General features: G+C 37.1%; 1 non-coding gene and 1 pseudogene across 1 annotated transcript; both read left to right on the plus strand.

Moving 5' to 3' along the window:
• The first annotated feature begins 7,661 nt into the window (after positions 1-7,661).
• On the plus strand, positions 7,662-7,735 carry LOC129490883 (small nucleolar RNA SNORD56). Its single transcript, XR_008660357.1, has one exon. It is a non-coding gene; the product is annotated as a small nucleolar RNA SNORD56 (small nucleolar RNA).
• A 21,238-nt stretch (positions 7,736-28,973) lies between these two features.
• LOC129490654 (tubulin alpha-1B chain-like) lies at positions 28,974-30,312 on the plus strand (annotated as a pseudogene).
• The last annotated feature ends 41,777 nt before the right edge of the window (positions 30,313-72,089 follow it).

Below are 72,089 nucleotides of genomic sequence, written 5' to 3' on the forward strand. Positions count from 1 at the left end.
CATCCTTCCCTACTAGACTCCTCTAATAGTGTCTATTGTTGCCAGCTTTATGGTCATGATTATCCATTGTTTAGCTCCTACTTAAAAGTGAGAACATGCGGTATTTTTAATTATGTTTCTGCATTAACTTGCCTAGGATAATGGTCGCCAGCTGCATTCATGTTGCTGCAAAAGATGCGATTTCATTCTTACTTATGGATGCATAGTATTCCATGGTGTATATGTACTACATTTTCTTCATCCAATCCACTGTTGATGGGCACCTACTTTGGTTCTACTTCTTTGTTATCGTGAATAGTCCTGTGATGAACATAGGAATACATGTGTCTTTTCGGTAGAATAATTTATTTTATTTTGGCTATACACCCAGTAATAGGATTGCTAGGTTGAATAGTAGTCCTGTTGTAAGTTCTTTGGGAAATCTCCAAATTGCTTTCCACAGTGGCTGAACTAATTTACATTACCTCCAACAGTGTAAAACTATTCTCTTTTCTCTGTAGCCTTGCCAGCATCTGCTGTTGTTTGACTTTTTAATAATAGCAATTCTGACTGGTGTGAGACGGTAACTCACTGTGGTTTTGATTTGCATTGCTCTGAAGATTAGTGATGTTGAGCATTTTTTAATGTTTGTTGGCTGCTCATATGTCTTCTTTTGATAAATGTCTGTTTAAATATTTTGCCAATTTTTAATGGGGTTATATATCTTTTATTGTTCAATTGTTTAAGTTCCTTATGGATTCCAGATATTTGGCCTCTATGGAATGCACAGTTTGCAAATATTTTCTCCCATTCTGTGGGCTGTCTGTTTAGTCTGTTGATAGTTTCTTTCGGTGTGCAGAAGCTCTTTAGGTTAATTAGATTCCTCTTGTCAATTTTTGTTTTTCTAGCAACTGCTTTGGAGGACTTACTCATAAATTCCTTCCCAAGGCCAACATCCAGAATTGTGTTTCCTAGGTCTTTTTTCTGGGATTCTTACAGTTTGATGTCTTACATTTAAATCTTTAATCCATCTTGAGTTAATTTTTGAATATGGTGAAAGGTAGTGGTCTAGTTTCATTCTTCTGCATATGGCTAGCCAGCTATTCCAGCACCATTTATTGAATAGGGTGTCATTTTTCCACTTATTAATTTTGATGGCTGTAGATCAGATGGCTGTAGCTGTGCAACTTTGTATTGGGGTTCTCTATTCTGTGCCATTTATCTATACGACTATTTTTGTGCCAGTACCATGCTATTTTGGTTATTATAGCCTTATAGTATCGTTTGAGGTCAGGTATGTAATGCCTCCAGCTTTGTTCTTTTTGCTTAGGATTGCTTTGCTTATTCTGGGTCTTTTTTGGTTTCATATAAATTTTAGAATAATTTTTCTCTGGTTCTATGAAAAACAATGTTGGTTGCTTAATAGGAACAGCTTGAATCTGTAGATTTCTTGGGGCAGTATGAACATCTTAACAGTATTGATTATTGCAATCCATGGGCATGGAATGTTTTTCCATTTGTTTGTGTCATCTATGATTTCTAAGACTATCACTCTATTTTGATTTAAATGATAATACTAGATGGAAGGAACCTACTTTTGTATTGAAATGCTGTATAATAATAATTTATTTCACTGCTGTAAACTATTTTATTTCACTTAACACTAAATTCATATGATACTCATATTCTTTTTTTTTTTTTTTTGAGATGGAGTCTCACTCTGTTGCCTAGGCTGGAGTGCAGTGGCACAATCTCAGCTCACTGCAACCACCACCTCACGGATTCAAGCGATTCTCCCACCTCAGCCTCCCAAGTAGCTGAGACTACAGGCACCCTCCACCAGGACCGGCTAATTTTTGTATTTTTAGTAGAGACGGGATATTCTTTTATTTTTACATTAAGAAAAGATAACTTTTGCCGGGCGCGGTGGCTCACGCTTGTAATCCCAGCACTTTGGGAGGCCGAGGCGGGCGGATCACGAGGTCGACAGATCGAGACCACGGTGAAACCCCGTCTCTACTAAAAATACAAAAAATTAGCTGGGCGTGGTGGCGGGCGCCTGTAGTCCCAGCTACTCGGAGAGGCTGAGGCAGGAGAATAGCGTGAACCCAGGAGGCGGAGCTTGCAGTGAGCCGAGATTGCATTACTGCACTCCAGCCTGGGGGACAGAGCGAGATTCTGTCTCAAAAAAAAAAAAAAAAAAAAGAAAAAAAAGAAAAGATACTTTTAATCCTGCAATTTGTGATTTGGTCAGAAAATCACATATAAATTTCAGGAAAATGAGCATATTCTTATGCCATATGTTTTGTTGTTTGGGCCACAGCATCAGTTGGAAGGAAGCTCTCTAAGCAGACAAAAAGAGCATCAAGTGCTGAAAGTGTAAACACTAAGTTATAAAATTCTCATGAAAACTTGTTAACCAAAACCAAACCAATGTCAGTTACAGAAGCTGTACAAGCGATGCTGGCTGTTTAGGAGGTTGTCCTTCAGATGCTTGCCAATGCAACATTTGATTTTAACCTATATGAAAAAGAATCCACATTTTTTAGTCAAGAAGCCAGGGCTTCCAAAACCAGCCTTGAAGGTAAATGAATCCTCCACTCAGTCCCAGGAATCCCCCATCTAGCTGCTTCATGAGCCTGCCAATCAAAAGTCAGTCACCTGTGTCTGCACCTACCTGCTGCCTGGGGCTGAACTCTAATTGCAGTGAGAAGAGAAAGCAGCAGTCATTCTGACACTGCCTGGGGACACTATTTCCCATTTCTTTCACAGTAAATTTATAGTATCGAAAATGAAATTTCCTCCCAAGTTCAGTTTTAGTTCAGAACAAAAACATACAGTACACTTGAATTACTGTAAAACACTAGTTTTGGTGGAGCACTTCGGAGCGCATTATCTGGATGTGATATTTAACTCTCACTTTCTCTTTCTATACTGCATACACTTGGGCAAATTTCTCCTGCTAAAATGGAGCAGAAAGAATTTAGTGCAATTTAGTAGTCTCCAGCAGCCTCATGCACTTGGGGGAGAGCAGTATTATTTGATAATGATAATGGTGATGAAGGCACTCATACTTTGGGAATTTCATACCAAGTTTGAGAAGAGAAAAATTCTGTACATTTACAAATTATAATAGACTTAAGCTAAGGTTTTTGTGACAATAAATGATGTTATATATGGGTTGGAAGAGGTTACTAAAAACAGGCTAAAGCTAATTCCAGTATTGGGTGAGAAAATAATCTTATTTACTAGATTAAAATGTATAAAGGAACACACAATTTACTAATGAATGCTGATAACTTTAGGTCAAAATATATTTTTGGAGGTTATAAATTAGATTATTTTTATAGTTTCAATTAAATTATTGGTATATTAATACTTATTTAATTATAATACTTTTTGATGGAGGCTGAAAATATACAGCAATTGGGAAGAAAGCACATCATGCCTCCCTGGGGTGTTTGATAACTATCAAAGTATGACAATGAATTGTGTACAGAACATGCTTTATTTGTATTTACGGTTGAACTTCATAGAAAATCTTCTCTGTGAGACATTAGATAGGTCCTAACTAAAATATTGTATCATGTTTACTTTCATCCCTCTTTTGAAACATGCTATGGAAAACTGAAGGTCCTATGAAAAGAAATGAAAATAAAGAACATACGTGCACAAGTTTCCAAGTGAAAGCCCATCAAAGTTTCTTTTGGTCAATTGCAACTGGCTACTATTACATAAGAGAGACATTTTAATGGCCTGATAAGTGTGCTACCATATTACAAGGTCAGCTTCACTCCATTATAAAATGCTTTGGAAGACCGAACTGATATGTGTTCATCGGAATATAATAGACATCGGTAATCAAATTCTATCCCGAGAACTTTCTGGGCACAATTTAAAGTGTGGACCAAAAAAAAAAAAATCAAACCTAGGGGTATAGGACTCAATGATCTGTGGGAATCAGAACTCATCATCCAATACATCATCTAAAGAACAATTAAAGATTTTACTGAAGCAATCAGTGGCAAAAGCAGCATCTGAGTTCATGATTTCTCTGAGTCTCCTAATGTTAAATTTGATCATGGATCATTTCGCTTCAATCTTTTTTTTATTCAAACTGAAAAATATTTATAACAAAAACTAAGTGGTTGAGTAAAATAGGGGAGGAAAAAGAAACATGAGTGAAAATAAAAAGTGAACGCAGCAACGTATAATATGCTGGAAGAAACTTAATTTGCAGTTTTGCCGTTTAAATGCATTATGAGTTATGGGAATAAAAGAGGAAGACTTTAGTAGAAACTGATGGTAGAATAGGCTTCACATTACTAATCTGACAAGTCAGATTGGTTACATGAACTCTCCAACAATTATTACCTGAAAGATTCATTCTAAACCCTGAATGATGAAGCCTTGTTAAGTAAAATGCCTCTGTAGCGGTCAACTCTATCCAAGAAAGCTGAAGCCATACTCTGGGTTTTTCAACCAGAAAGATTTACTATAGAAAACTGTTTTCCAGATTATATGGTTTGAATATGTCCCCTCCAAAATTCTGGCATTGAAACTTGGTCAACGTGATGTTATTAAGAGGTATGGCCTTTAAGAGGTGATTAGGTCATAAGGGCTTCTCCCTTCATGAATGGAATTATGACCCCTATATAAAAGCGGATGCAAATAACATTTATCCCACTTACCCTTCCACCTTCTGTCATGTGAAGACACAGTGCTTCTCCCCTCTGGAGGATATAGCAACAAGGCACCTTTTGAAAGCATAGAGTAGCCCTTACAAGACAACTGAATCTGCTGCCACCTTGATCTTGGACTTCCAGCCTCCAGAACTGTGAGAAAATAAATTTCTCTTCTTTATAAATTACCCAGTCTTAGGTATTTTTGTTATAGCAACACAAAACAGACTAAGACAATAGATAATGCAATTGTTGAGAAACAAGTAGAGGTGAGTAGTGCAAATACAGATTGGCAACAGCAAGAAGCCATTACCATCTCTAGGGCAGGAGAGACAATGGGAGTGCTTTCCACTGTGTGGGAGCCAGAGCCATGGTGGAAACATCTTGGTCAGAAGTGGGATCAGAGGGTGCATGGCTTCTTTGAGGGACTGGAGTTATGAAAGAGAAGCACTTGCAGAGACAACACGGGATGCAGAAGGAAATGGTGAGAAGTAAGCAGACCTCCCCCTCCTCCTGTCCTCAAACTGTTGGTCCCCGCCTTCTGGTATTCGGTTTGGGCTTCCATAACAGAATACCATAGACTGGGTAACTTAAAAAGCACAGAAATATTTTCTTACAGTTCTAGGGGCTAGAAGTCCAAGATCAAGTTTCTGGCCAATTCAGTTTTTGGTGAGGGCCCTCTTCCTGGCTTGTAGACAGCCACCTTCTCCATATGTCTTCACATGGCCTTTCCTTGGTACATGCACAGGAGAGAGACAGACAGAGAGACAGAAAGACACACAAAGAGATAAAGAGAGACAGGGAGAGAAACAGGGAGAGAGAGATAGAGACAGAAAGAAAGTGCACACACACGCTCTCTGGTGTCTCTTATAAGGATATTAGTCCTATTGGATCAGGGCCCCACTCTTATGACCTCATTTAACCTTAATTACTTCCTAGGAGGTCCCATCTCCAAATACAGTTACATTTAGGGTTAAGGCTTCAACATACGAGTTTAAGGGGACACAGACATTCAGTCCATAGCACTGCCTTTGACTGAACCTACTGTGATGCCTTTGGCTGAGTCCCTGAGATAGCAAGAGGTCCTGAAAAGTGTCCTGAGATGCAGAAAAGGGGGAGAGGTAGAATAGGTTAACTTGCACATTCCCTCATGGTATTCTTTTAATCTGATATTTAATGGAACCGGGAGAAAAAAAAAAAACAAAAAAACAGAAGAATTGAGTGAACTTAATACGACTTAGTGAAATATGTGTTTCTTAATTACCATCATGGCAACTCAATATACGCTGGCAGATTTGATAGTTGTGATCAAATGCTAGGCTACAGAAAATGTCTAATTTATCACCAGAAATATCTCCCTCTATATCAGAAGATTTATCATAACTGGAGCATTATATAAATTTTGTTCCTAGACAACAAAGATTTGTCTGCTTGAGGAAAAAAATAAACTGTTAGAGGAATAGAAAGAAAATACAATTCTATTCTAATAAACTAGGAAACACATAAAAATAGGTTGGTTCAAGGTTTCCTTATTAATCCTCCATTCCACCCACTCATTGTGGGCAGTGTTGATAAATATAGAAAAGCAACATGATTCACTACATGCAACCAAAAAATAAAGACAGTATATTATTATTGTTTGAACAAAGGATAACTATTTTATCCATATCAGTACCCTAAATCTGAGACATCATATGCAATCCAAACACAGATGCACAAACCTCATTTACAGTTAAAATTCTGGCTTTGCAAACATTCGTAAGGGAAATGGTAATTGCTCTGTAGGTCAATTGAGACTTTTTAGATTTAACTCAATGGATACTTTCAGGTAACAAAAGAGGAAACGCATGCGGGTAGTTAAAATCTCCAAAAATCAATCCATATGAAAAATACAATGGCCCTTTAAGTGGGGTGTCCTAGAACACAGTGCCTTGCCATTTAAAATTTGATCACAATGAATGATCCAAGACCTCATAATATATATCAAGAGCCTGTAAAAGTCCATTTTTTAAAATCAATTTATTTCATTTTTGAGAATCCAAGGAAATAAAAAAATCAGGAAAAGCTTTACATAAGGCTGTTAGGTCATAATTTATAATATTACAAATTAGAAACAATCTAACTTTTTGAGAGTAAGAGAATGCTTGAATAAGCTGTGAAACAGAGCTAGAATTAGCTATTATATAACCAATAAAACTATAATTATGAAGAGAATTTATTATATGGTAAGGCACACGCATAGGGTACTACCAGAGTAATACTACGGGAAAGACAGGAGAAAGATGTAGCAAATGTTAATAGGCTGTAAATGTTATAAATAATCGTGGTTATCTTTCAGTTTTAGGGTTATAAGTGTATTTTTCCCCTTTATTTCTTTGTAGTGCATATTTTCCACATTGATCATCAGAAAAAAAAACAAGCCATATGACATAATCAGTGCTCCCATCTGACATCTTGCATCTTGTTGTTTGGTGTCTCTCAGTCCTGCCTTGGTCTAGCAGTTTTGGAGGCCAGAGCTATGAGAGCTTAGCTATGGATTTGGCCAGCTGCCCACTGCTCCCCAGTGCTATCCTGGCCTCTTCACCTACATTTACAATTATTATAATATTTGTTGAGAACCTGTTATGTGCCAAGCATCAGTTTAGGTGCGATAATAAACTTAGAGATGTATGCCATTTTACCTTTATGCTTGCAATTAGGTTTATATTTATTACGGCGACAAGACTTATTTATTGAAATAAGACAAGATATATTTATTGAAATAAAAATCAGGAAACAAAAGAGCGCTTAATCTGAAGCAAGATATTCTATAGGCCAGTGGCTTTTAAACCTTTCGATGTAAAGAATATATTTTAAACCTTTCAATGTAAAGAATATGTGTGTCTCTGTATATCTGGAAATAATGTCTCACAGAATATCTGTCATCACTATGTTTAATAAACTCTGATATTTTCCATTTATCTCTGTATTCCTATTCTGCATTATTACATTTAAAATACACTATCAGGATGACAATATTTTTTGTCAGCAGCAGCTTACCTAATGAGTGTTGATGCTTTCTTTGGGTCTGATAAAAGAAGAAAAAATAAAAGATAAAAGAAGAAAAAATACGCTAATCACAATCCACTAGATTGTTTCCATGACCTATTACTGGGTTCGAATCGAGAGTTTGAAAAATACACCTATAGGCAAAAAATTCTGAAAAATGCTTTAAAAAATCAGTGTAGTTCCTGTAAATTACTGGGAAAATCTGAGTTTGAAAGTAGTATTCAAAATAGTGATGGTATCCACGTGGGAAAGATAAACCAACAGAATTAATCTGATAGATTCACCTGAAGTTCAGAGCTGCTGCTTGAGAAACATCCAAATAAGTAGAAGTATACTTCAGTAGTTAAGAGTGTAGTCTTTAGAGTTAGACTGACATGGGTTCAAGCCCAAGCCTTCCTAGATTACTTAATTTCTCTCTATATTTCCCCAGTGTAAAATAAAGATGGCTAGTTCTACCTTTTAAGAAAATTTATAGAATTAACTCAGCCAAAATAAGTTGTGCCTGATATGTAGGAAGTACTTACTATACACTTCCTTAGTTCAAAGCTTGGTGGACTATCTTGACTCCTGAATCTTAATGATTTATTTCACCTGGTTCCAAATTCCACAATGGTATTGACCAAAACTAACGTCCGCCTCTCATCCTAAAATCTCCAACCTGGCTTATTTCTACTTTGCCTAACTCCTACCCCTAAATCTACAATCTTCTGCTCTCAATAGTCCCAAGTAACAGAATGTAGCAAGTTTGAGAAGTGAGTCAGACTCTAATTCTTTTTTAATATAGACCATGCTATGTAATATAAACTTTATATATAGAGATGTCTGTTTGTAGTGATAGTGTTTTTATTTTTTTAAAGTAATAAATATAAATAACATATAAAGGAATAAAGCAAAAAAGAAAAAACTTAGAAACAAAAATCATCATCTTTCTACCACCTAATCTTTTCAATCCCACTCCTTAACAGTAATTTCAAAACAATGTTAAAAGATAGTGATGAGAATGGGCATCCTGACATTTTTCCTGACTTTAATGTATATGCTCATTATTCACTATCAAATATAATGCTGATTTGGGGGTAAGAAATATATAAGGAGAAATACCCCTGAATCTCCATGATTGATATATATGAGAAAATAGAGATTATTTTTAAATGAATTTGTATATTAAAAAATCATTATAGGACAGGCATGGTGGCTCACACCTGTAGTCCCAGCACTTTGGGATGCCATGGCAGGCAGATTGTTTGAGCCCAGGAGTTTGAGACCAGGCTGAGCAACACAGCAAAACCTTGTCTCTACTAAAAACACAAAAAACTATCCAGGCATTGTGGCATGCACCTCTAGTCCCAGCTACCCTGGAGGCTGAGGCAGGAGGATCACCTGAGCCCAGAAGGTCAAGGCTGCATTGAACCATGATCATACCACTGCACTCCAGCCTGGGTGACAGAGTGAGACTATGTGTAAAAAAAAAAAAATCATTATATTTTCCTATTTTGTTATTTTTAAAATAAATAATAAAGAATAAACTTTATCATATGTCTTTTCTGCATCTCATGGGGCAACTTATGGTTCTTCTTGTTAGACTTCTCATATGGGGAAGCGTAATTATGGATATTCTAATATTCTAATTGTTTATATCTGAAAAAGTTATTTTAATGGACAAATTTTTTAACAGACATGTTTTCATATAAGTATTTGAAAAGATATTCAGCTTCATTAGACATTTGGAATATCTAAATTATAACCACAATGAGAAATCAGTACTTATGTATTACCATGGCTAAAAGTTCAATGATTGACACTGTTGATTGCTATGGAAAATGTTGAGTAATAGGAACTCATTTCTGGTGGAAATGTAAAAGTGCAATAATTTTGGAAAATGATTTGGTAGTTTTTAATAACATTAAATATACACAATCTAAATTCTTGGTATTTATTCAAGTATTATAAATTGTAAATCTATATTGACACAAGACTTGTATGTGAAACACCACAAGCTGGGAACAACTAACATGTCCTTCACCAGTTGAATGACTCAACAGAACTTACATACCTACAATGGAATGACACTTAGCAATTAATAGAAAAAAACACTGATACATAGCAGCATGAATAAATCTTAAATGCATTTTGTTAAAGGAGGCAGAAAACAAATGCTACATATTGAATGATTTCATTTATATGACATGCCAAAAAGGGCGAAATTATCTAATATTCTACTTTAAAGATTTATATTTTCTTATCTATCAATGTACATCATTGGAAATGGAGTGTATTTTTCTCTGATTTGAAAATTATCAGTCACTGTGCATATAAAATAGTATTATTCCTATACTCTTTACACTCTATTCATACCATCAAATGGAAAGCAAAGATAAATGCTTTTCTGCTAGCGCACTTTGTAAATCTTTGAATAACACATTCCTCAATCATGATAGTCAAAACGCAATTGAACAGATCGAGATTTTTATCAGATTATATTCATTTATTCATTCATTCCTCACTCAAAAAATATTTCTTGAGTATGTACTATATGTTTTGTTCTGTGACTAACATAGCACAAGAACTCCATGGTGTTTATGATCTAAGAGGGAGATAAATGTTAACAATCACCCTAGGTAGATGTGTAAGCAGGTAGGTAGGTAGGTAGGTTAGTGGGTGGGTGAGTGGATGGATGGATAAATGATAGATGATAGATAGGTAGATAGATGAATAAGTGGATAGATGATAGATATGTAGATGGATGGATGAATGGACAGATGGACAAACATTGAGGTAGGTAAATGATTGATAGATAAAATTACTAACTGCAGTTAAGCACTGTCAAGATAAATTATACAATTATAGGGGGGATTATTACAGAGCAAAAGAAATCTAACATAATCTTGGGAGAATGGGAAGGCCTTTATGAGAAACTGACTTTTTTTTTTTTTGAAACGGAGTTTCTTGTCACCCAGGCTGGAGTGCAAAGGCATGATCTCGGCTCACTGCAACCTCTGCCACCTGGGCTCAAGCAATTCTCCTGTCTCAGGCTCCTGAGTAGCTGGAATTACAGGAGCCCACCACCACGCCTGGCTAATTTTCATATTTTTAGTAGAGACGGGGTTTCACCATGTTGGCTAGCCTGGTCTGGAACTCCTGACCTAAGGCAATCCGTCTGCCTTGGCCTCCCAAAGTGCTGGGATTACAGGTGTAAGCCACCGCACCTGGCCTGAAAAATTGACTTTCAAGCAGAGATCCTAAGGATAGAAGGTAAATAATAGAAAACTCAGTGAAGAGTGCTCTGCACATAAAAAATAGTACTCAAGTCTTAAAGATGAATGGATAGTGACATATTTATGGAATTAGAGAAAGTCCAAGATGGTTGGAGAGCAAAGCATAGAGAAAAGTGAGGGAAAATGGGAAAAGGGTGGGTGATTTCTGCATTTCCAACTGAGGTACCTGGTTCATCTAATTAGGACTGGCTAGACACTGGGTGCAGCCCACAGAGGGCAAGCCAAAGCAGGGTGGAGTGTCAACACACCCAGGAAGCACAAGGGATGTGGGAACTTCCCCGCTTAGCCAAGGGAAGCTGTGAGGGGCTGTGCCTTGAGAAATGGTGCAATCCGGCCCAGATACTCCACTTTTCCCAAGGTGTTTGCAACCTGCAAACCAGGAGATCCCCTTGGGTGCCTATGCTACCAGGGCCCTGGGTTTCAAGCACAAAACTGGGCAGCCATTTGGACAGATACTGAGCGAGCTGCAGGAGTTTTTTTTTCAAACACCAGTGGTGCCTGGAACTCCAGCGAGACAGAACCGTCCGTTCCCTTGGAAAGGGAGCTGAAGCCAGGGAGCCAAGAGGTCTAGCTCAGTGGATCCCACCCCCAAAGAGCCCAGCAAGCTAAGATCCACTGGCTTGAAATTCTTGCTGTAAGCACAGCAGTCTGAAGTCGACCAGGGATGCTCGAGCTTGGTAGGGGGAGTGCTGTCCACCATTACTGAGGTTTGAGTAGGCGGTTTTCCCCTCACAGTGTAAACAAAGCCACTCTGGAAGTTCGAACTGGGTGGAGCCCTCTGCAGCTCAGCAAAGCCGCTGTGGCCAGACTGCCCCTCTAGATTCCTCCTCTCTGGGTAGGGCATCTCTGAAAGAAAGACAGTAGCCCCAGTCATGGGCTTGTAGATAAAACTCCCATCCCCCTGGGACAGAGCACCTGGGGGAAGGGGCAGCTGTAGGCACAGCTTCAGCAGACTTGAATGTTTGAAATTGAGGCAGTAATTTACCAACCAAGAAAAGCCCAGGACCAGATGGATTCACAGCCGAATTCTACCAGAGTTACAAAGAGAAGCTGGTACCATTCCTTCTGAAACTATTCCAAACAATAGAAAAAGAGGGACTCCTCCCTAACTCATTTTATGAGGCCAGCATCATCCTGATGCTAAAACCTGGCAGAGACACAACAAAAAACGAAAATTTCAGGCAAATATCCCCGATGTACATCGATGTAAAAATCCTCAATAAAACAATGGCAAACCAAATCCAGCAGCACATCAAAAAGCTTATCCACCATGATCAAGTCGGCTTCATCCTTGGGATGCAAGGCTGGCTCAATATACACAAATCAATAAACATAATCCATTACATAAACAGAACCAATGACAAAAACCACATGATTATCTCAATCGATGCAGGAAAGGCCTTCAATAAAATTCAACTCCCCATCATGCTAAAAACTCTCAGTAAACTAAGTATTGATGGAACGTATCTCAAAATAATAAGAGCTATTTATGACAAACCCACAGCCAATATCATACCGATTGGGCAAAAGCTGGAAGCATTCCCTTTGAAAACCGGCACAAGACAAGATGCCTTCTCTCACCACTCCTATTCAACATAGTATTAGAAGTTCTGGCCAGGGCAATCAGGCAAGAGAAAGAAATAAAGGTATTCAAATGGGAAGAGAGGAAGTCAAATTGTCTCTGTTTGCAGATGACATGAATATATATTTAGGAAACCCCATTTTCTCAGCTCCAAATCTACTTAAGCTGATAAGCAACTTCAGCAAAGTCTCAGGATACAAAATCAATGTGCAAAAATCACAAGCATTCCTATATACCAATAATAGACAAGCAGAGAGTCAAGTCATGAGTGAAATCCCATTCACAATTGCTACAAAGAGAATAAAATACCTAGGAATACAACTTACAAGGGATGTGAAGGACCTCTTCAAGGAGAACTACAAACCACTGCTCAAGGAAATAAGAGAGGACACAAACAAATGGAAAAACATTCCATGCTCAGGAATAGGAAGAATCATTATGGTGAAAATGGCCATGCTGCCCAAAGTAATTTATGGATTCAATGTTATCCCCATCAAGCTACAATTGACTTTCCTCACAGAATTAGAAAACATTACTTTAAATTTCATATGGAGCCAAATAAGAGTGCATATAGCCAAGACAATCATAAGTAAAAAGAACAAAGCTGGAGGCATCATGCTACCTGACTTCAAACTATACTACAAGGATATAGTAACCAACACAGCATGGTACTGGTACCAAAACAGATATATAGACCAATGGAACAGAATAGAGGTCTCAGTAATAATGCCACACATATACAACTATCTGTTTTTTGACAAACCTGACACAAACAAGCAATGGGGAGAAATTCCCTATTTAGTAAATGGCATTGGGAAAACTGGCTAGCCATATGCAGAAATGTGAAACTGGACCTTTCCTTACACCTCATACAAAAATTAACTCAAGATAGATTAAAGACTTCAACATAAGACCTAAAACCATAAAAACCCTAGAAGAGAACCTAGGCAATACCATTCCAGACATAGCCATGGACAAAGACTTCATGACTAAAACACCAAAAGCAATGGCAACAAAAGCCAATATTGACAAATGGGATCTAATTAAACTAAAGAGCTTCTGGACAGCAAAAGAAACTATCATCAGAGTGAACAGCTAACCTACAGAATCGGAAAATTTTTTGCATTCTATCCATCTGACAAAGGGCTAGTATCCAGAATCTACAAAAAACTTAAATTCACAAGAAAAAAACAAACAATCCCATCAAAAAGTGGGCAAAGGATATGAACAGACACTTCTCAAAAGAAGACATTTATGTGGCCAACAGACATATGAAAAAAGCACATCATCACTGGTCATTAGATAATTGCAAATCAAAACCACAATGAGATACCATCTCATGCCATTTAGAATGGTGATCATTAAAAAGTCAGGAAACAACAGATGCAGGAGAGGATGTGGAGAAACAGGAACACTTCTACACTGTTGGTGGGAGTGTGAATTAGTTCAACCATTGTGGAAAACAGTGTGATGATTCCTCAAGGATCTAGAACCAGAAATACCATTTGACCCAGCAATCCCATTACTGGGTATATACCCAAAGGATTATAAATCATTCTACTATAAAGACACATGCACACGTATGTTTATTGCAACACTGTTCACAATAGCAAAGACTTGAAACCAACCCAAATGCCCACCAATGATAGACTGGATAAAGAAAATGTGGCACATATACATGATGTAATACTATGCAGCCATGAAAAAGGATGCGTTCATGTCCTTTGCAGGGACATGGATGAAGCTGGAAATCATCATTCTCAGCAAACTAACACAGGAAAGAAAACAAAACACTGAGTGTTCCCACTGATAAGTGGGAGTTGAACAATGAGAACACATGGACACAGGGAGGGGAACATTACCCACTGTGGCCTGTTGCGGGTGGGGGGCTAGGGGAGGGATAGCATTCGGAGAAATACTTATGTAGATGATGGGTTGATGGGTGCAGCAAACCACCATGGCATGTGTATACTATGTAACAAACCTGCACATTCTGCACAGAATTTAAAGTAATTTTTAAGAAGTATAAGTAACTATCTGATAAGGCCATTATTTCTAATTTTTTCAAATATATGTTCAGATTTAACCATGTTAAAACTCTTCTCTTTTGAGGGCAAAAAGTTGTTGAAGTACATGGAAAGTTGGTTCAATTTTTTAATTTAAAAAATGAGGAAAATTCCTGCTCTGCTAAACTCTAACTTCTCTAGTATTTGCTAAGGATTTTTTTTTTTTGCAAAGAATATGCTGACTCTGTAATAAAAAATGTATTATTAAAAACTGAAACTTTACTTAGAAGTTATGTGGAATAGTTAATATTTATTTGAAAAAACAAGCATTAATAGAGAAAGAGAAAAGAAAACAAAGTTAACGTTTACATTATTCTACAAGAATAATGACACCAGGATAAGAGAAGGATTGCCAAAGCCTAATTTGGAGTGGAAAATTAATTATCAAAGGTATTGCATATAATTGTCCACTAAATTATACTTGACATTAAATCAAGGGGAAATAAAAACACTTTAAATCATCCCATTGCCACTTCATGTGAACTATGAAAGAATGTGGTAGATCAGAACCTTCTAAGACCACAATTTCTTATTTTTTCAATGAGGGTAGCAAGATTGAATCCTGTTTCAAGTTCTCCTTTGAAATTAATGATGAGACCTTATATTTTTGCAATTTCCTCTCTTCTTAGAATAGTGAGTCTCTTCATTTACTCTAACACAAAATTTCTCTAATTATTTCGATATTCTTTTACAGTAAAGCTTGACCTCCAAGCTTGTATTACTAGATAATACAGAGGAGAGTCTCCAAATGCTTGGAGTGTCTATGTATATGCCTGTGTGTGTGTGCACGCGCATGAGTGCATGTTATGTGTGTTTAGCCCCCAAGAAGAAAAAATAAAAGACACTGCAAAAATTAGGTAGATCATTAAATCAAGTGGAATTTTTTGAAACTATTTTATAAATCATTCTGTTTGATGGACATTTATTATCTTTAAGAGGGTAAGTTTAATCTAGGTAAAGTTATTTTCTGTCTTATTTTTAAATCATAATGTTATGATTCAATCTTGAATAAAACTAAAATGGAACGTTGCACTGATTGCAATCCCCCCCAAGCCCCCCGCCCCCCAAAAAAAACTCTGCAAAGGGTTTCTGTCAGAAAAATGGCCCAGAGAAAAAGGTGACAACTAGATCAGGTGGATGATAAGCAGCACTGGGGGTGGGGGATGGGGCAGAAGCTTCTGCCAAGCAATAGGTGAAACTTGAAACCCAAGTGTGTATTAATCTGAATCACTTGTCAACTTGTAGGGTCACCGACCTTGAAGAAATGAATCTATTTCCTGGTCAAATACTTTCTGAATAGGTGCTCACATTTTAATCAATTTTCAGGCCCTCACTAAAGTCCAGATTAATTTGTGCAGCTCAAAAGTTAATTAAACCCCTTCTTCCAACAAAACAGATCCATTCCAAACCATTTGATTCCTGCTTATGACCATTTCTTAAAAATGCTTTTGAAAAAAATCCACTGGTGGTAATAGCAACTGAGGATCCCAGGGAGCCCTGGAGTTGTTCACAGTCTTTGGAATACTATCCTCTGGCTTTTAGATAGGAGTGCTAACAATTTTCGATAACATGCAAGTGTACTATTGACCTCTGTAAGAATCCACTCTAGAAAGCAAGGTTGTTGGTTTCATGGAAATTGAAAAATCACAAATTCCTTCTCTTTTTTTTCCATTTCCAGTTATCTTAATATTTCCCAAACCAGAACACTAAAAAAGAAACAAAAAAAAATTTAATTATTTAAAGATGTTATACAAGAAGAAAAAGTAGTTTGAAGTCTGAGTGTTCCTGGAAGTTTAAAATGTTCTTGCATATTTTTTAAAGCTTCCTAGGAGCTATTACAGCTGCAGTGCTTGAGGGAGAAATAAATGAAGTATGAATATGTGGTTCAGTATAATGTGATTGTCTCCTGGCTGTAAATCCAATTGTCTTCGCTGATTGTTGAGAAAGCAATAGTGTTATACATGTAACTGTTTACTTTTTATAGCCATTCTGTGTAAAATATATTAGATGTTTAAAAGAAATGAGTGATCCCTTTCACAAAGATCTGAAAAAGGCAAACCCTCTCTATCATTTGGCAGATGCAGAAAGCTGGAGAATGGCCTCCAATCCCATGCTAATTGTCTGTCCAGTAGAGCTCTCCTGTAAGGCAAAATGAGGGGCTAGAAGCCTAGAAAGGGAGGAGGAGGATGACCAGCACTTGCTCTGACTTTTGTAATCAGATGAACATGGTCTGAAGAACCAAGGGGCAAAACTACTGCTAACTTCTTTGCTGTTTTTGTGCAATTATAATTTAAATCAAGCCAAGTGTATACCTAGGTAAGGTTCTGTCCCTGCTCTCATCTGAAAAGCCACTATTGACAAACTCAGTTTGAGGATGGTCATTTATTAGCTGAAAGACATCTACACATGGCATGCCTCACGATCACCTCTATCACATTGAGCTTCAAGGCCAAAATAATGGTGAGCTCAGCAGAAAAAATCTGGAAAGATGCTCAAGGCCTAAGACAAAAAAGAAAGGGCAAAAAAACAAATAGTTTATTAGCTTAAACTAGGCAACCATAACATCAGTAAAAATTGTCCTAGTAAAATAGAGTATACCTGATTATGTCGTTTTTTTTTTCTTTTTTTTTGACAGTCTCTCTCTGTTGCCCACGCTGGAGTGCAGTGGCACAATCTCGGCTCACTGCAACCTCTGCCTCCCAGGTTCAAGTGATTCTCCTGCCTCAGCCTCTAGAGTAGCTGGGATTACAGGCATGTGCCACCATGCCCAGCTAATTTTTGTATTATTAGTAGAGACGGGGTTTCACCATGTTGGCCAGGCTGGTCTCAAACTCCTGACCTTGTGATCCACCTGCCTCACCCTCCCAAAGTGCTGGGATTACAGGCATGAGCCAGCACACCTGGCTATGTCAACTTTTAAATATCATTCCTCCTTATAATCCTAAATAGTTTAAACCCTATATAGAAATATAAGAGCTGGTGAGGATTTCAATTTAAGTAGTTTATTTCATTTATAAAATTTTAAATGAGTATCTCAAGCTGGGGTCTTATATCAAAATAACATAACTATCCTCAGGTGAGTTCTCTATACCCAGGATCTAAGCAGTTTATTGACATATTCAAATATATGAAGCAACCGTCATGGGAGAGCATCCAAGATCAATGGATACTTAGACTCAAGAGATCTGCGATCCCCCTGAAATTATCAGCTAGACTTAGTTTCTCTCTCTCTCTCTCTCTCTCTCCCTACCTACCTACCTATCTATTAATACTTATCATTTGCATTTTAGGGGACAGGAAGCCATTAGTATTAATGAGAATCTCAAAAGAATACACCACACGTAACTTTATAAATCACATATGTAAAGGGCTACTTGTTACAAAATTAAATGCTATTTTTAAAATATCTAATTATCCTACAACCGCAGATGGTATCATAAAAACTCACAACCTATAACATTTTAGCAAACTTTCACTAAGTTTTGTTTCCCCCACAGAAAAAAAACAAATTAAAATTGGCTATTTATTTTGAAAATTATTCCTCCAGTTGTTTCTTAGAAGTCATGTGCTCTAGGGTTCAAAGTATGTACAAATCTTCTCAAACCTCAATAGTCCATGTTGCTATCTCTGTATATAATTACACATTTAATAAGTCCAATCTAAAACTCTCATCACTTATGGTTGAGGCAAGGCATCTCATACTGTGAAACATAATGATTCACACAGTTGCCATGATTGTAGTTCCCATTTGCAGTCTAAATGCATACAAAGCAATCCCTGTAAAATTTATTATAAATACAACATATTCTTATGTCTATTAGTGACTCACTTTCCTGATGAGTATACAGTTTACATTTTTGATGGATTAAAAAATGATATAAATATTAGGTGCTTGCTGCCCTTTTTATATTTAAAATCTTGGTCAAACAGTTTGTCAAAAATAGGTGATGGTGAGGGCAAAATTGAGGAGTATATGTAAAAACATTTGGATGAAGATGGAAAATGTATAATACTTTATAAATGCTGGATGCCATTATTTTAATAATATACAGTAAATAAATTTTATACTTCAGAATACCAGCAGAGGGTAAATTTTGAAAATTAATTATTTTTATTTGAAGTCTGACATTAATTTTGCTCTGGAATTTTTAATTAATGCTGCTGCTTTTTCTCTGGAAGATGTTTGAGATTGTAGAATAACACTGCCAAGATGATATAACTATCTCTACTAAGTTAGGGTAAAATTAACCATGCTCTATTAAAAGTTACTTTTCTGATTATTTAGCACAATGTTTCACACATGCCAGTCATTTTTTTGTCAAATGAACTCCCAACTCACAAAACATAAAAATTCTTTAAAGTTAATTACACATATGTTTAATAATAGACAAAAATCATATTAAAAGATATTCAATTCACTAAGTTCACAGTAAATCACAGAAACTGTTTGTATGACATACCAACAAATGAGGTGGGAGATTCAGGACATTTAAAGGAAGTAGATATGCTCTGATTTCCTAAAATGAACATTATGCCAACAAATATTGTGACTGAGTCTTCTTCAATATGTTTCCACAAGGAAAACTGTGTAGTAATGATTTAAACCTTTTGTCAGATTGAAATCCTTATAATATAAAAAAGCAAACTTTCCTTTTACCCTTTTAATAGATGATAACATGGATGCCAGGGGGTGTTGCATGAAAGAGAGAGAAAGAAAGAGAAAGAGATACTATATATGGACACTTAATGGAGTAAGAAAGGGGTTACTAGAATTTAAAAAGAAATGCACATAAACCAGGGTAGGAAGAAGAGGGTATTTGGTGACTGGACAAGAATGTTGCCTACTTTGATAGGGCCAGGCAGTGTTCTTTCAGAGTAAAGGAGATGCATACTATTTCTCTGGTTATGAAGAAGATTGAACCCACAAACTCCATTTGATCACCATCCCCTCTATATTAAACTTCGTATTTCCTCTTTACAAACATAATTTTCCGCTTCCCCAGACGCGCTGAAGTTTTTTTCCTTACTAGGATCAATTGTCAACTGATGGCTACTATCTTCATTAGCCTCATGGCTATGCTGGAAAACCTCACCTGGGCCCTGCCTGTTTCTTACATGAATCAATTCCTTTCTCTAGTAATTATCTCCAATTCAATTTTTTGTCCACCATTGGAATTTTATAAGGAGCACTTTATAATATAGTATTTTTAAAAGAGCATATGTTATAGTTTGGATGTTTGTTCCCTCCAAATCTCATGTTAAAATGTGATCCCCAGTGTTGAAGGTGGGGCCTGATGGGAAGAAAGCATTTGTGGCATGGTAGCAGAACCCTCATGAATGGCTTGGTGCCATCCCTGCAGTAATGAGTGGAATGAGTTCCCAAGACATCTGGTTGTTTAAAAGCATGTGGTGCTCCCCCGTCCAACTCCTTTCTTGCTCTCTCTTGCCATGTGACACACTTGCTCCCCCTTTGCCTTCTGTGATGAGTAAAAACTTCCTAGGCCTCCCCAGGAAGCCAAGCAGATGCTGGTGCCATGCTAGTACAGCCTGCAGAACTGTGAGCCAAATAAACCTCAGCTATTCCTTTATAGAAAGAAATGCAAATGGACTAACATAGCATTCATCCTAGAAATACAGTGATCTTGCCCACTGCACATTCATGCTACCTGGTTTCAGTTGGGCCCTGTTTGGAAGCAACACTGCTTTTGATCATCCTTGACTGTGTATTGAATGCATGTCTTACTTTTTGATAATTCCAAAAATCATCTTTAATTAGAAAGCAAGGAAAAATAATGAAGAGCAAAAACAAAAAGTATAAACAAACTTATTTATTCACTTAACAATATTAAGTTCTAGTTCTAGTTGCAATGGTTTTTCAGTAACAATAACATCAGAAAAAATCCTGTCTTCCTAAAATAATTTTCTAGCTGGGAAAGGAAATAAAAAACTATATAATATGTGAGGCTATGACAAAAACCTCACACATTAGAGAAAAGGAAAGCAAGATATGAAAGCTAGAAGTATGAAGTGCTGATTGAGTATGTTAAACCATATGAATGTGCTGGTGTGTAAATTAAAAAATAGTCTAACACCTTTAACTTCATATGATGCAAACAATATGTCAAATAGAGTCTTTTTAAAAAATATTTAAGTTCCAAACATTTCAAACTTTAACTTGTCTTTTCCTTTCTATATTTCTCTGTGAATACATGCCCATCTTTTTTCCCAAGGCTAATGTCTAACTCAACCTCCTAATTTCTTTTCTCCCCTATCTTTGTTTGACCTTGTCTTCTTAGCTAAGTCTTTATTAATTTTTCCCCTTCCTTCTATTCTCAGTTTCCCTAGCCTATTTAATGCGCTTTTCTAAAAGTTTCATCTTAAAATTTTTCTTACATCCTAAACTTCTACAGCTCAAACTCCAATAGATTTTCTCACCACTCCAACCCATTGTGTGGCCTCTTATCTTCCGGCATTAATATTCTTAGTGGAGGGTAATTTTCATTACTCTTGCTGTCATTTAGCCTTATATTTTTCAACTTTTCCTATATATGTTCCTGATCATCCTGATTACACTGTAGCTTCCATGATAGCAACACCAGAGTCATTTATTGTTTAATAAATGGGACCTAATTAGTCATTCATTGAATAGGTACTCAAAAAACATTTAACACAAATACATTTCCAAATGAATTCACATTTAAAAGGTTTTCCTGGTGTTCTAGGAAAATACATTTTAATTTTTATTTATCCTAGTAGTCTGCTGCTTGAGACACCTTTAAATTCTGCAAAAATGAGCAATACTCTAATGTTTGGTTATCAACAGAAGAGGCAAAAATGTGTGTGAAAACAAGAATTTCCAATAATATTTATTTTTACTGATTTATTCAAAGTGTTTGCTATCTTGAAACATAAAAATACTTTCACAATATCTTCATAATGTAGCCTACTATAAACATTTCAAAGGAGCCCACTGAGACAATAAGAGCACTAATTGCTCTGAATTGTCCAATTCTATCCTTATGCTCAAATAGAGTTTTGTTTCAATCTCATAAGATGAAACAGGCTTACCTCAAGTTGTACATGCCAACAAAACAGGTAAAACATCTAAGAAGGAAACAGAACGTACACCAGATTTGGGTTTTCTGGAAGAATTTTAGCAATAAACATAATTTTGAAGATTGTAGCACAGAGTACATACACATGAATGTAATATAAATAAAATGACTACCACTTCAGTTTCTTTCGATGATAGTTCTCTTCTTGAGACTGTAAAGATGAACAAAGACTTACAAGACTAGTTTAATGTGTAGTACTGGATTTCCTACACATTAAGCTTCTGGACCCAGGATAGCCCTTCCTGAAAGCTCTCCACATTACCTTAGTACAAAGCCTGAATCTGCACTTGGTAGTAATCATTTAGCAAAATAAAAATATGTGCAAATTAGTGCCCTCTGCTTGATGGAAATCCTGTGCCCTATGGTCTTGTTCTGTAGATATCTCTACTTTCTGTGTTTTCAAGACACGTAAAGGAGGCTATGAAATTGAGCAAGTACCAATTTTGAAAACAATGATCTAAAACGCTCAATCTCCAAAGCTGATTAATGGCAACAAAGACTAGATGGAGCTAATAAGAGCTGGCTGTGTTTATAGAGCTTTCCATTTTAATAGAGTAATGTAATGGCCAAATTATTTTCACTCTCACTATCAATATTAAATCATAAGCTTAGCTAATATAGAATTAGACATTGTATGAGCTAATAAACAAAATTGGTGAAATCCAAGAAAATTTAGGGCATCAAGATGAGCTAAGAGGTTTTTTATGTTTTTTGGATTTTTGCTGTAACACCATGACAAATTGCAATAATTACTGCTGAAGGAAAATGAGATTTTAAAGCAGAAAGACTCAAGAAGAAGATGCTAATCTCATATTACTAAACTCAAATGGAATGTAATATGAGAAATATTGATTATAATTGTTCATCATGCCTTTGTAACATTTTAAATAATAAAAATTTTTAGACCATGGCATAGGGCAGTATTTATCAGGCATATTAAGTTGACTTTATTTTCAAGAATAACTATTTACTTTTTACATGTGTAGCATTACTGAAAACTTACACAGAGATGGTATCTGTGCTTCGTATCATTTTCTCAAAGACTTAATATGTGATTTCAAATACATGTTTCTCTATTTGAGTAGCAGGGAAGGAAATGGGAGAACAAGATTTCTTAAGTAAATATTTTAATATTTCTATAAAAATCATACATTTATCAGTTTCCTGTGTATTGAATTTATTTCTTCCTAAATGCAGTATATCAATGACACCAAATCCAAATGCATTTCACACATACACTGAAACCAAATAATTTGGTTTTCATATGTAGTTTTCAGTGATCCTATTGAACCTGAATGTTAAAGCAGTCACAATATTTTATGTATTCTTGTTATAATTTTTGATAATAAAATATTGCAAACAAAGGAATAACTGAAAACTATAGGCCCCACTGATGCCTAAGAGATATTAATATTTTTCTATATTTGGCTCAATTTTCTCTATTTTTTCAAAAAATCTACAACCAAGACAAAAGCCCTTCCTGCTCCTACCTCTTCTTTCCCACTCACACCTTATAAACACTATTCTTTAGTTTGTGTTTCCATTCACCTATGGTGTTTTTGTACTTTTAGTAAACGTAAATATATCCACTGCAATATATAATATTATTTTCATGTAAAAAATTTTACATAAATGGTATCAAATGATAAGTATTCTAGTGTCATTTTGCTTTAGTCAACATTGTATGTTTTTGAGAATTATACCTGTTGATGTAGGTAGATATAATTTATTCATTTTTATTTTTCACTTTTGTCTGATATTTTTTCTAGTGAATAAACAATGGTTTGTTATCCATTCTCTTACCTAGGTTGTTTTCAACTCTTAGGCTATTTACAATGTGTTTGCTTTTACAAACAGTGCTGAAATTAGCACACCTTTCTGTGTTTTCTTGTGCACATATGCAGGAGTTTATGAAAGACTTCTGGAAATGCAGCTACAAGTTTTAATATGTATGACAAATCCCCTTTGAAAACTGGCACAAGACAGGGATGCCCTCTCTCACCGCTCCTATTCAACAAAGTGCTGGAAGTTCTGACCAGGGCAATCAGGCAGGAGAAGGAAATAAAGGGTATTCAATTAGGAAAAGAGGAGGTCAAATTGTCCCTGTTTGCAGATGACATGATCGTATATCTAGAAAACCCCACTGTCTCAGCCCAAAATCTCCTTAAGCTGATTAGCAACTTCAGCAAAGTCTCAGGATACAAAATCAATGTACAAAAATCACAAGCATTCTTGTACACCAATCACAGACAAACAGAGAGCCAAATCATGAGTGAACTCCCATTCACAATTGCTTCAAAGAGAATAAAATACCTAGGAATCCAACTTACAAGGGATGTGAAAGACCTCTTCAAGGAGAACTACAAACCACTGCTCAATGAAATAAAAGAGGATACAAACAAATGGAAGAACATTCCATGCTCATGGGTTGGAAGAATCAATATCGTGAAAATGGCCATACTGCCCAAGGTAATTTATAGATTCAATGCCATCCCCATCAAGCTACCAATGACTTTCTTCACAGAATTGGAAAAAACTACTTTAAAGTTCATATGGAACCAAAAAAGAGCCCGCATCACCAAGTCAATCCTAAGCCAAAAGAACAAAGCTGGAGGCATCACGCTACCTGACTTCAAACTATACTACAAGCCTACAGTACCCAGAACAGCATGGTACTGGTACCACAACAGAGACATAGATCAATGGAACAGAACAGAGCCGTCAGAAATGATGCCGCATATCTAAAACTATCTGATCTTTGACAAACCTGACAAAAACAAGCAATGGGGAAAGGATTCCCTATTTAATAAATGGTGCTGGGAAAACTGGCTAGCCATATGTAGAAAGCTGAAACTGGATCCCTTCCTTACACCTTATACAAAAATTAATTCAAGATGGATTAAAGACTTACATGTTAGACCTAAAACCATTAAAATCCTACAAGAAAACCTAGGCAATACCATTCAGGACATAGGCGTGGGCAAGGACTTCATGTCTAAAACACCAAAAGCAATGGCAACAAAAGCCAAAATTGACAAATGGGATCTAATTAAACTGAAGAGCTTCTGCACAGCAAAGGAAACTACCATCAGAGTAAACAGGCAACCTACAAAACGGGAGAAAATTTTTGCAACCTACTCATCTGACAAAGGGCTAATATCCAGAATCTACAATGAACTCAAACAAATTTACAAGAAAAAAACAAACAACCCCATCAAAAAGTGGGTGAAGGACATGAACAGACACTTCTCAAAAGAAGATATTTATGCAGCCAAAAAACACATGAAAAACTGCTCATCATCACTGGCCATCAGAGAAATGCAAATCAAAACCACAGTGAGATACCATCTCACACCAGTTAGAATGGCCATCATTAAAAAGTCAGGAAACAACAGGTGCTGGAGAGGATGTGGAGAAATAGGAACAATTTTACACTGTTGGTGGGACTGTAAACTAGTTCAACCATTGTGGAAGTCAGTGTGGCGATTCCTCAGGGATCTAGAACTAGAAATACCATTTGACCCAGCCATCCCATTACTGGGTATATACCCAAAGGACTATAAATCATGCTGCTATAAAGACACATGCACACGTATGTTTATTGCGGCACTGTTCACAATAGCAAAGACTTGGAACCAACCCAAATGTCCAACAACGATAGACTGGATTAAGAAAATGTGGCACATATACACCATGGAATACTATGCAGCCATAAAAAATGATGAGTTCATGTCCTTTGTAGGGACATGGATGAAGCTGGAAACCATCATTCTCAGTAAACTATTGCAAGGACAAAAAACCAAACACTGCATGTTCTCACTCATAGGTGGGAATTGAACAATGAGAACTCATGGACACAGGAAGGGGAACATCACACTCCGGGGACTGTTGTGGAGTAGGGGGAAGGGGGAGGGACAGCATTAGGAGATATACCTAATGCTAAATGACAAGTTAATGGGTGCAGCAAAACAACATGGCACATGGATACATATGTAACAAACCTGCACATTGTGCACATGTACCCTAAAACCTAAAGTATAATTAAAAAAAAAATAAAAAAAAATATGTATGACAAATTCTTCCAAACTACTCTACCAAATTTCTATTCAAATATCTCTACAAACTTAAGCTACCACAGATAATAGGAGACCTGGTTTCCCAACATTTGGATTTATCAGACATTATTTTTGCCAATCTGATGGATATAAAATGTTACTTTATTGCAGTTTTAGTTTGTATATCCTTAATGGAATATAACATTCTTCCTAATGTTAATTTGCAGTTTATGCTCTCTTCTATCAATTATCTTTTGCTAAACATTTTCAATAACTAGGTTCTCTCTTTCTTGATTGGAAGAAATTATTTGCATATTCCATACACGAATGAATTTTGGTTTTCTGAACTGCAAATATCTTCTGTATATCCAGATTGATTTTTCACCCTTTTCAGGGTAATTTGCTTAAGAAATATAGGCACAGCAAATTTTTTTAAATATTATCTTTTTTTCTCCTAAACATCTTCTAGTTTTGCTTTTCATTTCATGCCTCTAATGCAATTAGAAAAATGTGTGTTTTATAAAAGTAGGGATATATTTGATCTTAGTTATTTCTGAATGTATGGCCAATTGCCCCAGAACCATTTACTGAACAGATTGAGCCATGTATGTGGGTAGAACCCATATATACATGGGTAGGACCCACATATACATGGCTCAATCTGTTCAGTAAATGGATTTTTCTATTACTTTTTCAGTTAAACTTTTATTTACTATAGTTTCATAATATATTTTGAATGACTAGACCATTATCATTTTTGTTTTTTGAAAAGTTTCAACCATTTTAGGCACTTTATAGTCTAACATAAGTTTTAAGATGAGTTTATCATGTTCCATAAAAGTGATAAAATCTTGGGTTTTTTTGAAAGTATAAATAGGAGGAAGAACTCATATATTTGTTATAGTAAGTCTTATATGTAAGTAATATATCTCTACATTTAATTAGGTCTTTTATAACTTTCAATAAAGGTTTATGACTTTCTAATTAAAATCTTCCCTCTGTGGAGTTACATCTATTTCTAGTACTCTCATTGCTTCTGTGATTGCTATATTTTGAAATTATATTTTTGTTTGCTATTTGTATATATGAATTTCTTTAATTTTTAAATAACCATTCTCTGTAACTTCTCTTGGACTTTCATATACATAATCATAATCTTTACAAATGATGATAGTTTTATATTTTTCTAATCCTTGCAAATTTATTTTGCATACCTTTTTCATTTAGCAGGAACTCCAATACAATGATGAATAGAAGAAGGCACTGAGGCCTTGTTCTCGATTTAAAGGCATGTTTTTAATATTTTATTATAAAGTATCTTGGTTAAAGTAATATTTGGTAGCTAACTTTTTATCATATTAAATAGGGTCCCTTACCCCTATTTGTTAAGAGTTTATACTGTAAAGGAGTCCTGAGTTTATTGAATGATTTTACTGCATGTATTGAAATAAACATATGTTTTAAAAATTGTTAATTTCTTATTGTGATAAATTACATGTTAATTTATCACGTTTTAACATTGTTATGCTTGCATTCTTAAGAAAAAAATTCATCATTCTTTGTCATGATTTAAATGTGCATGTTTTTCTTTGTTATATGCGGTAATATTTAAGCTATTATTTTTATATCCATTTTTATAAAAGATAATGATCTGAAATTTTCTTTCACTAATATCCCTGACAGATTTTATCCAAGTATAGTTTACCAAAATATAAAATTGTTGAGGAGCTGTCTTACTTTTTCTTTTACTTTAGAACAGTGTGAATCAAATGGACACTATGAAACCCTTGCTTATTGAACTTCTCTTGTAAATAGATTTAGAACACATATTTTTTGCTTGTTTCAGTCACTGTTGGTTCTGCTTTGTTATTGCCGTTTTTGTTGTTGTGTTTTCCACCAATGCTTAAATTGTTGACTACTGATTTAGTTTCATTTATTTTAATAGGATTACTCAGACTTTTATTTATTCTTGAATCTATTCTGTAAAGTATATCTTTTTCTAAAAAAAATACATATTTTCAAAATAATTGGCAAAATGTTATTTTATGATTGTGTGGTCTAGTTTTCATTAAAGCCTCTCTCTCTTATTAATCTGCCAGTGATTTGTCTATTGTATTAGTTTATTTAAAAGAATTAACTTTGAGCACTTTTTACTCTACTGTTTCTGTTTTTTTTTTTTTTTTGAGACGGAGTCTTGCTCTGTTGCCCAGGCTGGAGTGCAGTGGCGCGATCTCGGCTCACTGCAAGCTCCACCTCCCGGGTTCACGCCATTCTTCTGCCTCAGCCTCCTGAGTAGCTGGGATTACAGGCACCTGCCACCACGCCTGGCTAATTTTTTGTATTTTTAGCAGACATGGGGTTTTACCGTGTTAGCCAAGATGGTCTCGATCTCCTGACCTCGTGATCTGCCTGCCTCGACCTCCCAAAGTGCTGGGATTACAAGCGTGAGCCATCGTGCCTGGCCTGTTTCTGTATTTTTTTATTGTGATAAGAACACTTAGCCTAAGATTTACTCTCATGACAAATTTTTAAGTGTACAATGCAGTATTGTTAAGTACAATTGTACAGCAGTCCTCTAGAAGTTATTCATCTTTTGTAAATAAACCATGTACCCCTTGAACAGAATGTCTCCATTTCCTCCTCCCTCCAGCCCCTGATGGGGTAGCTATGGGTTATTTTCTATTTAAAAATCTTCTATTCTCATGTTTACTTTTTTCCTTCTTTCTACTTTCTTTGGGTGACTTCATTATTCTTTTTCTGCCTGTGTAAACTGGAAGTTGTGCTGATTTTTAGTTTTTCTTCTTTCCTAATATATGCAATTAAGGCTTTTGCCTTATAATTGTGATTTTAGCCAAATCCCACACATTTTGATTTATAGCATTTACATTATCATTCAGATAGAAATATTTTCTAATTTCCATTATCATTTCTTCTTAAAGTGTTTCATGAGTTATTTATGCCTTTTTTAAAAAAAAAACAATTTCCAAATACAGTGTGTTACCTATTTGACTCTTAACATGTCAGGGATGGTAACAGAGACCTAGTGTCTTCTGACTTTTGCTTTTCTAACCTGTAGCCACTACGTGTGAGTGCATCTTTATCCACATTGGCGAGGCTGGTGTCCAGATTGGCAATGCCTGCTGGTAGCTCTACTACCTGGAACACAGCATCCAGCTCGATAGCCCAATGCCAAGTGACAAGACCATTGGGTAAGGAGATGATTGATTCTACGCCTCTTCAGTGAGCAGGCAAGTTTGTGTCCAGGGCAGTGTTTATAAACCTGGAACCCACAGTCACTGATGAAGTTTGCACTGGCACCTACCACCAGCTCTTCCACCCTGAGCAGCTCATCACAGACCAGGAAGATGCTGCCCATAACTATGCCTGCGGGCATCACAACATTGGCAAGATCATTGGCCTCATCTTGGACCAAATTCGCAAGCTGGTTCACCAGTGCACAGGTCTTCAGGCCTTCTCGGTTTTCCACAGCCTTGGTGGAGAAACTGGTTCTGGGTTCACTTCTCTCTGTTGATTATGCCACAAAGTCTAAACTGAAGTTCTCCATTTATCCAGCCCTGCAGGTTTCCACAGCTGTGGTTGAGCTCTACAACTCCATTCCACCACCAGCACCACCCTGCAGCACTTTGATTGCAACTTCATGGTAGACAATGAGGCCATCTATGGCATCTGTTGTAGAAACCCCAATACTGAGCACCGAAACTACCCTAATCTTAACTGCTTTCTTAGCCAGATTATGTTCCCCATCACTGCTTCTCTCAGATTTCATGGAGTCTGACAGAATTGCAGACTGACCTGGTACCCTCTTCCTGCATCCTCTTCTCTTTGGTCACATATGCCCTGTCATCTCTGCTGGGTAAGACTACCATGCATAGCAGAAGTCACCAGTGCTCACTCTGAGCCAGGCAACCAGATGGTGAAATGTGACTCTCACTATGGTAAATACATGGCTTACTGCCTATTACACTGTGGTAATGTGGTTCTCAAATACGTCAATACTTACTGCTATTCCACTAACAAGACTAAATGCACTATCCAGTTTGTGGATTGGTGTTTCATTGGCCTCAAAGTTGGCATTAATTGCCAGCTTCCCACTGTGGTACCTGCTGGAAATCTGGCCAACGTAAAGAGAGCTGCATGCATGCTGAGCAACACCATAGCCATTGCTGAGGCCTGGGTTTGCCTGGGCCACAAGTTTGACTTGAGTTATGCAACTGTTCCTTTGTTTTCTGGGAAATGGGTGAGGGGATGGGAGAAGAAGCATTTTCTGAGGCCTCTGAGGACATGGCTGCCCTTGAAAAAGATTATGAGGAGGTTGGTGTGGATTCTGTTGAAAAAAAGAAGGGGAACACTAATTTTCCACTCCTTTCAGCCTTGCAGCATGTCATACTTCCAGAATTTCAGCTTTGACATTAGCTGACAGGCATTAAAGCTTTCCAGTTAGATTGTTTTCACTCAGCGGTAATCATGACTTTTCCATGTGTGCCTACAAGATTTTTCCATCGTGTCTCAAATTAAAGGCTTGAAGTAAATAAAATAAAATAAAATAAAATTTCTGTATATATGGAGATTATATTTGCTATATTTTTTCTTCTTTTAAATTTTTTTGAATTATCAGCAGAAGCATGATCTGTGTGACTCATTTTATGCCAAAATATGTTTTTCTTAATAGTTTCATACATGTTTCAAAAATGAAAACGCTTTAATTCTTGAGTACAGATTTCTAATGTATCAACCTTATAATTTCTCTTTTTATTGTGGTAAAAATACATATAGCATAAAATTACCATCTTAACCATTTTTAAGCATAAGGTCCAGTGGTATTAAAAACATTCATAATGTCCTGTGTGCCTGCTCTTTACAGTCTTTACATGTACTAAATATATATGCAGACTGCTGAATTGCTCCTTTTATTATTTTTCTGTAACCTGCTTTTTTCCCAGTAATGCTTTGGCTTCAAAATACATTTCTTAAACATTATTATAAGAAGTAACATCATCTTTCTTTGCTTATATTTGCATCAAATATAATTTTCCATTTCTTCACATTCATAATTTTGTGTCTTTATGTTTTAGGTAAGTCTGTTGTAAACTATATACAGATGGACTACTTTTTAAAAATCCACTTTGAGAAGTCTTGCCATTTAACTTGCAAATTTAGTCAATTTACTTTAGATGTATTTCTACCTTTTTTTTAACTTTTTGAGATAATTGTATATTCACATGAAACTAATTTTCACTCAGTTTCCCCCAGTGATAGCATAACTAAAGTACAATATTACAACCAGAAATTGACAATGATATAAACTGTTGACCTTAATTCCATTTACACTAGTTTTACATGCATTCATGTAGTGTGTGTACGTGTGTGTGTGTGTGTATTCAGGTCCATGAAGCTTTATCACATGTAAATTTGTGTAACTACAACAATAGTCAATACAAAACAGTTCCATCACAAGGATTCCTTTCATTGTTCACACCCTTTCCTTGTCTACTTCCCTCCCTAATCCCTAAAAAACATTCACCTGTTGTTTGTCTCTATCATTTTGCCATTTTTTGAATGTTAAATAAGTGGAATCACGGAGGAGATATGATTTTTGAGATTGGCCTTTTTCAGTCAGTATAAATCCCTTGAGAACATCTGATATGGCTTGTCTGTGTTCCCATCCAAATCTCATCTTGAAGTTCCCATAATCCCCACATGTCATGGGAGGGACCAGGTGGAGATAATTGAATCATGGACAGTTTCCCTCATCTGTTCTCATGATAGTGATTGAGTTCTCACAAGATCTAATGGTTTTATAAGGGGCTTTTTCCCTTTTTGCTCGGCACTTCTTGTTGCCACCATGTGAAGAAGGGTATGTTTGCTTTCTCTTCCACCATGATTGTAAGTTTCCTAAGGCCTCCCCAGCCCTGAGGAACTGTGAGTCAATTAAACCTCTTTCCTTCAAAAATTACCCAGTCTTGGGTATTTCTTCATAGCAATGTGAGAATGGACTAATACACCATCCAAGTCATTGTATGAATTAATAGTTGTTTCTTTTTAATCAATGGTGTGGAGATAAGAGACTCTCATTCAAAAATGGGAAAAACAGGAAGCACATAGCAGTCACTACTCCACAGCAATTCTTTCTCCAGTTCTTTCCTTCCACTCTCCCTTATTTTACTTTATTTATTTATTTACTCTTTCAGACAAGGTCTGGCTCTATCACCCAGGCTGGAGTGCAGTGGTGTGATCTTGGCACACTGTAATCTCTGCCTCCTGGGGTCAAACCATCCTCCCACCTCAGCCCCCTGAGTAGCTGGAACTACAGGCATGCACCACCATGCCCGGCTACCCTCCACTCTCTCGAAGCCAATTCTGATTTGGCTTTCTCTATAGTCCATCTACCAAATCTTCTCTTGTCAAGGTCTTCCATGACCTCCATGTTGCTAAAAACAATGTTCATTTCTCAGGCTTTATCTTACGTGACCTATAAGCAGCATTTGACATAGTTTATCAAATGACCATTATTCTATTTCCTTCTTGAAACACTTCCTCATTTGGCCCCCAGGACATGACGCTCTCTTATCTATCTGTTTACTTCACTAACTACTCCTTTCTCAGTCTCTGCATTTACTTCCTATCCCTCCCTTGGCAAATTACAACAAACTTAGTGGTTTAAAGCAACACAGATTTATCTTACAGTTCTGGAGGTCAAAACTCCAAAAGGAGTTTGACTGAGCTAATATCAAGGTGGCAAACATTCTGGAGGTGCTAGGGGAGAATTTGTTTCCTTGTCTTTTGCAGTTTCTAGAGGCTACTTGAATTCCTTGGCTTGTGCCTCCCTTCTAGCAATCATATTACCTCACTGACCTCTGCTTCTGTCATCACATCTCTGTCTTTGGTTCTGATCCTCCTGCCTCCCTCTTATGAGCAGTATTCTGATTACATTGGGTCCACCTGGATACTCCAGGACAATCTCTCCAAAATATATTAACAGGTTTTGAAAGGCTGGGATGTGAGCAACTTTAGAAGGCCATTATTCTGCCTACCACATTCTCTCTTGCTGGTTCTCCCACATCTTTCTAACCTAAACATTAGCATCCTTCAAGGACTCTATCTTCCGATTGTTTCTTCCCATTTCTATGCTTATTCCTCGTGTTAACTGTTACAGTGATTTATATGACTCATATCTGATATTATGGCTTATAAGTTCCAAGTATATGCTGATGATGTTCAAAGGTATATATTCATCCTGGACTTTTCTACTGAGCTCCAACTGCATGTGTGACAATCTTACTTCATATATCCAATGGACATCTCAAATTCAATACACTCCAAGTGGAACTTCTCATTTGTCTTGTATCCAAAAGCTTATTCTCTAAAAGAATTTCTCATTTCAATAAACTTGAAGTTCCATATTTACTTAGAACAAAACCCATAGACTCTCCTTTTTTACAACCTACATCCATTTTACCAGAAAATCCTGATGGTTCCATCTTCAAGACATATTCAAAAACAAATTATATTTCCTCACATCCCCCAGGCAGACTCATCCAATCCACCATGATTTCTTGCCTGGATTATGGCAATATCCTCCTTATCCATCTCCCTATTTGCATTCTTTCTCCCTACATTTTATTCTTAACCTATCAATCTAAGTGAAAGCGTAAGTTAAATCATTTCACCTCTAGTGACCTCCTCTCACTCTGAGAGAGAGAAAACCAAGAAAATTGACTGGGCCTGCAAGGCCCTACATCATCTGCTCCCCATCTCCCATAATTTCATTTGGTGCCTCTATGACTCATCTTCTATTATTTTTATCTGGCTTTCTCTGTTTCAGCCCTACCCACCTCCTTTTCATTCCTGGAACATTACTGGCATTCTCTGCCTATAGTGATTTAGCACTGCCTCTTTTCTTCTTCTACCCTGCTCTTCCCCAGATATCCTCTTTGTGTGCTTCTGTGCCTCCTCTCAGTCTTTTTTCAAATTTGACATTCTCAGTGTGGCTTCTCTGAAAAATTTGTGATCCCTACTTCTGACCTGGCACTTCCTATCTTTCTCCTCCGCTTTGTCTCCATATCACTCCTTCCCATGTGATATGCTCAGAAGCCCTTCACTTCCATGGTTTCCAAGGTCCTGTATTCTTTTTCTTAAAGACAGCCCACAACTGATTCAGGATTCAGGTGCTACAAAAATGGGATGTACTTTAATTGTTAATTGTCTATCTCCTTCTGTAACAGTGCAAGCTCCATGAGGGCAAAAGTATTTGACATTTTGGATCACTGTTGTATCATATCACATAGAGGAGTATCTGGCACATAGTATGTAATAAATATTTGTTGAATCAACTAATATAATCAGTAGAATTCACAAAGAAAAACACCAATAGATATAACCCTCTAAAAAACTAACTTCTGTATTTTACAAAAAATACCATAAACAGAATGGTAATCAGCAGTCTAAGACAATATTTGCCACAACTTTGATAGACAAAAGTTGAATGCCTTTAACATATGAAAGAACAAGAACAAACCAAAACAATAAAAACCATGCAAATGAACAAGACAAAATTTAAGTATTCACTGGGAAAATATGTAAGCAGTTATTCATCAGCTTTAGTGAAATGATGCCTTTGTGTCATTGGGATAAAGATTCATGTAGTTTAGATGGAAGAAGTCAACAAATGATAATTAAATTATTTGGCTCAGTGCTTGTTCTTTGTTAATGTTCTTACACTGGCACCATTCCAGTGTGTCTGGAAGAGACCTATGAGACACTATGGGTTTCTCTCATAAAACAGAAGCAGTCACATGGCTTTGGACATTGCCTTTTTCAAAGATTACACAAGTACATTTTCTTTTTCTTAAGACAATAATAATTTTCAGCATATTTCTTAATACTGAGTAAAAAAATAAATGATTATGAATCATAAACCACAAAACCAGAGGGCTGCTTTTGTGCCACTGTAATTACTAACAACATTCATATACTTACTCTAATACAGGGCCTAATTTCAGTAGATTTAGTGGTACGCCTGTTTATTTATAGGAAACTTCTTTAAACAAATACCTAGAATGATTAAACACTTTTAAATGGGTTGTGCCTGCTGCTATGGCAGAACTTTTTTCTTTTCACTTCATCTTGTAAACAACATTTACTTAATTCTTTTCTGATTATAGAAATAATTTCTGTTCATTTTAAAAATAGCTTACAATGACAATAGACATAGAAATAGAAGAAAAATAGAGAGAGTTTTCCCTATTCTCACAGCAGAAACAGTTATCAGCACAGAAAGGTTTCTATTTTTGTGTATTTAGTTTACAGTAAATTTTAAAGTCCATTTTAGCAAAACTGAGATCTTACACTCTGTATTATTTCACTTCTTGCTTTTGTAATTCAATTTCATATGGTGAACATTGTTTCATATCATTGTGTGTTGTTCAAAAATTTGAAAATTCAGTTTTAATTTTATAAATGCATTATATTTGATTTACATGATAAAACTGACCATGTACTCATACTTTTATACAGACTTATATGGTATCAAGTAAGGTTTAACAGAGTAGTCCATGAGTAACCCTCAGAATTAAAGGTTTCATTCCAATGAATGCAGACTATTTTCATAATTGCTTTCTTTGCTGCAACACAAGGAGTTAGGCCACCTAAAATGCATTTACCCCTGGCTCTCCTAGGTGACCCTGGTTCAGGCTTGGATGACAGTTTATCAGAGGTTGTGAACTAGTCAGCCTCCCAAATCCAGCTACCATGGCTCCACCAATTGGCATCCTTTACATGGTGGAGTCATACTCTTCTGCCCTGGCCTTGCAGGGCCCATGTCAACATACAAGACTATGTGTGGCTTTTGAAGATATTAAAAAGCCAGCAGTCTTTCTGACATCTTCTGGATCTTAGTCTTTTCTCTTTTTTTAATATGTAGCTACTCTTATGGGAAGGCCAGATTGACATATTAAGAAACCAAGACTAAATAATAAGTAATACCATGTCAGTGATTTTTATAAAATTCTGTAATTCCTACTACCTGGGAGAGCAAAGCAATTATAGTAGATGACGTCCTTAAAACGCCCTCCTTGTTCCCAAGTAGAACACTCTTCTTACCAGAGTTCTGCTCCCTGATTGGTCTGAAACATTTTTAAAATAGACTTTTATTTGTAAATATAAACAGTTGGTCTGAGGAAAACACCACATTGTAACCTTTCAACGGTATAAACAGAGTCAAAACTTGAGAACAGGAGTATATTCTTAGAGTTAAGAAGGACTCCTAGGGCAAAGTGGAAAAACTGATAAGAATATTTTTTTAAGCTGTAAAACCTAGTGATTAGATTGTAATATTTTAATCTCTTACTTGTTAAAGTCTCATTTTAGTACCTTTGCATATATGGTTCCATTCCTTTGTATACAAATCAGGTCCTAGGACCATTAGCTAATGATAGTTTTCATTTTGAATGACTTGCATGCATTTCATTTAGTGGGTCTTGTCATGACTTCACCTTTCAGTTTTGTGGCAGCTGTATAGATCAATTACCAAAAAAAAAAAAAAATCTTTTTATCCTGTGTTTCTAACACAGATGCTCACCATTTCATCAAATCTAATTTAAAAGGACACTGTAACTTTTTTGTTTGTTTGTTTGTTTTTTTGTGACAGAGTCTCCCTCTGTCACCCAGGCTGGAGTGCAATGGCATGATCTTGGCTCACCGCAACCTCCACCTCCCAGCTTCAAGCAATTCTCCTGCCTCGGCCTACTGGGTAGCTGGGATTACAGATGCACACTACCACTTCCAGCTAGTTTTTGTATTTTTTAGTAGAGACAGGGGTTCACCATGTTGGGCAGGCTGGTCTTGAACTCCTGACCTCGTGATCTGCCCGCCTCAGACTCCCAAAGTGCTGGGATTACAGGTGTGAGCCACTGAGCCTGGCCATCATTTTTAAATAAAACAAAGAAATAAGGTTGTTAAAATTTCTCATAAAGCTTATTCCAAAAGATAAATCACTTTAAAGTTTTCTGGCATTTTTTCTTCCATTCTCCCTTATGAATTCATTACTTTTAGAATAGTCATAGGATGTATAGAGATTTTCCACACATACAATAAAGTTTATACTTTTATACATTCTGAATCAATTGTAGGTAACGCTTAGATGCTAAATTATGAGAGATTGGGATTCTAAAAAATGTCTATACTGAGACTGAATACAATACTAAGCACTTACATATCAGTTATATCAGCCAAATATAATAAAATTGCCCAGAAAAATGACCTTTTTCTACAAACATTTGTCTTAATGTACTTGTCTTTAAAGACAAATCTTGCCTACCCAATTTTTCAACAAGTCTATCTATTGATATTTTGAATACTAGGGATCGGAAAGAATTAGGATCTATTTTACATGGACTCAACAGAACAATGGCAGTTACATAACTGACACCTACATCACTCATTCCTAAAAACAACAACAAGAAAGGAATTTATTGTCTAGAAATCAATGGATGAAATTAGTCAATGTTAAATAGGAAATATGGATATGGATATGGATGTAGTTGTATGACGCTTAAGGATAAACATACAGCTTCTCCATCGTGGGGAGCTGTATGAGTGCACTGGGGTGCAAGGCAAGGGTGTTTGGCTCAGGGAGCTGCAGGACAGACCCAGTAGTAAGTGTCCACTTACCTTTGCTTGTACCCCAGTGCACTCTCCACCATGTCCACTCCGCAGTCTGCCCAAGGAAGCTGACCTGTATAGATAGTATCAATACAATCCTGTGCCCTTGGGGAGTTTTGGCCAATGGAGAGGTCAGATAGGATATGGGAAGGAAAGTATGGGATCAGGATGTATATTTCCCAGTTCCCTCCCTTGGGTTGCCTGTGTCCTTAAACAGAAGGTCACTACTCCTCTCAAGACAGCCTGATCTTTCCAACTCTCCCCTTTTGGGCTCTGGTAAATTCTCCCTCGCCTCATCCTTAACAGTCTATAGATGCTGCTAGCCCTAGGTTTGTGTATAATCCCTCATGGTTTTCCTATAATTTACCTACATTTTTATAATTAGTCATTTTTTATAGAATCATTCTTAAATTATCCTAATTTGTGTGGGCCATGTGATTTCCACTTAGGCCCTGTTATGTCTCCTTTTGAGAAAGTATTGCTCTCCTGAGAAATATCTCCAGCCCATCTGAGTGCAAACACTCACCCACTGCCACAGTTAATTGGGTGCAGAACAAACACCAGAGAGCAAAGAAGAGTCTCTTCCTAGAAATTCGGAAATGAAACCAAGAAATTACAATTCAGCCTAGGTGTTCTTTGAACAAAACAAATGACAGCCCCAAGCTTTTGGATGGCCAAAAAAACAAACACTCAGTCTTTAGGGAATAAGAAGAAAGCCAGTGTGTAGAGGAGAGAAACAGGATCTTGACAGTTTTCAAATTCCTGATTCAGTTGTTCCTGAGACCAAGCTTCAGTCTTGCCACTGGCTTCTGAGAGACATGCCAGTGCACTCTTACAATTCCCTCTCTTTGACTTCATCTATTTTGAGATGAGCTGCTGCTTCTCGGAACAAAACAGTCCACATACAGTCAGCATATTAAATTATCACTTATGATGCCACAAAAGCCCTGAAGAGAAGATAAAAGTGTTTTCATGTTTTTCTTTTAACAAGACAGAAACTGAGCCTCAAAGAGGCTAAGAGACATATTTGAATCACACAGCTAGTAAGTGACGGAGGTGAGATTTGAACCCCAAATTACAAAACCTAAGCTTTTTTTTCAAACCCAAGCTACATTGGTGTATTAAACAGGGTTCCCTAGAGGGACAAAAATAATAGTATAAATATAGATAGATACAGGTCTCACAATAGGCTGTCTGCAAGCTTGAGGAGCAAGCAGAGCCAGTCTGAGTCTCAAAACTGAAGAACTTGGATACCGATGGATGTTCCAGGGCAGAAACCATCCAGCACAGGAGAAAGATGTAGGCTGGGAGGCTAGGCCAGCCTCACCTTTTCACTTTTTCCTGCCTGCTTTATATTTGCTGGCAGCTGATTAGATTGTGCCCACCAGATTAAGGGTGGGTCTGCCTTCCCTAGCCCACTGACTCAAATGTTAATCTCCTTTGGCAACACCCTCACAGACACACCAAGGATCAATACTTTGCATCTTTCAGTCCAATCAAGTTGACATTCAGTATTAACCATCACAATTGGATGAATTCTTTATAGCAAAATTTTATTGGTTTTGGAGAGGCAAAAGCATTTCTACCATGCTTATGCAGAACCTGAGTTAATGTTCTAATATGCAAACCTATCACACCATCCTTCCTTCCTTCATAAGAAGCTTTCAAGGGCTACTACTATTGCTCCAGCATCAGTCAGATGACCCAGCATGATCCAGCACCTGCTTGCCCCTCCAGTTTCATCTCATGCTACTACCCCAGTGAACTTTATACTCCAACCCACCTGAAGTGTTTCAGTTCTTTCAAAGCACATGGTCTCTCTCAGTATCATGCATACATTCTCATGCATACATCTTCCCCCACCGCCTACTCCCGATTTTATCTGAGTCATTTCCTAAAGAAATTAGTTGCCTCTTCTATCTGTCATCAAGCCTGGGTCAGGCACCATTCCTGTGTGGTCCCACAGTACCCTGAGTTTCCCATGTCAGATTCCTAATTCACTGAAATGTATTCTAAACTTCTTGTGGGCAGGGCCACATCTCCCTATTGGATCCCCTATACTGAATCCAGTGCCGGGCATGGAACAGGTATTCAATAAGTACTTGATGAATTAATGAATGAATTTACTATATGACTGTTTGAATGTATTACTCTTCAGTTTAGAAAAAATATATATATGTAGGCCATGCACAGTGGCTCACGCTTGTAATACCAGCACTCTGGGAGGCTGAAGAGGGCAAATGGCTTGAGCTCAGGAGTTTGAGACCAGCCTGGGCAACATGGCGAAACTTCATCTCTACAAAAATTAACTGGGCCTGGTGGTGAGTGCCGGCAGTCCCAACTACTCAGGGAGGTGAGAGGATGGTTTGAGATGATTAAACAGAGTTTGCAGTGATCATGCCATTGCACTCCAGCCTGGACTCTCTCCTCTCTTTCCTCTCTCTCTCTCTCTCTCTCTCTATATATATATATATATATATATAGATCGATAGATAGATATCTATATAGATCTATAGATCTATATATGTCTATATATGTCTATATATGTCTATATAGATCTATATATGTCTATATGTCTATATAGATCTATATATGTCTATATAGATCTATATATGTCTATATGTCTATATAGATCTATATATGTCTATATAGATCTATATATGTCTATATGGATCTATATCTATATATATCTATATATGTTGTTGAGACAGGTGACACCCTGTCTCAACAACAACAAAGCATTTTCATTTAGGACTTTGAAGACTTTGCCCTACTTTGTTTCCTAGTATTCTAATCTGTATATAAGGCTGACACTGGTTTGATTCTGAATTTTGTAAACAATCTTTCACTCTCTCCTAGAAACTTCTAAGATATTTTTTCTTTCTCCTTCAAGTTCACAACTTTTACCAAGATATAACCAGGTCTGGAGCATTTTTCTTGGCACACTGTATGACCTTCACATCTGAATGTGTGTGTGTGTTCAGTTCAAGAAAATGTTTTTCTATTGTTTGCTTTTTCCATTTTTATTCTTAATTATACTTTAGCATTTTTGTTCTTTTTACATCAATATCCTGGGAAATTTCCTTAACTCTTTCTTTCTGATCATTAATACTCTTCAGTTCTATTTATGTCATAGTTTAGCCTTTCTCACATTTTATTTCAGTAATTATGTCTGTAGCTTTCAGTATTCTTCTTGCCCTCTGATTACCTAATTTTCATGGCATTGATTCTTGGGATTATGAACAGTGTCTTCTTAAATTTCTCTAAATTTACTAATTTTTAAAAATTCTCTTTTACTTTTCGTGTTTTCTTTGCATCTGTTGTGGTTGCTTTATTAGTCTTTCTTTTTCAGGCTGTTAGCTTTTTCCAGATATTTTATGATCTGGGGTACCAAAATCTGTATTAGTCAGGGCTCTCTAGAGGGACAGAACTACCAGCATATATATACATATAAGGGTATATATAGGAAAGGAGTTTATTAAGGAGAATTGACTCACGTGATCACAAAGTGACGTCCCATGATAGGCTGTCTGAAAGCTGAGAAGCAAGGAAGCCAGCAGTGGTTCAGTCGGAGTCCCAACACCTCAAAAGTAGGGAAGCAGGCAATGGACAATGCAGCCTTCAATCTGTGGCCGAAAAGCCCAAGGGCCCCTAGTAAACCACTAGTGTAAGTCCAAGAGCCCAAAAGCCGAAGAACTTGGAGTCTGGTGTTTGAGGGCAGGAAATATCCAGCACGGGAGAAAGATGAAGGCCGGAAAACTCAGCAAGTCTGCTCACTCCACCTTCTTCTGCCTGCTGTTTCTAGCTGCACTGGCAGCCAAGGGGATGGTGCCCACCCAGATTAAGGTTGCATCTGCCTCTGACTCACTGAGTCCACTGACTCAAATGTTAAGCTCCTTTGGCAACACCCTCATAGACACACCCAGGAACAGTACTTTGCATCCTTCAACCCAATCAAGTTAAGACTCAATATTAACCATCACAATAGGCTAATTAGTTTAGCAAATCAGTATGAGTTTCCCTAGCATTTGTCTTCACCTTTTTTGCAAAAGGCCCACCCTTAGTTAAAAAAACAAAAACAAAAACAAAAAACAACAACAAAAAAACACCAACTGTGGGCTCTGGGCTCTGTGAGTAAATTGGCTGGGCAAGGCACAATCGTGTAGAATCATTTCAGTGTTCGTTGTGGGAGCAAGCCAGTGAGCCAGGGTCCTTTTTGATTGCCAAAGTAAGAAAGTCTCTATTGAAGGTTATAGGACTATTTATTTTCTCCCTCATTCCTTCTTCCCTCCCTTATTGTCTTCCTTCCTTCTATACTTCTTCATGGGTTTTGCTTATTTTTTCTTGTTTTATTTCCTGCAACTTGGTGGTGGTGTAGCTTGATCATATGCTGGTCGTTTTCTCCAGATGTATCTCATCTTGTCAGCTCTTCTGCACAGGTGTTACTCAGTATGAAAGCAACCCCTCCACTCTTCCTCTGTTGGGAACCAGAAATCAGCATCCTGGCCTGGAACCCTGAGATGAGCCATAGTCTCTTTCTAATCCCACAGTTCATGGTCCACCCCTCTGCTTCTGTAACATTGTCACCTTCTTCTGGTAACCTATATTCTATAGTTGCTTTCTCAGCTAATTCTAACACCCATTGGGGACTCACTAGGAGCGAAGGGAAATTTGAAGTCTCCTATCCACTCCCGCTCAGATGTAGAGCTGCTTTGTTGCACTACTCTGGGGGTTACCATTCTCATTTTTTACTGTAAATCATGCATTTGGATGCTATGACACCAGCTCTACTGCTAGTGCCCCTTCTGTTCCTGTGGTATGAGTAACCACAGCAAGACCCCACTTTAAATGTTAGGTAAAAGTGGCACACAAGGCTACCCCTACCCCTTAATGTTGAATCTTCCTGCTATTAGCATGATGTTTATGCTGAGTCCAGAAAGACACAACTTTAGAGATAGACAGAATCAAAGTGGATATTACATAAAAATTAAAGTTGACATCATTTATGAACCTATAAAAATTGTAGCTCTGCCAGGGAAGAAAGTACATAAAAAGAATCAGACTAGGATCAGCCAAGAAACAAGTTAACTAAATCTAATCAAGTAGTGATGCTGCTCAGGTGAGAGCTGCAGACTTAGATTTGGTTAATAAGTTATATATGATTTGAGTCTAGCAGATGTGAGCTATGCAATAACTATGTTTGGGAATCAGACTATTTTACATGAGGTCCCTAAATATTATCACAAGAAAGATCACCTGAGATGTCTAATGCCCCAAATTTCCTGCCTGGCCGGAAATCTCACATTAATATGCAACTCCAGCCAGTTGAGCATTTAACCCCAAAGCTGTTTGAGAAGGCAACCGCAAATGCGTAGGAGCGTTTATTTTTATGTCACTAATGCCTTACCCTTGAAGTGCTTTAGAATTAAACATGCAATAGTTATTAGACTAAAGCATCATCAGAATCATCTGTAGGTCTTATTAAAACACAAATTGCTGGGCCCCATCCTGAGTTTCTGTTTCTGGAGGCCTGGGGTGGGGACTGAGAATTTGTATTTCTAACAATTTCCCAGGTGATGTTGATACTGCAAGTTATGAGACCAGGTTTTGAGAAATAAAAACTAGAAATGGAAATGAAAATAACACTGATAATAGAGATATTTTATGTTAGCTTTTGGAATAATCTTTTTATATTTATTGTTTTAATTGCTGTTAATATTTAAGATAATTTAGAATATTAGAACACTTAAAAGATCAGCCTTATGTTTTAATTTATATATCTGAATTATTGATTTAGACTTACAGTTTTAAGTTGAAAAGGATAAGAATGTTCAACCACATGTGAAAACAGTTGAGAGTGTTTAAGAGATTTAAACATTATTATAATTAATTACTAAGTTCAATTCATTAGATTTACCAGATATATTTTGGTACTTTGAGAAAATTTACTTGTTGGACAAACTACTTGAAGAGAAAATTAAATATGCTAAATTTGTAAATGCTGTTTAAAATGCTTAAGAGAATTTATGGCCCAGCATGGTGGTTCAATCCTGTAATCTAAGGGCTTTGGGAGGCCGAGGCAGGCAGATCACTTGAGGCCAGGAGTTCAAGACCAGTCTGGCCAACATGGCAGAACCCCCTTTCTACCCAAAGTACAAAAATTAGCCTGATGTGCTGGTGCATTCCTGTAATCCCAGCTACTCAGGTGGCTGAGGCACAAGAATCGCTTGAACCCAGGAGGCCAAGGTTGCAGTGAGCCGAGATCGCACCACTGCACTCCAGTGTGGGCAACAGAGTGAGACTCAGTCCCCTCCCCGAAAAAAAAAATAGAGAATTTAAACAAATTGTAAAATCTCTCTTAAGAGTGATGTTAAAATTTGAGCTACTAATAAACATATAAATAAAATAAGATTTTTAATTTGAACTTCAAAGTTTAGGAAGAACTAGGACTTAATTTGAAATATCAATAAGTAATAATTTTAAAAGATAAAGAAGCCTCCAAGTTATATTTTCTGTGCACAAAAGCCACCCTCAAAAATGTCAAAGTTGCATTGAAATTCCCCAAATTACAGGGGAAATTTTTTTGTGTTCCTCTGTATTCCAGTGCTATTTGTGGGGTTAGGGAAGAAGTTATGAAAGGACGCCTGGTTCATATGCTTCTTGTAATTGTTTTTAGCAACTTTCTCTTTTCTCTAGTTCAGGGATCAGGGAGGGAAGTACTACTTCTGCTTGCTTAGCTCACCTGCCAATCCTATTTTCCTCACACCTGAAATCCTACGCTCTATAACTCTGGTGAGTGAATCTTTGCTTGCCAGTCTGCATCTAACATTCTATTAGCTCCTGGGGCAAGTTTTCAGGACTGAGTTGGGGGAAAGTTGAATTGGGGGAAAGTTCTACGCAGGCAGTTCATATATGCCACCTTGTCCTGTAAGCATAATTAGCATGTCCTGGGTTTTATCTTATTTATTGTAATAGCAATAAGATATTTACATTAGTCCTTCAAAATCTTATTTTTCTCTCATCCTGTTTGACTAGCAGAAATTCCAATATGTTTTTACAGTTTCAATTTGTTACTGTTTCTGAGACTCCAACCTATAAATCATTTCTGGTCACCCTTAGTACTCATTGGTAGAGTAGAAATTTCGTTAAACTCCCTGAGGTTGGGCTCCAAAACAATTGCCTTAATGATAATTGCAGGGAGAATAGTTCAGCTCTAGCTAACAACTGAGGATACCTGTGGAGCCTTTCCTCTGCTATGCTCAAAGAGTGTCCTTCACTAAGCTGCACAGGCCTCAAAGTGTTATAGGTTACCTGTGGATGCAAAAGCATGAAGACACACAGGCACGCACACTTGTGCATGCCTGTCCATGCATTTCCCCTAAGGTGCATTCTTGCAGTCAGGCTGACTAAATTTAGTCCTGGTGCCAGTTTTACACGGAATAGGGAACCACAATTCCTTTCCAAACCTTAGGCTTTGCCTCCAAATCTTCACATAGGTTCAGACTCCTTATTTAGAAACTCTATTGTCTTTCTTGCAATATGTAAACAGCTACCACTCTCATCCAGCAAATGTATATTTATATATAAAACTTATGGGGAGGGAGGTTGAGTTTCCAGTCCCTTTTTACTTCTGGAGAAACTTACCAGTCTTATGTGTAAACTACTGGATACAAAACAACATTTAAAAGGAAGGACACAACAAGCTCTGCCTAGCAGTAGCATGTAAGCACCCAAATTCAACTGGATATCTGCAGGAAATGTGACACCCATCCCACCCAGAGCCAACAGACGCTTTGCCCGGAAGCCTATCCCACAGCTAAAATGAGCATCACACATATGTGTGAATATTTTAATAAAATATTTCATTTGATTTTTCCATGTGAAAATTAATTCTCATCTTTACAACTATAGACTAGAATGTTGAATACCCTAGCGTTTAGACAGTTTTGTTTACTGAATTTACTTTCAAATATGCATACTTCTACATATTTATTAACCAATAATTTATTTTTTTCATAGTCATTAATACCAAAGACATAAGAGTTGAAGATACTGATCCTGAAGTGGTATCCGTCACATAATTGCAAAAAATTGATTGTTCCTTCCTGGATTCCAAATTTATTATCAAAGAGAAATGGTGTAGACTAATAGCTTAGCATAATTTTACTTAATAATAGCAGAAAATTGGGGAAAAAAATCACAATTAGGCGAAATTAGAAAGCTTCTAACAGCAAAGAACAGGAAATAAAACTTGCTTAACAAATAAGAAAACCACTTGCCACATAATAAAAGTCCAGGGGCAGTGCAGGCATTGGATTTAGTTGATTGATGGCTCATTTTGTTATTAAGATTCCTGATTCATTTTCTTTTTCTGCTCTCAGAAACACACACTTTCTTCATCCTAAGGCTAATTCTCCTCACTTTCATGAAATGGCTGACACCAATAACTGGGGCCGTACGTGTCTTCGTTCAGGAAAAACAGTAGGAAGAAAATCCTCTCTCAAAAACCCTGAACTGCAAGACCTTGACATCTATCACCTTGGACCAATTTAAGTCACTAGCCCACTCTTGGACTGATACAAGCTGCTATGGTTTGCCACACACCAATGAGCCTACATCAGTATTTATTACAACTTCCCTAATGAAAGGAGAGATTTGCAGTGTTTGGTAGAAACACAGATTTCTGAGACCCAAACTTAGACATAGTTTGTGGATTAGAATTTCAAAATAAAAATCTGTTCACCTATGTATTCAGCAAGTTTTTAGGTAAGTCTTATAATCAGTGGAAATTTCAAAAACCTATAGATGGATCAAAATCCAAAACTGAAATTCTCTGAGCCACATAGAGGAAGTGTGGAAACATCAGTAAATTGGAGTTCTGCTAAGATGGAAGACCGAATAGACACTGGATACCGACCAGCAGTTAACAACTAGAGCAGCAGATGTTGTCTGCTTTTCTTAGTTCTCCACTTTGAGCCCTCCCCCTTGGTGATACTTTTTTTGTTTTGCCTTCATAGACATTCCTTCCCTCCCAACAACAAAGCATGAATCTCTCATACCTAATTCCAAATATGGATGCAAGACTGGTTATATCCAGTTAAAATATTGGAGCCTGAAAATCAGTGAGTGAGAGAAATCTTTCTCTAGACTTTCCCCACACTCTGAAAATATCAGCTCATACGTTGTGGTCTCATTGGTTTTCATGAAAAGTCAGTGCACCAGTGAATACAATCCTACCGTGGGGACTCTTACTGATTCATAGTGGTTCTTCCCATGGTCTGCATTAAGGCATAGAACATAGCACATTATCATTAATAAAATAATAATAAAATATGTGAACTCTCCTTAGGTTGAACATGTATGCTATGTAAAATGCATAGATTTGAACATACACCCTGGAGACACAGGAAGAATAAAGTTCCCACAACCAGAAATAAGAAACATCTTTTTACTCTCTGATACTAACAATTTAAAAGGCATTTGTCACTAGAGCAGATGCTGGTTACAGTGCCGTTGGTTAGATGTTGTAAATATAACTAACTATACACTTACAGAAGAAGCAATCATTAAGCCTGTGATTGCTTTCTAAATGTATTTTAGGGGATGAAAATGGTGGCAAAACCAACTCCCAATTCACTGTTCCATCATAGCTTGCCATCATTTCGCATCATCATTTTTTGTCATACTCAGACCCCACACATGTCCTTGTTGGAAACAAACTTTCTTTGCATCACTTACTGGGAGAAGCCTCTCCTGGCTGCCTGAATGTGCAGCCAGACAAACACAAATGGCTGGCAAAGGTCAACAAGAAAGAGGGAATCAAATGTTCCTAATAAACTGAAATTCTCCTCATGTTTTCCATAGAAGGACAAAAAAATCATCCAGACTTTCTGTGAAAATTGCAACTTGACCCAGAGGAAGAGTTTCACGTTTAATATCTATGACAGGAGCATCGTTTTATTATCCTTTGATAAGTGACTCTTGCAGAAGTCACTGTATGGTCACATTATTCATCCTGTACAAAATTGTGTCTCTGGCTGGGGCTCCCGACTACTCACATAGAAATATTATGTGTGCTTATGTATGCTGATTATTTTATACACATTACATTGCGCAGAAAACACATTGTAACATATGTTTATAGACCAAAAAAAAGTGAGTCAATGTGTAATTGAGGAAGCGCTCTCTAATTAATCTCATATTTTATTCACAATCCTTGACCAGCACTTTCTCACAAAGAATTTTTGTGAAAATACATATTTTCTATCCACCTTCCCATCCCAAAGTATTTGTCTCCCTTTCCCATTTAATAGGTAAACTACATGGTAGGATTTTGTATTTTAAATTTTCCTGGAATGAAAACTCTGGGCAAAAATTTTTGTCTCTTTTATTCACCACATATCCCCTGTGCCTAGCAGAGCACCTGGTACAATATAAGTCAAAACATGTATAATTAAGTCAATCAATTTTATCTCCTATCCAATCCCACTGTCATTGCTTTAGTACAGTAATGGTCTATCATAGGGGTTGCCAAAATACAAACAGTGGTCCAAATTTAGCCTGCTGACTGATTTTGTAAGCAAAGTTATATTGAAACAGAGCCACACCCGTTTATTTATATACCATCTATGGCAATTTTCACAATATAACATCAGAATTGAATAGTTGTGACAAAGACCATCTGGACCACAAAGCCTAAAATATTTACCATCGATTCTTTATAGAAAATGTTTGCTGACCCCTGGTCAATTGCAATAGTTTGTGAGTAATCTTCCTTAACCCAGTAACACTATCTGCCTTCTTACACACACTCCCACCCTAGTCCGTTCTTCACTGGGCCCAGAGAAATTCTCAATGCAAATATGATCTTGTTAATCCCTTGACTTCTTCCCTGAAATATTCATCAGCTGATCCTTTTCTGAAATGCATATATGAGGTTTCCCGAATTTTCAAGTAAGACAAAAATTTCACAATGAAGATTCAAGCCTACTTGTCTCATATGCCCAGAAACATTCATCTACAGCCACATCATAATTACACATTTTTTCTATATAGAAACTCTTAAGCTGGTACTGCCAAGAAGAGAAAAGCATTAAAAGAATAAAAAGGAAAGTGCTACAAGAGTGAGTTTCTGGAAATAAGAAGCAAGAAACAGAGTGGGAAGCGTGTCCAAATGAAATATCCCTGGAGGTCCAGGTATCAAGGTCTTAAGCATTCATTTGAAAGGATCACAACAGCTAGATTAGAAACGTCATGTGATCCGTTACCTCAACTTCCCCTATCTATTCTGTACAACCATGACTTTATGTGGTAGCCAGAATTCTAAGCTGACCCTCAAAATACTCATTCTCCGGTATCCACACCTGGTATAACTCTTTGCCTTTGATTGCTGATTTAACCTGTGAATATGATGGAATAGTTGCTCTCTTGACCAATTTATGTTGTTTGGAAAATGGTGAAGGGATAATCACTTCGTGATTACCTTCAATTGTATAAGATCTCCTGATAGTGGACTAGAAAGAAAGGAGAAGTATGAGAGCTCCAAAGGAGGCCCCACAGCAAGGACCTGAGGGTGTCTAGGATCTAAGAGTGGTCTCTAGCTGACAGCCAGCAAACAACAAGGACCTCAGTAATGCAACTGCAAGGAAGTTAATTGTGCCAACAAAGTGAGAGAGCTTGGGATTGGATCCTTCCCTACTTCAGCCTCTGGAGGAGGACATATATGGCCAACATATTCATTTCCCAGCTTTGTGAGATCCTGAGCAGACTACACAACGAAAATGTGCCAGAATCCTGACCCATGGAACGTGTGATGTAATCAATTTGTTTTCTCTAAGCTTCCAAATGTATGGTAGTATTTACACAGCAACAGAACATTAACATATGCTATTATTTGGGAAAAAAAGAATTCTTTAAACTTTTCCTTATGGTTGGAAAGACATTATGTATTTAACATGGCAGTACCTATCTTTATCACTGTGATTGGAACATCTTCTGAACAGTCCTCAGGCTGTCAAGTATCAGATCCTTTATGATGAGAATATTCCAAGAAAGGGAGTTCATGCTAAGTTTTATAAGTGTAGAGCCATCAACTGTTTTTCTGAGACTGGGAAGTGAGGATGAATTAGCATTTGTGTAGCCTAGATTATTGATTCTGCCAACATTCCTGTGTTCAAGTTTTCTTCAGAGTCAACTGGACAATTAAGCAAGCGGTTTAGATGTTTGTGTGGGCCCAATTCGAATTCTTAGAATGCCAAGGTTTAAAATGGTATTAAGTACAATTGTAAAACCTAGGAGGAAAAGAATTCTGATCTTAAAAGGTAAATTTAGAAGTAGTTGTATCCGGAAAATATAGGTTATATTCTATCAACAATCTTCACATCATAGAGGTTTACAAAAATGAAGATTTAATTCTCACCAAACTCTATGTCCATCATAGTTTTGCTGGAGTTCTGCTCTACAGGCTGCATTTCTCTGCCTTTACATTTTCTGAGGCAGGAAAAGTGAATGTGGCAAGTCATACACTGGCTCTTGAAGCTTCTACTTGGAACCAACACACATCACTTCTGTTCACATTTCATTAGCTAACACAAGTCACATGGTCTGTATTAGTCAAGGTTCCCCAGAGTAACAAAACCAATACAGTCTGTGTGTGTGTGTGTGTGTGTGTGTGTGTAGACAGAGAGAGAGAAAGAAATTGATTGAGGGAATTGGCTCATGATTATAGAGGGTGGTAAATTCAAAATCTGCAAGCTTGGCTAGCAGGCTGGATACCCAGGGAAGAGCCTATGTTGCATCTTAAGTACAAGAGCAATCTGCTGACAAAATTGCCTCTTCCTCTGGGGAGATCAATCTTTTTCCTCCTAAGGCCATCAACTGATTAGATAAGGCCCACCCACATTATGGAGGGTTACCTATCTTACTTAAAATCTAGTGACTTAAATGTTAATTCATCTGGAAAATACATTAACAGAAACACCTAAAATGATATTCCACCAACTGTCCAGGTACCATGACCTAGCCAAGCATGACATAAAATTAACCTTTGATGTAATAAATTTGTTTTGTCTAAGCTTCCAAATGTGTGGTAGTATTTATACAGCAACAGAACATTAATATGCCCTATTATTTGGAAAAAAGGAATTCTTTAAACTTTTCCTAATGGTTGGAAATGGGTATAACCTAAGTTCTTAGGAAGCAAGTAAAATGATGTTACTGTAGATTTGGTAGGCAGAGAGCCAGAAATATTTGGTGAATAGTACAAAAGCAAAATGAAACAAGACAAAGAAACTAGAGAGAGCTGTTTTGCCATGACATCTATTTCCCTGAGCAAGACAAAATAAATGGAGACTTCTAAGTATCTTATTGGGACTAAAAAATAAAGATTAGTCGATGAGTCTAATGAGAAGCTGGGGAGGTTTTTCGCATACTATGTATGTATCCAGCCACAAGGACAGATGCAGCTGTGAACTTTATGATTACCCAGATGTCTTCGTTCATTTGGGCAGTTATAACAATATCCCTTAGACTGGGTAGTTTATAAACAGAAATTTATTTCTTATACTTCTGGAAGTGAGGAAGTCCAAGATCATGGTGCCAGCAGATTCACTGTCTTCTGAGGCCTTACGGTCTTTTTTACAGACGGTGCCTTCTTGTGTCTTCATATGGTGGAAATGGCTAACAATCTCCCTCGGACCTCTTTTATAAGGGCACTAATCCCATTTAGGGGGGCCCTACCTTCATTACCTAATTACCTCCTGAAGCTCTACCTCTTAATATGATTGCATTGGAGATTAAGTTTTAACATATAAACTTTGGGGGGACATCAATACTCAGCACAAGATTTGTCTGAAGATGTCAAGCAGGTGACTGAACTGGGGAGAAAATGGGCAAACAAACTAGGATTCAGAAGAGTATGTAATACTTTTCGCTCAGAGATTTCAGGAGAAAAAAGACTGATCTCCCCAAAGGAAGAGGGAATTTTGTCAGCAGACTGCCCTTGGACTCAAGTAGCAACACAGACTCTTCTCTGGGTCTCCAGCCTGCTAGCTTACCTTCATAGATCTATCCTAACTGACAAAACCCTGTCAACAAGCTCAGTAAATGCTAACATCTTTCCCTAAGAAATTATAAAGATCCTCAACTAAGGAGATTACTCTGCTTTGAGATGGAAACAAACACCTTCTTGAACCTTTTTGCTTTATAGAAGGAAAATAATGACCTGGGTCTTAAGGCATCCATGACTTGTTTTTTTGTGGGTTTTTTTTTAATATTTCATTTTTTTCTTAGTGTAATGTTTGAAGATGGTAAATTTAAGCACTTCAAAAATCTCAAGTCTTTAAAAAAGCTTAATTAAGGAAGAAATATACATAACACAAATTTAAATAGGTTGCAAAATTTACAGAAAGTACTGTAATTGTGTTTGTCTGTGTTATTTTATGGTAAAATATAAAATGTAGTATGTATTTAATTTATTTATATATTATAAACATATATGTTATATGTTTAATTTAATTTATATATTATAAACATATGTTATATATTTAATGTGATGAATCACATTTTATATAAATATATAAATCACATATATTATACAAACATATAATTAATGTGATGAATTTAATGTAATGTTTAATTTTTTTGTTTTGTTTTGTTTTGTTTTTTGAGACAGAATCTCGCTCTTTTGCCCAGACCGGAGTGCAGTGGCACTCTCGGCTCACTGCAAGCTCCGCCTCCCGGGTTCACCCCATTTTCCTGCCTCAGCCTCCCGAGTAGCTGGGACTACAGGCGCCTGCCACCGCGCCCGGCTAATTTTTTGTATTTTTTTAGTAGAGACGGGGTTTCACTGTGTTAGCCAGGATGGTCTCAATCTCCTGACCTCGTGATCTGCCCGCCTCGGCCTCCCAAAGTGCTGGGATTACAGGCGTGAGCCACCGCGCCTGGCTGTTTAATGTTTTATGAAATATATTATTATAAAATATTGATAGTATATTTCAAATGGGTAAAGGAAGCTTCACAATCATAACTTTTGCCATTTAGTTGGAGGATATGTGATTTTAAAATTATGATTTTCCTTTGCAAAGTAGTTTTAAAATAATTATATTTTATACTAATATGAGTGTACTGAAAGCAACATAATCATTCTTCTCAACCAAATCTGTGAGTAAAAGGGCACAGAAGCAAGACTTTGCACTAAAAAAACACCTCTCGAATTTCTTACTGGTGGGAGTCACATAGCATTAAGTTCATACTCTATCATAAATTTTAAAAATTCATTTTATTCTTAAAGGAGATCATGGGGTTTAGACAAAGGACTTGGTTTTAAAATCCCTATCACAGAGATTTTTAATTTTCATGTTTCAAATCCAAAATGATAAATTAGAGAAACATTCTTCCATTTTTTAACAAAAGACCTATTCACAATATTGCTAGTAGAAATATCTTACAATCTCGGTACATACCTTTAAATGTCTTTACAACTGGTTAGTCACAGCTATACTCAAGCCCTAAATAGAAGACACAATCATTACTAGTATGTCATCTGAATAGCCGCATAGCTCGACTCTGACTGTACCGCCATCTACAGTGCGGAATGAGCCACTATCCTCTTGCTCCTAGATTCCTGCAGTTGCTCCTTAACTCCTGTTTCTGCTCCCTTGTCTCCCTAAGGCCAATTCTCAAGAGAGCAGTCAGAGTGATACTATTAAACATAAGAGAGATCATGTCACTCCTGTGCTCAAAACCTTCCAACAACCTCTCATTTCCCTAAGAGTAAAAGCTCATGTTCTTAAAACCACCTGCAAGTCTTTATATGACCCCACCCCCTCTAACCTCTCTAGTCCTTCTGCCTGGACTGCTTTACCCCCAATAAAAGAATGGCAAATTCCCTCACCATCTTAAGTTGTTTGCTCACACTCTCAATAAAACCAAATCTCGCCACCCTGTTTAAAATTGCCCGCAATCCTGGCCCTCCCAATTCTCCTTACCCTGTTCTACTTTTTCTTTTCTAACAGCTTTCACCATTGAATATGTTATACAATTTTCTTATTTACTGTATTTATCATCTTCTCCCCATCTTCAACCCCTTGCTAGGATGTAGGACCAATGAGGGAAGAAATCTCTGCCTGTTCACCTTTTACGTTATCACAACTGCCTGGAACCGTAAGTGGTCCATAGCAAGCATTCAAATGTACGGATTGGATGAAAAATGACTGCAGTAACTACTGAATGGGCAAAGATTTAGGGAGTCATTGGGAGAAATAAATCTCAATAAAACTATAATAATGTAATTAATATTAGTAAATGATACGTAATACTAATATTGATTATTGCTTTCTGATTGAAACTCTAACCACTGACTAGCTACAGAATGTAAAAGGTCTTCTATAACTGTTTCTATTATGATGTAAAGATGATATTTGGATGAATCTTTATCATTTCCAATGTGTTTTTATAAACACTGTTCTTTTTTTTGTTTTTAAGTTCTGGATTACATGTGCGAAACGTTCAGTTTTGTTACACAGGTACACACGTTCCCTGGTGGTTTGCTGCACCCATCAACCCATCACCTGCATTAGGTATTTCTCCTAATGTTATCCTGCCCCTAGCCCCCCACCCGCCCCGGACAGGCCCCGGTGTGTGATGTTCCCCTCCCTGTGTCCATGTGTTCTCATTGTTCAACTCCCACTTATGAGTGAGAACATGTGGTGTTTGGTTTTCTGATCTTGTGATAGTTTGCTGAGAATGATGGTTTCCAGCTTCATCCATGTCCCTGCAAAAGACATGAACTCATCCTATTTTATGGCTGCATAGTATTCCATGGTATATATATGCCACATTTTCTTTTTTTTTATTTTTATTTTATTTTTTTTTTGAGACGGAGTCTTGCTCTGTCGCCCAGGCTGGTGTGCAGTGGCGCAATCTCGGCTCACTGCAAGCTCCGCCTCCCGGGTTCACGCCATTCTCCTGCCTCAGCCTCTCCGAGTAGCTGGGACTACAGGCGCCCGCCACCACGCCCAGCTAATTTTTTGTATTTTTAGTAGAGACGGGGTTTCACCGTGGTCTCGATCTCCTGACCCCGTGATCCACCCGCCTCGGCCTCCCAAAGTGCTGGGATTACAAGCGTGAGCCACCGAGACTGGCTATATGCCACATTTTCTTAATCCAGTCTATCATTGATGGATATTTGGGTTGGTTCCAAGTCTTTGCTATTGTGAACAGTGTCACAATAAACATACGTGTGCATGTGTCTTTATCATAGAATGATTTATAATCCTTTGGGTATATACCCAGTAATGGGATAGCTGGGTTATAAACACTATTATTCTTAACTTGTGCAATAACTTTATAATGACTAGTGCAATAACCTTCTAATGACTTGTGCAATAACCTTATAAATAAAAGAATAATGAAAATTATTATTTCATTTTGTGGAGTCAGATATTGAGTCTCAGAGAATTTAAGAAACTTGCCTAGGGTCACACAAGCCCAGGTATTTGCCTCTAGCCCAGTGCTCTCCCCAATGTACCCTCCACCAGGTGCCACTGTAGAAAACATTATGTTTATACAAGCCAGTTCATAAACCTTCTACCATCACCAAGGCAAGGTATGTAGGACTCTGTTGCACATCCATATTTCACAAACTTCAAATGGACCTCCGGGCATTCTTTCATTCTTCAAGATTTCCCAACGTTAATTTTTTTAGTTTATCCTGATGGCATCACAGTATCAAGTGTGTGTAATGGGGTCCCATGTGATCGGTGTACCATGAGATTGAGTCTAGACCTTGTGCTTGTTTGAAATTAACCCCCAGTGTGGAGTCAGTGATGTGAGGCAGAGGGCCTGTCCATGAAGCCTTTACCTCTTACAAGCTTTCCATTCCCCAGCTCCACTTCCCTGCTGGTACCCCTGCTACTTGTACGTAAATTTCCACTTGGGCAGAGCAAGAGAAACATGAACAAACCAACACTGATGAGCGTATTCAAATTCAAAACGTATACCTCCCAATATATAATTCAAATATCAGCAGGGGACTGTAGCTCTCAAATTGGCTGTGCTGAAAATAAATGCTGTACAAATTAGTAACAGGGAAGACACAGCCTGAGTCAGTTTTATATGGAGACTGTCATGCAAGTATTAGCAAATTAACAACTCTATGCATGTAGGCGGTGATTACAGCCAGTATCCCTTAGAGCATATGATGAACTGTATTGACAGGAGCTATGTTTCCTAGGACAGAATTCTGTGAGAGATCTAACTCATTTTCTTATGGCCAAGATTTGTCATTGTTTCCCTGAGGAAATGACTGTTAGCCCTGTCTGAGGAGCTACTTCTACTTTCTCCAAGTAGACCCCAGGCTCCATCTCAATTTTTTTAAATCAATCAACCCCAGTGTATAACAGTGGTGGAGAAAAGTGGCAGTATATCAAAACAGAGAAATTGACAGTCAGTCCTCCTGGGTTTCTGGGCTTGAATTGCATCATGGAAGATAGCCTGGCCTAGAAGTTAGGAGGCTGGAATTGTATTCCTGGCTTTGCAACTAACCCACCCAATGGCCTAGCAAGTCACCTAACTTGATGTTCCTCCTATTCTTTCCTTTGTAAAATGAGAGGATGGACTGAAAGATTGCAGAAGTCCCTTCAAACTCTAAAATCCAATTAATCTGTGCTCTGGCTAATGAATTCATGGTTAATCCTTTTTAGTAGGTTGCTAGAAGTTCTAATAAAAGCTTTTCCAGGCATAAGAATGTTCCATAGACCTAAAATCCTGACAATGAGCTAAATGCCTGGCACCAAACTAAATGCTTTAGCCAGTCCTCATCACTAATCATGTGAGGCCAGCATGCCTTTCTGCCTTAGAGCTGAGGGAAGTCGTCTCATGAGACGCTGCCTGAGGAATGTCTAACTCTAAGGCAGGTTCACTCTCTTTATTCTTCTACACCACATAGCCTCTCATAATTAACCGGTTTTTATAACCACTAGATCTTTGAGGAGCCAAATATGAAAACACTGCTACCATTTGTTTGGATTAATGAGTTAATTGGAGACTGTGAAGCTAAGGTATAGTTAGAGGTCATATTTCAAGCTCCAACTTTACAGGTGTGGAAAATGACAACAGGGAAAGGTTGACTAAGAAGTGACAAAGCAAAGACTAGGGTCTGTATTTTCCCTTTCCCTTCCCCTCCCTGCTTCCACCTGCTCTTCCCTCCCCTCCCCTTCTGCTCCCCTCTCTTTCTTCTCCCCCTCCTTCCTTCCACTCATCCCACAATTCCCAAAGTTACTATATGATATGACATGCCTATTAGAAGGAATTTTTATGTGCTATAAATATTCATTTCCTCCCATGGGCTACCTGATGATTCTTTTGAATACTACTCTAGCATGCCTTCTTTCTCCTTTCCTTAGACACTACTATCAACACATGCTATGCAAACTGAAAAAACTGAGCTTTTTATGAGGTGCTTTTAATTACACCATCTCACTTCCAAAAAATCATCTTTGGTACACATGGACAAAGGGAATAATTGAAATTTAAAGCCTTTAACACATACAAATTACATTTTGGGCTACAATTTAAGAGCTGTATTGAGTGACTTTTTATTCCTATAAGTAAAAATAAACATTTGTCTGCATCTTAAACAGCTCTGAATGTCTCCGGGGCAGCAAATTCAGTGGTTGCTAATAATGTATAAATTTAATAATAATATTTGATACCTACACTTCTAAAGAAAAGAAAAATACCTTGATGCCTGAAGCAGTGAAAATGAAACTCCTTTACAACAAAGTCAGTCAAAACAAAATCAAAACAAAGCAACTAACACAAATGCAATCACTAGAAGCCCAGCTGCCAGGACCCTGAGTAGGGGAGTGGAGGAACATTCTAAATAAAAGTACCCATTGGTAGATATTTTAAAAAACGTATAATCTAGTTGTGTTTGCATGTGGGTATTACACCTGCTGCAAACTCCTAGTCTGTCTTATTGTTTAAGTCGATCATGATGGAATAAGCATAACATTGTATATTATTTAAATCTGCTCAGAAACCAAATACTATAACTAGATCTTCACAGAGTCTCACATCACTTTGCTTTCTCATTGTCTTAGAAAAAATGTGGCTGCCTTTCAGGAATTAACTTTCATTTCTTTTCTTTCCAATATGTGTTTTTACTTTTTAGCTTCTAGAATAAAATACCAGAGCTAAATGCTATGAGGTAATGCTCCATAAAATCATTTTCCTTTTCTAAATCATAGTTTCTGTGACTAGATTGTCAACAATGAAATGTTTGGGGAGAGAAGGATGGTTTATTTTTAAAAGTTTAGTAGCACTGCAAAGCTGAGCTAGTTACTTGACATTATTATTATTATGTTTTGACTAAAGCTTTCAAGGCTTGGGTGGAAAGGAAGGACATTGCCTCACATATTTGTGGTTATAGGCAAAGTCAGCAGTTGTTCAGAGGACTGGATCTAAATTTATGTCTCCCAGAGGCCTGGCCAGTGATCCTTTTGGGGATAAAGTGCTATATCTAATTATAAGTGAAATTGTACTATGTAGGCATGGAGAGGGGTGCATAACTTATTGACCTGGCCCCCGTGCCTTGTCAGCAGTGATTAATTTAACAGTTTCCAAGCGGAGAGTAAAGTTTGAGCAAATGGGATAGCACATACCCCTTCTTGCTTCTCTCTGGGTGACTTTTACCACCTGGAATGTTGCTCTCTGGCCCAACTCAGATCCCTCATCCACCACAAAGCCACAATGGCCAGGTCATTTCCAAAGCTCACAAAGTCAGCAGAAGTTAGCACTTTGCCAACTTGTTTGTGTCTGTTATTTTTCTCTGTTGTGTTGTCTTTTTGTTTTTTGAAAGCTCATTTTACCAATCTGTATGTGATGACTCTCAAGATGATGCTTTTACTAGACTCTGTATAATAGTCAGTATCAATTATTTAATTCCCTCAAAATTGCTCATTCCTTTTAATGTAGTTCCCCACTTAACTGCAAAGAGAAACCCTTAGAAATGAACCATCCAATTAAAATTGCCCTGCCTAGTTTAAGTCAACTAGTTTAAGATTGATTTTCTTCTGCTTATTTAAGATAAAAGTTCACTGTTTTCCTGTCACATCAACTCAGCGGTAGTTATTCAAATCTCCTAAAAATCTTGCATATGTGGAACATGAAATACTGAATTCAGAGCTTTCTCCAAAAAAAAAAAAAAACCCCAAATCTCTTAGGGGAGAATAGGACAGTTATTTTGACACTGATTCTTCAGAAAATAAAATTCCCAGAAGCAAGAAATTTTATCATGGTACAGAAACTGAAAAAAGTCCAGAAAAGTGGATTTTCAAGTGGATTTTCTGGACTTTATTTCGATATTATAGGATACAATTTACCTACTCTATCTTTATTTTCCCACATCAAGAGGAAATTTTATTTTATTTTATCTTTAATTTTTATCTTTAGTGGTACATAGTAGTGTATATAGTTATGGGTTAAAGGAGATACTTTAATACAGGCATGCAATTTGTAATAATCACATCATGGAGAATGGGGTGTCCATCTCCTTAAGCATTTATCCTTTGTATTACAAACAATCCAATAATGCTCTTTTATTTTTAAATGTACAATTAAATTATTATTGACTACAATCACTCTGTTTTGACTATAATCACTCTATCAAATAGGCCTCATTAATTCTTATTAATTATTTCTAGCTTATTTTGTACCCATTAACCATCTCCACCTCTCCACTCCACTATCACTACCCTTCCCAGCCCCTGGTAGACATCCTTCTACTCTCTATCTCCATGAGTTCAATTGTTTTGATATTCAGATTCCACAAATAAGTGAGAACATGCAATGTTTGTCTTTCTCTGCCTGGTTTATTATTTCAGTTGACATAAGGATCTCCAGTTCCATCCATGTTGTTACAAATGACTGGATCTCATTCCTTTTTAGGGCTGAATAGTACTCCATTGAATATATGTGCCACGTTTTCTTTATCCATTCATCTGCTGATGGACACTTAGGTTGTTTCCACATTTAGTTATTGTTAACAGTGCTGCAACAAGCATGGGTGTGCAGATATCTGTTTGATATACTTATTTCCTCTCTTTTGGGTATATACCCAGCAGTGGGATTGCTGGATCATATGGTAGCTCAATTTTTAACTTTCTGAGGAACCTCCAAACTATTCTCCATAGTGGTTGCACTAATTTACATTCCTACCAACAGTGTATGTGGGTTCCTTTTTCTCTGCATCCTCACCAAAGAGTCAATTTTAAATAGATTATTTTTTCATTGAAGTTAAAAAAAATCTGTAGTGAAATGGGCAATATGAACACTGGCGATCCACATGATTTTAGTTTGATATGTATGAGCTTCTTTCTCCCCTATAGTTCTTCAAAATCTGTAGTCATCCTTATTTATTTTTTTTGTGTACCTCACAATACCTAGGACATTGCTGTGCCTAAATTGTATATTTAATAACTAGCTTTTGAATTAATTTGAAAAACAGATTTTTATTTCTCCTCAATATATGTACAAATCTGAAGCAAAAATGTCATTAAAGCAGAGGCTGTAAGTTAGCAGCCTCTCACCTAACTAGACTGGATGCACATAGTTTTGTTTTGAGTGGGACATAGTTTTTTAAATTTTTGAAAGACTTGCTTCTGAAAATCAAGATTTTCACATAAATTTCAGATTTCCATCTTGCCTTTAAAAACTGGAAGATCTGGCAAGACTGGACCTTAGTTTCCAAATGGCAATAATCAGTTGGAATGAGTGGCAGGCATCTCCTTTGAATAGGGACAACTTTTCCTACTTTATACAGTCCACAGTCTTCCGCTGTCCCATTAAAGCACCCAGCTAGCTTTACTCATTTATATGACTTAGTCGAAGAGTCACTACTTCTAAAGGTAGTCCCTTTCTTCATCACTTGAAAAACATGAAGTTTTAAAAATGGTATTTGCTTTCAGTATTTGTCAGATACAGCCTTTAAGAATGAAGATTTACGGCCGGGCGCGGTGGCTCACGCTTGTAATCCCAGCACTTTGGGAGGCCGAGGCAGGTGGATCACGAGGTCAGGAGATCGAGACCATGGTGAAACCCCATCTCTACTAAAAATACAAAAAATTAGCCGGGTGTGGTGGCGGGCGCCTGTAGTCCCAGCTACTCGGAGAGGCTGAAGCAGGAGAATGGCGTGAACCTGGGAGACGGAGCTTGCAGTGAGCCGAGATTGAGCCACTGCACTCCAGCCTGGGCGACAGAGCGAGACTCTGTCTCAAAAAAAAAAAAAAAAAAAAAAAAAAGAATGAAGATTTACAGGGAAATAGTAAGTCTTCAGATTTCATTTGCTCATGGTAACTAGGTCATGGTAATTAATCACCCACCTGTTTGGTGACACAATCAGTTCCACAATAACCAACTAAGATCTTGTAAACAGAGAATTATTACAAGGAATAAATACTATTTCGCAGGGAGGAGTGGAGAGAGAACTCATTGAATTTGACACTTCTCCTTTCTCACAAAAATGTGCTTGGTAATTTAAAAATGGAAGAATAGGAAATGGGTGTTTGCTATCTAAAGTCTTTCATAATCAACTTCTTTTCAAAGTTCTGATGTGAATTCAAAACTTCTGCCCCAAGGTCAATATCTTATCTTACTTTTCATGTTAGCTCACTTCTACTCTTTTAATCCACCATGCTTCAAATAGACCATCAAAATACATCCTGTAGCTCTTTCCCCATGAGTCTTAACATCCTTCTGTCTTATGAAGGCTTGTAGTCACAGTTTGATTTTTCTGCCACTCATCCTGGGTTCATAATAGGTTTGGACAAAGTATCTTGATAATGCCCATTTCCCACTGATACTGTGGTGCCTCTTACTTGTAAACTGGAGAATCTACTGAACAATCAATCAATGAACAAATTTATTTTTAAAGTATATGTGTTAAGACAATTTAGATGAATTAATTAAAAACAAGCTAATTAAGTACCTTTAAGAAGGCAAAGTAGAAAGCCAATGATAAACCTGACAATATACCCTATTTTTCTTTCTTCAACCCCAAAAGAGCTGCTTCTCTACCAAGATGCTGTTTAGGTTGCTTTCAGGTATGTACTTAACTCTCACGGCATAAAACGACTTTCAGTCTGATTCATGCTTGTACCGTTACATAATTAACCTTGGTTAATTTTCAAAACATTCTCAAAACCAATGAAATATTATTTTTCATTTAGGGAATGAGGCTGTGTGTGATCCATTACATGTGTCTGTAAGTTCAACAGATAGGCCCTCTGAATTGTTAACTCTACGCTATGTGGATGCCGAGAAACTGGTTTCCTTAGCAATGGTTACTGGGTTACTAAGCACTTAGGAGATGTTGAAATTTTCTTCTATCTTATTGTAATATGTGCTGTATTTTTCCCCCAGAAACCTGTCTGATTATTTTTACAAGGTAAAATTATTTAATCCAAATTTGCTTTAAAGCAAGGCACAGTGTCTAGTTTGTGAATTCACTACTAAAAGAAACTGAACATTTGAACACATTCCTTAATTACATTAAAGTATGGATGGATAAAGAAATGAATTTTTTTAAAAAGAATTATTTAAATATTCCTATAATTGCAATATTTATATAATGATATTGTTTAGTGCTTTCAAAAAGAAAATACTTTTTATAAGATTAAATAGAAAATTCAGCTAAATTCACTTGGAATTGTAACTATGCCTCTTTATTAATAATCTATTATACTTCAGATTTTTAACTGACCATTGATTGACTTTTCAATTTGTCACATAATTATATTATGCAGGGTTTTGTCATAGAGTAAGAAAAAGTTAAATTTAGATTTATATAATAGTTTAAATACCTTTATGTCTATCATTTCAGATTTATCCCTGATTTATGTATTTCATATTCAGACCTCAATGTAATACTTCAGTTACACAATCAGTAAAAAATAAAAAACTTGAAGCAAATAACAAGTACAAATTACTCTATTGCTAAGCAAAAATGATTTGCTCCTCATGGAATCAATCTAGGTGCCCATTAATAGTGGAACTGAATAAAGAAAATGTAGTACATATACACCATGGAATACTACACAGCCATAAAAAAGAATGAAATCATGTGTTTTGCAGCAACATGGATGGAGCTGGAGGCCATAATCCTAAGCAAATTAATACAGGAACAGAAAACCCAACACCACACGTCACTTATAAGTGGGAGCCACACATTGGGTACTCATGAACATAAAGATGGCAACAATAAACCCTGAGGACAACTAGAGGGCTGAGGGAAGGAGGGGGCCACTGGTTGAAAACCTATTGGGTACTATGCTCACTACTTGGGTTCAATATACCCATGTAGCAAACCTGCACATGTATCCCCTGCATCTAAAATAAAAGTTAAAATTAAAAAAAGAAAATGGTCCTGAAGCAGATAGATAACACAAAGAAGCTCTGAATTAGGGAGGAAATTGATTATCACAAGAGACCATCCTTAGCAGATCTAATTCTTCATTAATCATGCTGCAAATCAACTCAAGATATTCAGAAGATGTTCAGTCTTGGTTATCAGCATTGCTTGTTTCTAGATTATCTGCTGTATCACATTGAGTTTTTACTATTTTGCCATTAGCTATATGGAATTATTTTCCCGCACACTACAATCTTTTTTTTTTTTTTTTTTTTTTTTTTTTTGTGACGGAGTCTTGCTCCGCTGGAGCCCAGGCTGGAGTGCAGTGGCGTGATCTCGGCTCACTGCAAGCTCCGCCTCCCGGGTTCACGCCATTCTCCTGCCTCAGCCTCTCCGAGTAGCTGGGACTACAGGCGCCCACCACCACGCCCGGCTAATTTTTTTTTTGTATTTTTAGTAGAGACAGGGTTTCACTGTGGTCTCGATCTCCTGACCTCGTGATCCGCCCGCCTTGGCCTCCCAAAGTGCTGGGATTACAGGCTTGAGCCACCGTGCCCGGCCCCGCACACTACAATCTCACTGGAATGAAATGATTCCAGTGAAAACGATTAGAAAGCCCTTTGTGTAACCGTGATTTGTTTCTGCCAGGAAGACAGCCTCACCAATGACTATATAAATGCAGGTGATTGGCTGGTTCAATATTTAATACTGGCTTCAAGTGGGTGCCTACAAAGTTTAGATGACTCTTTAATCAAATGTCAGTTTCTAAAATTCAGATCTTCTTAGACATTTTTAAGGTTAACTGGGCTTCTGTGTGTCCCAGTTCATCTGTTTTTCTTTTCTGTCCAAGATTTGGACACATATTTTCTCTGCAATCTGACCTCACTGATCTCATCATTGCCCACTGATTCAAATTCCATATGAATATAGATGAGTATCAGCCTTACCTCTAGTGTCACTCAGTTTCAGACCCTTATTTCTAGCTATATTACCTATCTATATAGGTACCTGAAATCTGTAGGCAACATATCCATTATTAAATTTACGTCTTCCTTCTTTCTTGCTCCCTCTGTCTGGTTAATGACATCGTTTAAAAGAATTCTGTGGTAAATATTCATGATGTTCGCCAATATTTCTGGTTCTCTTCTCCATTTGGGCACACAAGAGGATGCCACTTCTACCAACTCTTAAAATTAGGCACAGCCATGTGACATAATGAGAAAAAAAAAGGCTTTGTTCCTTTCAACTATCAAAATTTGGGGGTTGTTTGTTATTAAAACCTAACCGAGGCTGGGTGTAGTGGCTAATGCCTGTAATCCCAGCACTTCAGGAGGACGAGGAGGACCGATGGCTTGAGCCCAGGAGTTTGACACCAGCCTGGGAAACATGGTAACACCCTGTCCCTACAAAAAAATACAAATATTAGCTGGGCCTGGTGGTGCACCTGAAGTCCCAGCTACTGGGGAGGTATAATAATGATATATAATGGGAGACACTTGAGCCCGTGATGAGGCTGCAGTGAGCCGTGATTGCACCACTGCACTCCAGCCTGGGTGACAGAATGAGACTTTGTCTCAAAAACAAAAAAACAAAATGAAACAAGAAACACACAAAAAAAACCCCCAAATTGACTAAATGCTATAATTTCTCAGATATGAAACCTGATGTCACTGAATTAGTCAGGATTAAGCCTGACATAAATTTTAAAACTTAAAATATAATATATAACATAAAAATCTAAAATACAAATGACAAAAATACGTTTTTATCTTGCACATTCTTCAGTGATTCCCCATTAACCATAAAATGGAATTTAAATTCCTTAGCATGAGATTCAAGACCTTCAGTTGTAAATTTGGTCATAATATACTTTTACACCATTTTCCACTATACAATGTACATTCACATACAGTTGTTCCCTGCTATCCCTAGGCTACTGTTTCCAGGACATCCCACCCCCATACCAAAATTCACAGTATCAAGTCCCTTATATAATAAAATGCTGTAGTATTTGCATATAACCTAGCACATCCTCCCATATACTTTATTATTATTATTATTTAGAGAGAGAGTCTTGCTGTGTTGCCCAGGATGGAGTGCAGTTGTGCATTCATAGCTCACTGTAGTCTCAAATTCTTGTGCTTAAGCAATCTTCTGCCTCAACTTCCTGAACAGTGGGACTACAAGCATGCATCACCATGCCTAGCCTCCTCATATATTGTAAACAATCTCTAGATTACTTATAGTACCTAACACAATGTAAATGCTATGTAAATAGTTCTTAGAGTGTACTGTTGAAGGAAATTTGACAAGAAAAATAGTCTGTACATGTTCAGTACGGGTGCAACCATCCATTTTTCTCCCCAAATATTTTCAATCAATGATTGGTTGAATCTGTATGTGGAGGCCATGGATACGGAAGGCCAACTGTATGCTCCTTTGTGGCATCACTCTTTCTACATGGGAGAGAGAGTCCTGCTCCACCTCCACTTATCACTGTTCTCATCTGTCAAGTACCAATTGAAATATTGCTTCCTCTAGAAAGACTTTCCAATCTTCCAGGACAATTGTTCTTTTTTCCTTTTCCTACCAGAATATTATTTATATTTCTTTTTCAGTACTTAGATTTGTATTCTTTATGGATATATCTATCCCATTGGATCGTAAGATATTTGAATATAAAAACTGTATCTTTCTTAATTTTTTACATTTAAAAGTTTCATATGCATAATGGATATTCAGGACATGATTATTGAATGAGTGTATATAAAAGATTCTGTGTCCTGGAAATAATATTGTATCCATGCAATAAATATTAAAGTATGACTATAAACAATATCTCATTCAGTTCTTTTGTGGTATTAAACACAGTTAAATAATACAAAGTTGGCTCTAAATCAGAGTCCCAACTTCTTCCTAGACCTGTCATCATTTATCTTAAATATCCTTCATGTCCTAATTGAGAATCCTCATCAGAGTAAATGAAACGTTGTTGTCACATTAACTGCATTATTTTGAAGACAAAGAAGTCTGATTGCTGCCTAATCAGTTAGATCAGAATCTAATAAAATTAATTTCCCTAAAGGAGCCTTGTAAATATTGATTTTTAATTGCCTAATCTCTACATTAAATCAACTGGTGGGTTCTTAGAAAACGTAGGGTCACTTAGATGGTCTCCAACCCTTTTTAAAATAAGCACAGTAGTACTGGGGTTAAGAATTAAAAAACCTTCTCTGTCGTAGACTTGCTTGGTTATTATGAGCCAGATGGAATACACATTGCTAGGTTTTTGTAATTTTAAAAGCAACATTATTTGGCTAATATTAGAATCAACTTCATGAACTAGCCAAGTCTTTCAAAATGAGCTTTGCTCATTTTATTTAAAATTAAAAAAGATCTTAGTGCATAATCACATCTAAAGATAGAAGAGCCTTTACAGTATCTCCTCCCCTTGGGCTACTACTAGGAACATTCCCCACTCCAGGATCTAAGGTTGGGTCCTATTTGGTCAAAATTCTCTCAGTGAGATGAGGACCTGCTGTAGCACTTTTGAGCCCTTGAGGGAATATGGTCAACAAGCTTAAGAGGAAACACCAAAAAAATCTCTGAAAGATGAAATAGAAACCCAATTAATTAGTGCCTGTAGTCTGCCAACACTCTGGACATTTCAGCATGTGCACTAGCAAATTCTTTTTATTATTTAAGCCAGTACAAGTTGGCTTCCAAACTAACACATTACACAAACCAGAGGCCTGGGATGAGGAAAAACTGTCCCATATCTGCAACTGAGCCATTATTATATTTTTCAAGAGTTTAAAGGGGAAATCAGTTGCTACTAAAACATAATCTAACTGATGATTCTTAAAAAGTAAATTCACCAGTAGGAAAATACATTTCTTAACTCTTGGCCTCTGGAAACACTTTAAAATGGACACTGTTGTCCAATTTGCATACACTCTAGAAGAAAGGCAGTGATTGGGAAAAAATACTTTGAATTTAAGTGACCTAAGGAGGCCGGCCTCTTGACCTCTTGGCCATGATTGATCCAGTATTTTCAGTTCAAAAGATCTAATCAAATCATAGCTGCAAAAAAATTATTTTCTCTTCAGAGCTATGTTTTCATATTGATATCACAAACTGTATGTTCCAAACACATTTAAGTATGAATTTATTTCCCAGTAATAATTTGTCAAAGGCTGAAGAACTAGCATTTACTAACTATATATATAACATATATATATATATATATATATTATATATATATAATGTTCTAAACTCTTGTTAATTACCCTTCTGGGAACATTGGCTCTGTATAATACATTAAGAATAAAGCTGCAAAATAATGGAGTATAAACGAAAGGTCAACACGCTTAAGCATGTCACTTAATTACTCCATGTCACAAAATAAGAAATATTTTATTTTCCATACTTTATCCCTGAATTTGAATTATTTTGAGACTCTAAAGAATAATACAAATTTCATTTGTCACCAAAGAAAATGGCAAAGATAATAAAGTGATTAAAACTTGCAAAAGTTATATTAATAAATTATACCCTTTGCTGAAAGAATACAGTCCAATCTAGTATTGAACTTACATATTTAATTACTTTCTGAAAAATGTTTAAGAAAAGTAATTTGCATCCATCTTTCTTGGCTGGTTTTTGATCTCTCTTTATTGTTAATCTGTTTGCTCTGTATGGATGTAAATGCACATTTTAATTATTGGGCACTGTATTCGTTTGCTAGGGCTGTGTCTTAGTCCATTTTCTGTTGCTATAAAGGAATACCTGAGGCTGAGTAATTTATAAAGAAAATAGCCTTATTTGGCTCATGGTTCTGCAAGGTGTACAAGAAGCACGATACTGGCATCTGGTTATCTTCTCGTGAGGGTCTCAGGCTGCTTCCACTAGTGGCAGACATCAAAGGCAAGCCAAGGTGTGCAGGGATCACATGGCAAGAGAGCACAGAGGAGGGCTGCCAGGCTTTAACAACTCGCTTGCTCAGAAACTAACAGAGTGAGACTCAACCCCTAGCAAGGGCCTCAATGTATTCATAAGAGATCCACCCTCCTGACCAAAACACCTCTCACTAGGCCCCACCCCCTAGCACCACCACACTGGGAATTAAATTTCAAGATGAGATTTGGTGGGGACAAACAAACCATACGCAAATCACAGCAGCCTGCCATAATAAAATACCACAGACTGGCTTCAATAACAGGTTTATTTCTCGCAGTTCTAAAGGGGAAGTCCAAGATCAAGGTGCCAGAAAGGTTGATTTCTCTAAGGCCTTTATCCTTGTCTTACAGATAGCTATCCTCTTGCTGCCTCTCCCCATAGTCTTTCTTCTGTGCATTCTCTGTGCATGTATATCCCTGGTGTCTCTTCCTTTTCTTATAAGGACATCAGTTACATTGAGTTAGGGCCCCATCCTGATGGCTTCATTTAGCTTAATCACTCTTTAAGACTTTATCTCCAAATACACTGAGGTACTATGGACTGGAAATTTAATATATGAATTTGAAGGGAATACAATTCATCCTATAATAGTCACCTTGCTTTTTGTAGATACAAAATGTATCAAGTACTTATATACACTCACCCTCTTTTGTCAATTGCTACAGCAGGGCAGGAAGCAGATCCTAATGTATGTCCATGAAGAATGTATCTGACATGGAGAGAATATTTAATCAATATTTGTTGAATAAATAAATGAATTGCATTGACCTAATACATAGATATATTAAGTAAATTAATATGCATGTATTCCATAGGCTTCTCAAATGCAAACTCACTGTAATTGAACTCATCTCCTTCCTCTCACAAATCCCTTCCCTCACCCACTGCTCAGCAAGAATTTTTAACCTCTCACTTTCCTTTCTTTTTTCTGGCAGTCAGTCACCAAATTTTGCAGATTTTACCCTGTTTGTATGTGTTCAACCCATGTACTCCTCTTTATTCATGTAACAAAGTTTATCTCCCATATTATTACAACATGCTATACCAGATGCTTTAACCACAAGGATACATTCTCTGTGTCAGCAAATTGCTCTTCTAAAATCCTGCAGTTGCTTCCATCGTTTTTAGAATAAATCCTGGTCTCTTTCTTTAAAAGGCCCTAAGTGAACTCAGCCTTTCTTATCCTTCATGTCTCACAGCTCCCCATTTCATAGCCTATTGCCATGTGATACTGAACGATGTTTAAGTTCTCAAGTCAACCACATGCTTTGTTCCTTCTAACCATTATCATATCTTCCTTCCTTAAGCTAGAACATTCTTCTCATATTCCTCTCAGTTTTACCTAAAATTATCAAGATCCAAATTTGTTATAGTTTGGATATTTGAGTGTCCAAAGCTCTTGCTAAAATTTAATCCCCAATGGTTGGAGGTGGGGCCTAGTTGGGGGTGTTTGGGTCATAGGGACAGATCCTTCATGAATAGATTAATGCTCTCCCTGTGAGTGGGCAGGATTGAGTGAATTCTGTTAGTTCCCATGAGAGCTAGTTGTAAAAAGAGCCTGGAACCTCCCCCAGGCCAGCCCCAATATCAGCTCTCCTTCGTCTTCCTCCATGTGTGGAAGCAACCTGAAGCCCTCACCAGAAGCAGACACTGGCACCACGCTTCTTGTACAGCTTGCAGAACCATGAGTCAAATAAACCTCTTTATAAATTACTCAGCCTTAGGTATTCCTTTTAGAAATACCTGTGGACAAAAATGGACTAAAACAGACTTGAACCTGGGGACTCAGCTAAGGGATCAACTCCTACCTGAAGCTTTTACTGACCACATAGTCTGAATGTCTCTTCTATGTTCTGTTATCAGAGGCTAGCTAAAGGGAAAGTGAGAAAATTTTAAACTGCTAGAAACAAAAAGATAATTCAGTAAAGTGGCTGGGCTCAAAATAAAAATAACAATATCAAGAATCACCAGGCTTTGTATATGCAAATAAAAATCTCTTACAAGTTACAATGAAAGAAAACAACATTTACAATAACAACTTTGATACAGTACCTGAGGTAACAGGAACTGTAAAAGATCTCTGCAAAGAAAAATCAGAAAAGCTAGTGAGAAATACAAACAAATAACTGAATGAAAAACAATATTGCCTTCGTGACTAAGTAGTCTCCTAAAGATGCCATTTATCTGTAAGTGAATTTATAAATTATACATTTGTCAAAAAAAGTATTTTTTTAAATTTGATAAGCAGATTCCAAAAGTCAAACAGAACATAAATAAACAAAAATGGCCATAAAAAAGTGCAGGAAAAATATAAGTAATACTTCACTTCTAAAATCACAAGAAAATCCAGATGGAGCATAGATTTAAATGTAAAGTTTGAAGCCATAAAAGTAGTAAAAGGAAACATGGGATATTTTATTTATAAAATATTTGCATCACAATAGCCTTTTAAAGTAGGCCAAACTCCAGAAGCTAGTAAATAATGATAAACTAAAATTTTCTACATATCAAATCCACTATAGTCACTGTCCCAGGTAGAAAAATATGGTATGCCCTGGGATCTTAGTGTGTTAGGCAGCTGACAGTCCCAGTGTTGGCTGCCACCCCTCCCCCAAGGAGTTCAGATGGCTTAGACATCAGCTTAAGCAGATTCTAGCTGAGTGGCTGTTGAGAATCTGTGTGGCTGTGGTGTGGACCCCAGGCCCCAGTGGTGCGGGCTCATGAGTGGGATCTTCCAATCTGTGGGTTGCACAGTTCCATGGAAAAAGCACGGTTTCGCAGGCTGGGTAGCATGCTCACTCACCACCTCCCTTGGCTGGGGGATGGGGGCTCCCCTGCCCCATGTGGCTCTCAGGTGGGCTGTCATACCACACTGCTCTTCCTTCTCCATGGGTCATGCCAGCCGCCTAGTCAGTCCTGATAACAGAAACCTGGATACCTCGGTTGCCAGTGCAGGATTCGCCCACTGTTTCGGTTCTTTTGGATGGGAGCCTCCTATCACTGCTGCTTCTAGCTGATCATCTTGGCCCCACCCCTGTTGTCCCTGCTTCAAATTCACTGATGCTTCTTCCCTCCAGGCTGAACCTATAATGAGGCTTTTGAAGGAATTCTTCATTTCTGTCTCATATTTTTCATTACTAGTATTTCAATTTGACTCAGTTTTATAGTTTCTACCTCTTTGCTGAGATTACCCACATGATCTTGCATGTTGTCCACATTTTTCCATTAGCATCTTTAATATATGAATCACAGTTCCTTTAAATTCCTTGTCAAATACTTTCAACATCTGTGTCATATCTGAGTTTTATTCTAATTAATCCTTGCTCATCTGATTGTGTTACTTCCTGCCTTCTCATATGTCACATGGTTTTTTTTCTGAAAGCTGGATTTTGTGTCCCATTTGTGCCCAGCTCAAGTGAGAGCTCACATCTTCACTCTCTCTGTAGGCACAGTCTCTCTTTATATTTTCAGCCAATTGTTTGTCCTGCATCCAATGGATTTTAAAAGAAAGTTGCAAACTTGAAGTCTGACTTTTTTTCTTGTTTTACTCAAGTGTGTGTAGGTATTTCACTTTAATAAAAATTTAAATTAAAAGATTATTATTATTACTAGTTTCCATGAAATATAAATCACTTTGACAAAAGTTAAAAGGTGTTGCTTAGTATATGAATTAGCAAGAGTTCTTGTTCACTGTAAATGGGAGTATGATTTGGTAAAATAACTCTGGAGAGCAATTGGCTATATTCATTAAATTTGCAAAAGCATATACCCTTTGATCTGGCAATTCCAGTTCTATATAAACTTCACTATTTCTTACATGTGCAAAAGAATGCATTTATCATTTTGTAAAAATCATTGATAATGACCATCAATAAAGAAATCAAGTTTTTTTCATATAATCGAATACTATACATAAAGTGAATGAACTAATTTACATGCATTAAAACAGATAAATCGTAAAAAAAAGTTCAGTGAAATTAGCAGGTTGTGAAAGGATTTGTATCATATACCATATTTATAAAATAGGAAAGCATCCAAAATAATTTTTTGTATTATTTATGATCTCATGCCTATGTTTTAAAAAGTATAGAGACATGCCTGATGATGTGTCCTACCAGCTATGGGACAGTAATAACCTCTGGTGAGAAACAAAGGGAGGGAGGGGAAAATCAGGAGGAGTGAGTTATTTATATCTGAATGTTTCACTTTTTAAAAATTAGATATAAAGAAACATCAGGTAA

Source organism: Symphalangus syndactylus, chromosome 9 (genome assembly GCF_028878055.3).
Source record: "Symphalangus syndactylus isolate Jambi chromosome 9, NHGRI_mSymSyn1-v2.1_pri, whole genome shotgun sequence".
Taxonomy (NCBI): domain Eukaryota; kingdom Metazoa; phylum Chordata; class Mammalia; order Primates; family Hylobatidae; genus Symphalangus; species Symphalangus syndactylus.